The sequence below is a fragment of the Bacillus rossius genome, chromosome 3 (assembly GCF_032445375.1).
Source record: "Bacillus rossius redtenbacheri isolate Brsri chromosome 3, Brsri_v3, whole genome shotgun sequence".
NCBI classification, from domain to species: Eukaryota; Metazoa; Arthropoda; class Insecta; order Phasmatodea; family Bacillidae; genus Bacillus; species Bacillus rossius.
The window spans coordinates 74,186,888-74,258,976 of record NC_086332.1 but is presented as its reverse complement, the minus strand read 5'-3'; the positions used below and the strand labels follow the sequence as shown (position 1 = coordinate 74,258,976).

Sequence of the window (72,089 nt, the reverse complement as noted above, 5' to 3'; positions counted from 1 at the left end):
GTTACGTGGCACTCGTTACTCGGGTAACGTAAGTTAGCAATACAAAACACGGGATACAAAAATACACTGGATTAAGGGGGCGCGCACAAGTTACGTGGCACTCGTTACTCGGGTAACGTAAGTTAGCAGTACAAAATACGGGATACACAAATACACTGAATTAAGGGGGCGGGCGATTGGAGACGGCCAATCCCGTATGCAAATGTCTCGGCGCGGGTGTTGTGCCCACTGTGGTGAAACACGCACCGCAATTAAGTTTGTCCAAGTTCCCCTTGCGGGTTTGTGGTCAGCGCCGTGCGCGTGACCTTAAATAAAGTTCTGTACGTTGCGGGAGACGGCCCGTGCCGTATGCTGAAGAGCAGCCCCGTTGACCAAGTGTGGTGCGGGGTGTCCTTAAGTTGATGCGGCCGGATTAGGTCCTGGACCGAAAAAAAGGGACCGGGTACTCACGGAGAGGTTAAGTAATAAAGGGGGTTTTGTTAATTAGTGACTATATTTACCGGACGTTACTTTCAATGTAGACAAAGGATGTTGCCTCTCCGTGGGACGTAGGTCCGCCCCGGTCCATGAGCTGCGCTGAACTGCCGAACTGGCATGGCGTCCGAGGGAGGCTCGGCCTCTCTCGCGCCAGGCGTGACCTCATTACGCTAGACTCCAAACGGGTGTGTCTGGAAGAGATTTTATTGTCGCTAAAATCCTAATTTAATGTTTCAGGAGGAATGGGTACGGTTCTTCTCTTGTCTACTCAGGTTTCCGCAGTTTTGCCTTTAATTGCTGTTCGGCTCGCCTGACTCGGGTGGGCCATGGCCAGGGGTGTGTTCCGTTAGCGGGAGCGTATACTGGCGGGTGCAGGTCGGGCTCTGGGGTGGTCGTCGGCCAGACGACGTCAAGTTCAAAACACACACTCCAACATACTTTTATGTACACTCGTTTGGCAGTTTGGTTTTCAAAATGGTGCCCATATATGCTTCAAATACTCCTCTAAATGTTGCATGTTCTTACATAATTTTGGGATTTTACTGGTGTTCTTGGTATTCTATATAAACTAGCTAAATACGTACATAAAAAAAATTGGTTGTCTGTAAAGCCGGTTTACAAACAATAGTTTAATGTGACGTCATAACAATCCATTGATGAAATGATTGCATTCTTTTATGAATAAAATTGAATCATTTTTATTTTAATAATAAAAAATAAATACTTAAAATTATACTAGTAATGAGACTTTTAAAATGAAAGAATAATGCCGAAATTGTTGTTGTAATAAGCAATGAAAACCACATTAACTTTACACTTCACTTTATAAACAGTCGACGAAACAGTTCACGTGTAGATTACTTGTAATTAATTTTAAAAACTGGCATTTAGCTATAAAGTTTATATATAATTATGAACAAGTTTTTATATAAATAAACTGTAATCAAATATATATCATCAATGATATGAATCACCATAATTTTTTAGTGAATTGGATGATAACCTATTATTACTACACTCGCCGATAGCGTAACGGAACACAGCATAATGGAACAATGAGCGTAATGGGACACTTTTTCGTGCGTGCAGCTGGCGTTCATCGATTTATTAGACTTTGTCACGTCAAAAATAATTTAACATTTTAATAGCTCATTAACCTAATCATTCCTGCCAATTTTTTTTGAACCTCATGATGTTAGTGCTTGTGCTTCATACAATGTACGAGGTTGGCCCGAATTGAAATGATGTAGCACATACATTGATGCTTTCCATTTGGTTATGAACTCGACTCTGTGTATCGGATGCATGAAAGAAGTAATGGAAAACAGCCTGAAATCTTCAACACTAGTACTGCCAAGCAAGAGGTTGACGACATCGGTTGTGTCCCTCCTGATCCCTGGGACCACTGTTGCCCATCACCATCTTATCCTGGCATGAGTGCTACAAAGTGCTTCAAGTGTAAGTGTTGGCGCAGTGTCTGGAGCGACCAACGATGGTGTCATTCTGTTCCTTGGTGTAAATATAATTATGTTTATTTCTTTATGTTTGTAGGTACCTAAGTCGTCGTCCCTCCGAAGGCCATAAAGCCCGGCCTCCACCCACCAGTATTAAATCCCGCTAACAGAACGCACCCCTAACACATTTCACGTGAGTCAAGCGAGCCGCTGACACCGGTGAGTGCCTTCCCAGATATGTCCATATGCCAACACCACCAAAAAGTTCTCACGCATCATTAATTGCTGTGATTAATTTGACGCCAACCGCCGGTGCTCCCTCTGGTCCGCAAAGGTCGTTATGCCACAACAACACTTACCCCTAAGTGCATCGAACACGCCCGAGCGTGATGTCCGCCGAGTGTGTGAAAGTGCGCCGCGACAAACACCAAAGCGACGTCAGCGCCCGGCCGGGTGTGGCAATGCGCCTAACTAATTATATATAATTATTTGTCAAATTAAAACAACTAAATTAATAACAATTTAAAAGAAGATTCATGTAAGGAAAATTATGTCTAATTGTTTTATAAGCATATATTTTGTAACTTGTCTTTAAGTCCAAAACTGGCCAGGTCGGTTTTCCCGCGTTTCACGTGGTTAGGCGCGAGGCCGCAGGGCGGTCTCATGCTTAGTTACCGTCTGGAGCTCGAAGGGGTCGGGCGCTCCGCGAACGTCGGGTCTTCAACTTTAGCATCTCTTCAACATTTCAGCAATAGTGTATGTTTTGTAAATCTTTTAATCAACTCGGCGCCGACCCCAACCCAGTCGCACGTTATTTCGGGCGACTCTTAATTTATTGAATTCTTCCCATCGGGGAACTTTATTTTCATAGGTAATTCCATGTCCAGTTTAAGGACCGCGTAGTAGTGGTACGCAATTTTCGGCTCTTTAGCCAACTAATCGTTATCGTCGAAGTTTCCTACGTAATAAGTGTTGAGAATAATACTGACTAACTTTCGTCTCTTAACTTTCTCCATTTTAATTGTGCAAAGTGTAACCTGTATTTTAAGTGTCTAACTTTCATTTGTAAAAGACGTTTACGTGTACGTCTCCAGTTGGCGTGTCCACGTAATTTCTGAAACGTTAATGTTTCGTGGCAGGCTAGACTGCAAACCATCCTGAACATAGGAACTTTTCTACGTATTTACCAGCCCGCCTAAGTTGGGGCAATACCAGTTTCATTTACATGCCAAACCTTTCACAGGGACGAGAACCCACTGTTTCAGTTTGTCGATATAACTTTGCAATCCATCTTGGTCGCGCAAACCGTCACGTATAGAGATATGCGTGTCATAGCGGTCCGACAACGGACGCGGCCAGTGTAGGGACGAATGAGTGTATCTATACTGAATAAAGTGCAGTGTCCTGCAACTCGTTTACCATTCATTTACAAGGCGTCCTGGGTGGCCTAAACAGCCCAGGTAATTTTCAAAACGAGACGCGCTCCTGCCTGCAGCCACGAGGCCGAACCCCCGTTAAAACCCCTGAGATATTTTACAACGCTAATAATTAATTAAAAGCTAAAACAGGCAGCGGGAGTGGCGTCAAATTAAGTGAATTTAATTAGCAGAACAACACTTAATAATGAAAGTGCATCGTAAGGGTGCAGTGGATTCCCCCATGGGAAACTGCAATTAATAAACATCCGGAAAGTCCCTTGCGGCCTTCCGCCAATTATTAACCACAGTGTTAACCAACCTAATTTACCTCCCTGTTTTTACTTGCCAATAGCCACTGGAGTAGTCAACACGTGACAGTCTCCAGCTTGACTTTCTATTTCAAAATTTAATTAATCCAAATTTTGTTATGTATTATTATTATTATTGGCCTTCCGCCAGCTAATTCAAACAGATGTCATCAATATATGAGTGTTCTATAAATAATAATTACTAATTATTATTATTATAAAATTGGAATAACGGCACATTAGATAGTTTTGTGCATCATGACGCTTCCTCACCTCCCACCCCGCGCCGGCAAAAAGCAGCAGTATTTTACTCACGGGCTGGGGCGAACGTGTGATCCCGCGGGGAGACTTCAACCTTTGTGCTCCTGATTCGTCATGCTGGTAACTATTTTATTTCACTAAAACCTTTTCCTCTTTTCTCTCCCCGCGTGTCCCCGCGCCCTTTCGCAGTGCAGGGCTTATCCCGACTGCTTTAATTTTTGCTCGTCGCGGAACAAAGGTTCACGACGCAGTCATCATACGGTCCGGGCCGACTCCCGCGAACAGAACTTCACGTAATTCGTCGAGCATACGCCTGCCGACTGCAATCTTAAAGACTTTGCCATCTAATATTATCTTCGTAGTCCCGCGACTCACACAGGGTAGCCCGAGCACGAATCTATCTACAGCTTATTACGGGAGTGGCCGTTAATCCACCCAAACTCTTCGTCGACCCACAAATTAATGTAGGGACCTTTTTGCGAGTGCTGCAACGTAACATCCATGTAGTACGTAATTTAATTATCAGTGCGAGTGTATGTAGTGCCAACGTGTTTTTGTCAAGTGTAATTGTGTAACTTGTGGCACCATCCACACTACTTATGTGATATGCGAGATTAAAAACCAGCAACTAAATAAAGTTTCTTTATTTCGTAAGCATCTCCTGGACAATTAGGAAACAGTCCTCTATACTGTTTAGGGCCAGTGCTTATTAGAAGTAGGGACTCTCTTCCACCATGAACAGCCGTCGATCCTAGTGACACACGCAGGGGAAAAAAACCCACGACCACCTTGGTTAATTTTCGAATTAACCTGGTGCCCGCTGGAGATTTCCTTTAGAGCCACTGAAAACCACTAGGACCCCCCCCCCCCCCCGGATCTCGATCCCGAGACAGTGGGTGATGGCACCTATATATAATTTACTGACTGGTTGGAAGAGTATTTGTGTATTCTCTTTATTCTATGTGTGATTACATCAGCGAGTTAGCCCTGACTGCATACTGTTTCCCACACATCTTGTGCGCCCCCTCCCCTGCTACCCGCTCGTCGTGCGCCGGTGCGTGGGAGGCAGTCTTGGCTCGTATCTCCTCCGCGATGGACGCCTCGGCTCAGAATTAGTTGCTTAACGAAGCAACCCCACGCAGACATCACGTCCGACTGACAGGGGTTTCATCATCCACCTTGCGGGCCTGGGGGGCCGAGTACCTAGACTTGGCATCAAACCCCGAGGCCCGTGAAGGGTCCCAGGTCGCGTGATGCGACCCCATACCTCCTGATTTGACCTATGTGGGTTTTTTTATGGCGTTTTTGTGAACAATGTTTCTAAAAATGCTGCGAAGCAGTGTTTAATGCAAGTGGCCGAAAATTTAAATTTAATTTCATGTGATGAATTTAATTTTACTTTAAAATCGTAGTTGTACGGCCCTCCCTTTAAGTTTAAAAGGCTAGTTGTGGGGAGGGGGGGGGTTAATATTAGTTTAAGCTGAGCAGTTGGCCTTAGCTGCTCAGGTATTTTTGTTGATTTTATTTATAATGTTTTACTGTATTGATTTAGAGTTTTTTTTTGCTGGTGGGCAAAGCCTGGACTAATTGATGTGTTTTGCTAGTTGTGTTGTGTGTCAGGCGAGGTTCCTGAGACCGTGGGCCACTGACCCCCTCCCTTTAATGGGAGACGGGGCTAGGCTGGCGGAGGGGACAAGTTCCCTCGACCTACGGCTGGCTCGCTGTGTACCTGGGGCGGCTCAGAACTGCAGTTAGCATTTCTGCCAACTGCAGCACTGCACCGCGCGGAATTGGCTGCAGCTCGTTGCGGCCCCAGGCCCTAGGGAGCTGCGGCTTGGTGTGTGCAGCCTCTGCTGCTAGATGGGCGCCTCTGATGTTGGTGCTGGCCTCTAGTCGACGAGTGGCCTCCTGGACACTGGCGAAGGCCACCCTGTAGAGGCTGGTGAGTCACCCTGTTGCCCGGCTGCAGACGCGCCAGCACCTTGTCGGCGTGTGGCTGGCAGAGCACAGGGCTGCGTCCACTTCCTCAGTCGGCACCCCAGCCCCTCTGCTGCCCCTGAGGACGACAAATTGCCAGGGCGCATGGTGATCTTGTGGGCGCCGTCGGGGCGGATCTTCTGAAGGCCGCCGCGCAGTGATCTCTGCAGCTGGGGCCGCCACCTCTCTTTTGCTGGAGGTGGCCTGTGTCGTTGCAGATGCCAACGCCGGCGGCAGCAGTGGTGAGTACTCCGGAGCAAAGAGAAGAGCTGCTGTTGTGCTCTTCTAATCTGTGATAACAGCTGCTTGAATGCCTGTGTGCAGGCTACTGACTGGGGCGGGATTCTGGCACCATGTGTGTCGGCACCTCACTGTCTGATCTGACTGGGAGCTGCTGTGGCACAGCTCTGGGACAGGCTGGGCAGTTACAGCCTGCGTCCAGACGTCTCTCATCTCTGGTGTTTTGGCTGGGGCGGGCCTTAGTGCAGTTTTTGCAGTGACCGCCTCAACCGTCAGCACCTTCTTGTAGGTGGCCCACGAGATCTACACGGTGGGAGAGGCACTCATGCGGACAGTCTGTTCCTCGAGTGACAGCGGGGTCTGCATTTTGCACGCGAAACTTGCCAGGTCCCACATTTCCTGCGCTGACCACAAGTAGATAGTTGTCTTATTCTGCTCCTTCGGGTAGGGCCAGAGGTGGGCTCTACCTAGCGACTCATTATTCGCAAAGAAGCGCACCTAGGTCTGCCGGGATGCCACTTGGTGAATGCAGATCCGCGGCGAATACTGGTCCCTTGTAGCTGGTGGAGATGCCGCTCTCATAACGATCCTGGAAGCTCAGTCTCCTCTTGGTGTTCGGCATTTTCTCGGCGCTGAGCGAATGACCTCCACTCGCTCTGGAAGTTAGGGCACGAATGCGGACGCCTCGGAGCGTTGCTCTCCTCTTCGCCGCTACAGAGTTGTAAGTGGTTCATCGTTTAGCAGTCGCGCTCAGCCAGTCCCTAACGATATTAAACGTGTATGAAAACTACCCTGTGAACTTAGGGTTCTTCCAATGCCAATGAGCCTTTTCGGTACAGACTGAGACACCACGCATTCGTGGAGGTATGATTGGAAGCCGCACCATAGTTACTTGCATTCCAAGTTAGTCGGGGGCAGTTATAGCATCGGGACAACTGTATATAGTTTTGTGGTTATCCGCCTCTAGGACCAACCCCAAGTGGGTATCAAGGGCAGTTGTATATAATGCTTGGCAGCCTATATAGGGAACAGTTCCTAGGAACCCCCCCCCTCCATGTTTGTATATAATAGTTCTGTTACATGTCAGTTATAGACCTTTTCCCCCTCATAGTATATCATGTTTTCAGTGTCCTCGTCAACCGACCCAGGGACCCTCAGTAATAGGCCAGGACTCCCTCCAAATGTTTCGATCAGGGAATCGAACCCGGAAATTTCGCTACACTGTGTGTTCTATACCCATTTCTGTTAATTAAAGGTGCCCGGGGACATACTGGCGCCACTCGGTACAGGTAAGCTCACTGATAGCACCATGTATAGTGCTTTGTGGTCTATTAAACCGAACCACAAACAATTCATGTGCCTTTCCTTCCAAATGGCGAGCAGCCGACAGCTCGAGGGGTCGCTGTTATCCTGGCCCCTTTGTAGTAAGCCACATGGTGAGGACCCTTTTAATCCTCGAGTTTTCATGCTAGCCGGCACCCATGTCTCGACAGAGAAACATTATTTACAGGGGTCAGAGCCAAGTGTAGTCAAGTTGTATCAAAAAAGAGGCAGTATTTAAATTAAAAATAACTTATTATTGGTTACAGCAGAGTTAATGTTACCACAAGGTATGTTAACAATACATAAATAAAAAAATCACTGGTTTGAATTTACTAAAAATAAATGTAAGATGGCACATGGGAATATTTGCTCCCAAAACTAAATAATGTTTAGGGTTTGTGTAGGAAAAATTATAGCATGTAACATCAATTGCCTGGATCAAGTTTCGTGAAGGGGGTGGGGGTTCGAATCGGCGTACGTATATACCTTGAGGGCCACACGTGGATGGGCACGTGGACCTGGCTACCGACTCTGTCCCAGAGCCGTGACATCACCCATGTGGAGCTAGGCTCGACTTTCCCCGCTCTCAGCAGCGAGCACGCTATGTTACTGCTTGTGAGGTCTTGAGGCGCCCCACACACCTCTGTCTCTGTGTTGGAAAACTCGTGGTCGGGAATTGAGTGCACTAGTCGAGTGAATATTGAGTTTTATTGGCACCGACACGTACAATGACAACACATACAAAAAACAGCACATAGTCCATCTTTCATGCTGACCAGGACACTGTGTGGCCATACCCCGAAAGTACAAGTCCACAGATTAATCCAAAATGTTCTGGGGAGCTTTAATTAATTGAGTTACACAGTCACCGCCGGGGTACGCCTCGAAGGTTTGCCATCACCCGGGTTTTTGTGGTCGCAACCCGGGGAGGACTCAGTGTGTAGCGAGTTGTTTCTATGCCGAATTTACCAGGTGGGCGCCAGGCTAGCCCATGTGTCTAGCCGTTGTTGAAGACACGGGGTGGTAGAGCAGGGTGTGGTTCGTTAGCCCCAGCGTGTTACTAGGTCCGTAGGCTGTGAGTTGGTTTGCAACACACCATATGCGGTGGGTCGGTTGAGGTGATTACTGGTTTGGGTGAAATAATTGACGGCAAGGTCCGATTGGTGAATTAGGTGACGCCGTCCCCGTTGCCTGATCTGAATTTACGTAAATTTAAACTGGTGGGTAAATTTTGAATCTCAAGGGTGGGGTTCCTGGCCTCGTGGCTGCAGGCAGGGATGCGGCGACAAAGGACTCCCCGGGCTGTTATGGCCTCCCAGGACGCCTTATTAATGAAACACACACGTACTTGTAGCCGTTTTATTGCGTAGCACAGTCTACACGCCACACGTTCACGTAACTGGCCGCTTCATCGTCGACCTAAGCTCCGCGCACGATGAACCTGTTATGGCTTCTGCGAGAGTACTCGGACGCGACGTGAGTTGTGTGGGCGATCGGTCCCGCAAATTACTTATGAAAACACATGACACTATAAGGACGGCAGGTGCCGCGAATTTACTTATGAAAACACATTACACTAAAAGGACGGCAGGTCCCGCGAATTTACTTATGAAAACACATTACACTAAATTACTGTGATTAGTCCCGCACAGGAGGATATGCACAAGCGGCTAGTCCGCGGGGTGGCGAAGGCCACGTTAAGCTGGGTACGGACACGGTGGAATCTGGTACGATATCACACACGTGGCCGTGGCACGTCCCAGTTGATGACTCGTCCGAATGTTTGTGGTCGCGTTTGGCGCAGTGCCGCCCTGCGTGGGCAAAGAACTATGTCCCGAGGTGGGACGTTATAGCGTGAGGCGCAGGTGCCACGAAGGATCACCTAATTGCTTACGTAAAATATAAAAATCCCTGATGGGATACACATTTTATTAATAGACCGCGCGAGGTTGCTAACGGCTGATTTGGGCCGACCAGGGAGCTGATATAAAAACGGTTTGGCTATAATTACCTATTGCAGTTACAAGATGATGGCGCGAAAGTTGAAGGCTCCCCGTGCGTGGGCTGCCGGCCCGGGCGAGTGCTGGATGGCGACTGACTAACCTCCCTGGCCGCCGGGGCCAGGGAGGGGGGAAATTCCGCGGGAAAACTGCGGAGCGCGGGAAGATGACTTCGGCCAGTTTTGTGAATTATAACCCTTTATAAAATGATTATTACATTAACATTGATTATTGATTGTTTTAGATTCATTAGTTTCTGTTTATATTATCGAATGCATGAATAAACAATACCCTTGCGCAGTGCCACACCCGGCCGGGCGCTTTGCACACGTAGGAGGCCGTGACTGACGTCACGCCGTTCGGGGCACTGCACTACGTTGCGCGCGCGGACGCGTTCGGGGCGCGGCACTTATCAGGTGTTGAGGACACATAACGGCCTGTGCTCTCAGAGGGAGCACTGACGGCGGCGTCAAATGCCCCCCCCCCCCTCGACGAGGCCGCTATGTGCCTCAACACCTTTACACACGGCGGGTCGCAGCACTCTGACGTGGCACTGGTTCGCACACAGGTCTGGCTAAGCTATGAGTATGACACTGGGGCAAGGTGTGGTCCCTCCAGATGAATATGGGCCCCCCCCTGTGGAGGCTGGGTGTCCCTGGCTGTGTGCCCCCGGTGAGTGCTGACATTGTTCCCAGGAAGTAGTCCCGGAGGTGGGTAGGGGCATGGCGAGTGCGGCCTAGGCGGCCACGGGGGCCTGGAGGCTCAGTTTCGGGCCGGTGGGTGCGAGTGGGGGCCCCGGTCCCCCGGTTGCTATTTGCCTCCCTGTCGACCTGGTCGCCGTGACGTAGACACCTAGGTGCGAAGGGGCCCGTCGGTCCCTCTGGGGCCGGGCCGTCCCTGTGTCGGCCTGTTCGTCTAGGTCCCTCGTGTCCCTGTCTGCCCTAGCTTGCGGGCCAGCTGTCCCGTCTCCTTTTCCCCCTGCCGGCGGTTCTTCTGTACAGCACGTGGGCCGCACCAGACGCCGCCTCCGGCGTGGATACCTCCTCTCCACTATCTCCTTGTCCCCTGCCTCGGCCGCCGGTTCCTCAATCACTACACGGAATGTCGACGTGCTCAGGTTTAGGTCTAGTGGCCACCACGGCTCGTCCTCCTCGTCCGCTTCCGGTACGTAGGCCTCGTCGTCCGGGTGACTCACGATGGGTGCGGTCTCGCCCGTGTCGGCGGGGTCAGTAGTGGGGTGGTTACGGGAGTACGTCGTCGCCCCTGCCCCGTCCGGTTGGTCGTCGGTGAGTACGGCGACTGGACTCGTCGGGAGGTTGACGTCAGTGGGTACGGCGACTGGACTCGTCGGGAGGTTGACGTCAGTGGGTACGGCGACTGGACTCGTCGGGATGTTGACGTCAGTGGGTATGGCGACTGGACTCGTCGGGATGTTGACGTCAGTGGGTACGGCGACTGGACTCGTCGGGATGTTGACGTCCGTGGGTGCGGTGGAATCGGGGCCCCCCGTGCGTCGCCCCCTCGCCCCGTCGGTCGGTGTGTCGGGGAGGGTGGTTACTAGTCTTAAATCGTCCCGATGTACCTTGGCCGGACGTCCGCTCGGGGTGCGCATGGCGTAGGTGGACGGCCCCGTCTTCCACAGAACCTGCCGCGGCGGGGACCACTTCGGGGCCAGCCCGGCGCAGAAGTTCTTTGCCCCCGCCGAAAGGTGGTGTTGGCGAACGTATACCCACTGTCCGGGTGTGAGGGGGACAGGGGCGTGCGTGGTGGCGGGTGTTTTGCGGGCGAGGAACTGGGCCTGTCTCTCCCGCGCCTGCTCTCGCATGGCCTCGATTTGGGGCCGCAGCTCCTCTCCCCACCAGTCCTCGGTGGCTGTGTTGGCTACTCGGCACTCTCCCGGGAGTGCCAGGTTTTGCCCCTGTACGAGCTCCGCGGGAGAGTGGCCGGTAACGGCGTTGACGCGCCGCCTCAGGCAATACAAGATCTTAGGCAAGTGAACGTCCTATTTAGTGTGGTCATCCCCCAGGCGTAGCCGGAGCTGGGCCTTGATGTCCTGATTTCTCCTCTCCGTAGGGTTGGCGCGAGGATGGTACGTGGGGGTAGTATGGTGGGTGATGCCCCAACGGCGACAGTCGGCCCGCCATTGCTTGCCCATGAACTGACTGCCGTTGTCCGTCAGGAGGACCTTCGGGAAGCCGTACCGGGAGTAGACCTCCCCCTCCAACAGGTTGGTGATCGTCCGCGCCCGGACGTTAGACGCCGGAAACGCCTCCACCCATCGCGTGAATAGGTCGGTGATTACCACTACCAAGCGCTTCCCCCTGGGTGTCCTTGGGTACGGGCCCATGACGTCCAACGCCAGCGTGTGGAAGGGTGCCTGTGGCCTGCGGGGCTGTTGTTGTTCTACCCCGTCGGCCCTCCGGGCCTTGCGTTGTTGGCACGGCTGACAGCCCCGGATGTACTCCCGTACGTCTCGCGCTACCCCGGGCCAGTGGAAGGTGTGTCGCAGCACCTCCTGGGTCTGTTCCGCCCCGGGATGCCCCGCCAGGTCGTGATCGTGATAGAAGTGCATTACCGCCGGACGGGCGGCGGCGGGCACGTATGTGCGCCAGCTCTCCTAGTCGCCGGGGGCGCGTGTCTGCAGTTCGCCGTCCAGACACCGCTGGAAGGAGCGGTGCCCGGCCGCGCACGCGGCCACGTCGGCGAGCGCCGTCGCGTCTGTCAGTTGTGCGTGACGCACGACCTGGACGAGGCGGGCCAGGTTGTCGGGCTGGGGTGTTTCCGGCGTAGCTGTGTGTTGGGTGGCGTACAGGGCGGCCGTCTCCCCCCCCCCTCGGGCTGTTCAAGGGAAGTTCCAGGTGGCGGCAACAACTCCTCCCACGTCCCCTCGTCCTCGAACTCCGTGCCCGGGTCGGGGTGGCGGGACAACTCGTCGGCTAGTTGATTCTCCCGACCCGGCACGTGCTCTACATGGAAGTCAAAGGTTTGTAAGGTGAGAGCCCACCGGGTGAACTTGGATTTCCGCCCCTGCACCGAATCCAGCCACTTTAGGCACTGGCTGTCGGTCCGGAGTGTAAAGGGTTGACCCTCGAGGTGGTGCCGGTAGTGTCCCATGGCCCACACGACCGCCAGACACTCCTGCTCGTTCACGTAGTAGCGGCGCGCCGCCGGCCCAAATTTGGAACTGGCGTATTCCACGACGCGCCGCTCCCCGTCGGGACCCAGCTGATACAGGACCGCGCCCATGCCCTCCTGGCTGGCGTCGGTCTTCAGGTATATGTGCTCTGCGGGTTGTAGGCGAGCAAGGGTGTGGCATTCCCGGAACAGGCGTTTGACGGCGTTCAGGGCGTAGTCGGCCTCCGGGGTCCACCGGAACCGGTACTTGGGCGACAGAAGGTCGGTCAGGGTGGCGGTGACGATGGCAAAGTCGGGTATGAAGCTCTTGAGCCAGTTGAGCAGCCCCACCGGCTGTTGCAACTGCTTCCGGGTACGTGGGGGAGGCTTGGACTCGATCAGATCGAGCTGGGCTGGCAGAGGCCGGCACCCGTCCGCGCTCACCATGTGCCCCAGGTAGGCAAGCTCCACCGCGCCGACATGGCACTTGCGGGGCGCGCAGGTCAGGCCGTGGCGGGCCAGCCGTTCGAGGACCATGGCGAGGTGATGCGCATGGTCCTCCCACATCCGCGACCAGATGATGACGTCATCCAGGTAGGCCGCGGCAAACTTGTCCACGAACCCATCCAGGACGCGCACCATCATGGTCTGAAAAGTCGCGGGGGCGTCCATCAGCCCGAACGGCATGGCGCAGAACTGGAACCTGCGGCCGTCGGGCGCGGTAAAGGCCGTCTTCGGCCGGTCCTCGGGGCGGACGGGTACCTGCCAGTACCCTGACTTGAGGTCCAGTGAGGTGAATATGCCTGCTTCCCCCAGTCCCGCTAGTGCGTCAGTGATGTTGATGATCGGTGGAGGGGCGGGGATGGTGACTGCGTTAATGGGCTTAAAGTTTACGCAGAACCGGAGTGAGCCGTCCTTCTTCTTGGCCATCACCACCAAGCAATTGTACGGCGACTCACTCGGTTCGATTACCCCGTCCCGCAACATCTCCGCGATCTGGGTCTGAATCGCCTCTCGTTCTCTGGGTCCGAACCCGAAGGGCTTGACAAAGCGGGGCTCGTGTGGTCGTGTCGGGATGGCGTGTTGGGTGACTGTGGTCCGCCGTAGCATGTCCGCGGCGGCGAACACCTGCGCTTGTTGGGCCAGTACCTCATTGAACATGTCCCTGTACTCCGGGGGCACCTCATTCTGCAGGTCCGCTAGGGTGACGACGGGGGATGGCGGGGCTGTCCCCCTCTGGTTGACACTGTACAGCGTCCTCCTCCCCTGATGCCCGACGTGAATCCTACCCTCACCTACGTCGATGGCGGCGTCCTCCTGCACGAGCCACGGTAGTCCCAGGATCAGGTCGTCCCTCAGCTCCGGCACCACCAGGGCTGTTGTCCGACTGCACATGTCCCTGACGTCGATCCTTACCTGGGCGCGCCCCATTGTGAGCGCGCTAGCTCCCCAGGTGGCCAGCTGGACGCCTCCCTCCTGCTGCTCCAGGTCCGCCTCGGGCACCAGGTGGGCCGCGACGTAGGTGTGGCTCGCCGCGGGTTCCACCAGGGCGTGGACGGGCTGGCCATTCAGCAGGACGGGCACCCGCATCAGCTTGTCCGTGGTGTTCCTCGCTCGCCCCAGCCGCGGCGATGGTGCCCGGTCAGGTCCCGCAGGCGGTGCCGGGTGCGTCGGGGGCGCCAGTGACGCGGCGCCGCTCGCCGACGACCCTTGGGCGGGACGTTGACGGGTGCTGGGGCACACCACCGCCTGGTCTGACGGGCGGCGATGGTGCCTGGTCAGGCCCCGCAGGTGGCGCCGGGTGTGTCGGGGGCGCCCGTGACACGGCACCGCTCGCCGACGACCCGGGGCGGGACGTTGACGGAAACTGATGTTCGCCACCGCCCGGTCTGACGGGCAGCGGTGTTGTTGTGCGGACTGGCCTCGTGGTTGGTGCGTTGGCCGTGATCCAGGAACAGTAGCCCGCCGGTATCCTGTTCCCTAGCGGGCGTTTCCCGACTGCGTTGCGCCGGGCCAGCGATCCTGCCATAGCGCGGCCCGTTTGGGGCACACCTCGTGCCAGTGGTAGGCCTCCTCCCTGCAGTAGCGGCACCGTGGGGGCCGGTCTCGCTGTCCCTCGGCCCGCGGGTTAGCGCGCGCGGCCCGTGGCGTGGTGGTGTTGGCCGCGGGCGCGGCGGGTTGCGTCGTGGTCCCTCTCTCCCTCACCTCGCCCCCCCGACGGGTGGCGCCGGAAGGGGGAGGGGGGTTCACGTATGGTACTACCGCCCACTCGTCCTCCGGGGCCGTCGTGGGTGACGGTGACGCCCCTCGGCGGCGAGCTGCTGTGTCCCGCGGGCGCGGTGACAGGCGTAGGTCCCTCTCTATTTCCTTCGCCATCTGGACGAAGTCCTCGAGCTCCCTGTCCACGGCACCCCGAAGGTGCGGGCGCAGCTCCCTCTTCATCAGCTCTACCGTCACGTCAAGCGCCGCGTTGACTGGCCCGCCGGCGTCCAGACGTCGGTGTAGTCTCATCTTTGACCGGATAAAGGTTTCCACGTCCTCGTCCGCCCTTTGCGGTTCGCAGAACAGGGCGCGCTGGCACTGGGCGCGTGCGCGGGCGGCATTGAATCGGGCCTCCAGGCGTGGCGCGAAGTCCTCCCATTCCACGCCGTATTCGCCCGTCATGGACCACCAGCCCGTCGCTGGCCCCCTAAGCTGCTCCGTGACGGGTTCCGTCCACTCCTCTCTGGGTACGCCGTACCTGGCCAGGCGGTCCTGGCACGCCCGTGTGAATTTCTCCGGGTCTTCGTAAGGGTGTCCGGAGAATTCGGGTAGCTTGACCCGGATGTTGTCCCGTCGGGTTTCGCTTATGACGGTCACGGGTGCGGGCGAGTTAACTTTACTCTCGCAAGCCGCGCACATGAATAGGCCGTCGCGAAAGTTCAGGAATTCCCTAGCCTCCGTGCACGTGCGGTGTCTTGTGGTGCCACACTGGTGGCAGTATTCTATTTCTTCGGGCTGGCGGTGTCACTCCACGGCGTGGCAGCGTCGCGCCGACGCGACCCTGACCTCCCTCTTGACCTGGGCCATCGCTTCCCGCGCGCCGCCTTCCCGTGTGGTCTGCGTTTCTGTCCTCGTGGTTCTTTCCGCCCCGCCTGTCAAGAAGTCCGTATTCCACCACTCCCCCATGTCGATCGTGACGTCGGTCTGCATCGCGCCGCGGCAGGACGGCCCGGGCGGCGGGTCGTGACGTCGCTGTCCCGACTCCATGGTGGCGCGGCCGTGTGACATCACCCCTCACAGCTGGTCTAGGGGTGGAGCATGGTGAGGAGGGGTGGTGAGCGGAGCGATGCGCGGGCTGAGGGGTGGTATCGGGCGTAGGAGGGAAGGGGTGGTGGGTGGAGTGACGTGCGTGCTGAGGGGTGGTCTCGGACGGAGGAGGGGAGGGGTACTGAGCGGGCAGGAATGCGGGGGCGGGGGGTTGTCCGGCTGGCGCGGCGCCGCTCCGTCGCGCGGTGTTGCCACGCTGCGCGCTGTTGCACTGTCCCAACTCGAGCCCTTTGTCCACTAAATTCTCCGTTTCGTTTTCTTGGCTTGATTGTCGAAAGAGTTTGGTGATGTTCTAGCCACACTAGTTGGGCGCCATTTTGACGCCGTCCCCGTTGCCTGATCTGAATTTACGTAAATTTAAACTGGTGGGTTAATTTTGAATCTCAAGGGTGGGGTTCCTGGCCTCGTGGCTGCAGGTAGGGATGCGGCGACAAAGGACTCCCCGGGCTGTTATGGCCTCCCAGGACGCCTTATTAATGAAACACACACATACTTGTAGCCGTTTTATTGCGTAGCACAGTCTACACGCCACACGTTCACGTAACTGGCCGCTTCATCGTCGACCTAAGCTCCGCGCACGATGAACCTGTTATGGCTTCTGCGAGAGTACTCGGACGCGACGTGAGTTGTGTGGGCGATCGGTCCCGCAAATTACTTATGAAAACACATGACACTATAAGGACGGCAGGTCCCGCGAATTTACTTATGAAAACACATTACACTAAAAGGACGGCAGGTCCCGCGAATTTACTTATGAAAACACATTACACTAAATTACTGTGATTAGTCCCGCACAGGAGGATATGCACAAGCGGCTAGTCCGCGGGGTGGCGAAGGCCACGTTAAGCTGGGTACGGACACGGTGGAATCTGGTACGATATCACACACGTGGCCGTGGCACGTCCCAGTTGATGACTCGTCCGAATGTTTGTGGTCGCGTTTGGCGCAGTGCTGCCCTGCGTGGGCAAAGAACTATGTCCCGAGGTGGGACGTTATAGCGTGAGGCGCAGGTGCCACGAAGGATCACCTAATTGCTTACGTAAAATATAAAAATCCCTGATGGGATACACATTTTATTAATAGACCGCGCGAGGTTGCTAACGGCCGATTTGGGCCGACCGGGGAGCTGATATAAAAACGGTTTGGCTATAATTACCTATTGCAGTTACAAGATTATAGAGGTATTTGAGAAGCCCTCAATAGAAATGAATTTTATGTTTATTATTTTACTTCTTACCTCTATGACTTTGTCTTAGTCCTGTTATGTATTATATTTACCAGTATTGTATCTCTATGGTCAGGTCAATTTGGTTTTACTCTTTAAGTATTTTCATGTTTTATCTAAGTAATAATTTTATGAAATGTCTTTGCAAACATTTGTTAAACGGCGACGAATAGGAAATGAGCTTACACCTTTTAATATTGTTTTTGGGTCATTACTGAGGAAAGAGTATATGTGATTGGACGCTCGACTGCGCATATATTTTATTTAAAGAATTTAGTATTTCCAGTGTGATTTCGGAGAGTGTTCAATAGAGAAAGCTTTGACTGTTTGAAACAAATTGGAACTGGAGTTTCTGTTCTACTATCATGGGAGAAGGATTAGAGAGAAAGAGCTCCGTGATTTAGTCATAAATGAATGTAAGAATATCACGTAAAACATTGGTACGACGACTGAATAGCTAGAATCTACGTGAAATTGATGATTTTATAATAAATACCGGAACTACACAATGAAGAAGAGGTAGTTACCGATGTTCGAAGCTCTACTAAAGAATCGACGACGACGATAAGTTTTGACTAACAGCATAAATAGAACTGGATCAACGACGAATTAAGAAGAAAAGAAGAAAAGGAATATCAATCTTCGAGATGGAAGGAGTTCAACAGCGGTAGACGGCATCGTAGACGGTTTACCGGAGGACATCATCCTTCTAGACGACTCCAGGTGACCGACGCCAGTCCTGCTGGAGTACCAGCAGCACGAGAGGAGGTGCATCGAGACGGAGACCCAACCAGCGACATCGGAGGAGAGTGAGATCTAACCAGCAACATCGGAGGAGAGACAGGGGTTCGGAGAGGTTTTCCACAGCCTCTTGGTATTGTAACGACGCGACGAGGTTTGTTTGCCCCATCCCCGAATTAACAAGAACAGCGAGAAGTTACCTGTCCTATTTTAATGGCAAGATATCTTAAACTATGATGTTTACGATCAAGACCTAATTTGAAACTCGCAAAAACAACTTAATACTACTTAACTACGTAAAGACTTGTAGCTTGTACATACTGGACCTGGTTAACTGACATTGATCAGTAATATGTACGATATCAAAGTTAAAATCTGTTAAAGTCATTAATTGTCTTGAATGTTTAAAGAATAGCCCCAGGTCCAGAAGTCTTGAGACAGTTTGATCTACCGAAAGAGACTGAGCTAGTAAAAACAAAGAAAAGACTAATTTGCCAGTTAAAATGTGTTTCAATAATATTTAAAATATTGACTGATAACCAAACTATTATTCAGTGATACAATTACGTAAAACGTAATTAATTCTGAAAGACATTTAAGTATAACGGATATTGAAATTTTGTTTAATGAAAAACCTATTTAAACATGAATAATTGTCTCAAAGGTATTTGTATGTTGCTTGCTAATCATTGACTCTGTCACTTTTTATGTTACAGTTGGATATGTTGCAAAAGAGTATTGTCACCCATACAACCATGATTTTGACCCTAGTAAAAAGTTAAAGTTTAATTATATTTTATTTTTCCGATTGATAACCATACTTACATATCATGTGTATGTTAAACCAGATAGACAGAAATATTTAGCTTGGATTGTCTTGAAAGAATAATTAGTTTTTATTACACTGAGATCAGCAGTCATAGATAAGTTAATGCTTTTAAACCCACTACTTATATTTGTTGATTTTAAGGTCAGAATACTTACACACAAAGAGAAGGAGACATACTGCTAAGGAATTATACGACATTTTATTGTTTGGTATTCACACTGAGTCAAACTACACCAGTACATACAACTTGAGAATAATTTATTTGCACTATCAACATAACAAGACATATTTTAGTTAATATTCTGTAGAGGTTAGTAGTTGTGCTACATACACAATCACAGCACTAGTACTTTATAGAGTTTTCACGGCGCCCAACTAGACCACATTTTACATTATAGATATTGGCATTTTAGGAAATATACTCCATAGAGTAATTTTGAAAACACTTCAGAATTTTGGCGCACAACGTGTAGGCCAACGTTAGGGACTATTTTATGATTTTTTTTTTGAACAACTCAAGACACTTTGAAAAATACAGACAGTAATTTTATTTTGTCAAGATGACAGACACAGGTAGGAAGTCATATTTTTTGAGAGGTAGCAATGACACTTCTGACTCTAGTCCTGAACGAGAACCTAGAGAAGTAGTACCAGAACAGCACATCGAGACTACTGGTATGGAGTCACAGCAGGAAATGGATTTGGGTCATTCGCCGCCGACACCAACTGTTACCCTAGATGCACTGTTCCAGTTCATGAATAAGGAGAAACTAGAACGGGAACGGGAGAAACAAGAACGGGAGCGTAAAGAACAGGAGGAGAAACTAGAACGGGAACGGGAGAAACAAGAACGGGAGCGTATAGAACAGGAGGAGAAGTTAGAAAGGGAACAAAAGGAGCGAGAAAACGCCGAAAGACTAGACAATTTAGTGCAAGTCTTAAATAACACTTTAGGCAGGATTGCAGATGAAACAGCAGAAATCAGGCATGACTTAACTGAAACACAGCACGAGATGCAACAGAAGTTTTCCAGTGTACACACTCGTATTGAAGGTGTAGAAATATTCAGTAAACGCACTGACGATAAAGTAGTACACTTAAGCGAGCGTCTAACAGGAAGGTTAGATATGGTAGAGGCGAAAATAGGGGAAATAGAAAGAGAATCCAGACACATCGCAACATTCTCGCCCCAACTAACGACTCACCACACTAGCGAATGTAATACCGACAAGGAAGACACGCCGGTAAACAAATCGATAATGATAGAAGCCGAGCGAAATCCCGCGAATATTAGTACTGCAATTATGTCAGCAGATCCGGTACTTACACTACACCACCCTTCTAAGAAATGGTTGGATGACGTTCCAACATATTCAGGGAAAAGTAATGAAAACCCTCGAAGATTCTTAAATCAGTTTGGAGAATATTGCCACACATTTAAGTTAACAGACGCAGAAAAATTGAAATGCGTTAGCCACTGCTTGAAAAACACGGCATATTATTGGTGGGAGTTGGCGAAAGATTCGGTACACGCATACGAATCGTTTCAGAAAGCTTTCATATCCCAATTTTGGAATACTCGTATCCAAAGCAATTTGCGAATACAGTTGCATTCTGAAAAATTCGAAAATCGTAAATTTCAAAATTTAGAGGCGCATATCAGCGATATGTACGAGAGAACTCGTTATCTTGATTGCCGTATGGAAGACGAAGAGTTTATTGCCATGATAATTTCGCAATTACCACTCAATTATCAATTACAACTTAGTGGACGGCAATACAGTAATATTGTAGATTTCAAGGAACAACTGTTAACGTATGAACGACTCGTTAAGCTCGATAAAACGGTAACGCACAAAGAAACTAACGAGCGCAAGAACACGAACCAACAGACACCGTTATACAATAACTGGCGCAACCGAAATGAAGGGCAGAACAGCGGACACAAACAACCTCAAATTCACACACTGAACGTTGAAAACTGCGGAAGTAATTGGTATCACAATAGATATCGAGGTCAGCGATATGGTAACGGATTTTATAAACCACAGTACTATCGTCGTAGAAACGAGAAGCGACAAGACAGACGCGAAAATGAATCACAGTGGGAGAATAAACGTCAGGAGGGGACAGTTAATTTCAGAGAGAATTCAGGCGAAAATCGAACAACGAAAGAACGATCGGCAAATTACAATAATCATTCCGGAGGTCAGTACAGCATAAATGCACAAACGTTTGTACCGTCTGAAAAAGGGAACAGCTTTAGCACCACCATTCACGACGCGCGACAAGGAGAAAGAAATTCATATTCTATAGCACCAAGTCACGAGCAAAGCAACACGGAATGGCCGCGCATGCAATCTAGCAGAAGCTCAGATACAAACCAAGGAGGTAATAACACATTTTTGATTTCACCGAATGCAAATAATGGATTTGCTAATTTGTCACAAGAGCAAATTAGAGGATTTAAGGACAGTGCGGTAAACTAATTAGGGATGGCGAAAACCCGCTCCGCACGTCAGTCCCTAATTGTAAGTTAGACGGGGCTAGTATAAAATTGGATCCCGACGCAAATGACAAGAATAATTGTCGAAGCATACACACCATTATGTTCAAAGAAAACGAGCGTGAATTTTTACTCAGCGAGCCCACAGAAACCGAAGTTCAAGCGAAACAAGCACTATGTCCGGAGATATCGTTAACTTTAAACGGAGTTAAAGTGCCTGTACTATTAGACAGCGGCGCAGAGATATCCTGCATCAGCGAAGACTGCGTAGCCATGATAGAGAGCACCGGAATATCATTACCGAGAATGCCAGTACCGAGTTTAAAGATTCTAGGGGTTACATCAAGGGCTAGTCCCATCATTAATCGTCAGACCTTATTGGAAGTAGAAGGTTTAGGTAGCACCAAGTACATTAATGTATTAATCGTAAAAGGATTGGCTAAACCAGTAATTTTCGGGGTAGATTTTCTAGCTAGCCATAAAATAATTTTGAATTTTGCAGGTTGGATGGTAACTGCTATGGATGACACAGAAAATACGAAAACTACTGAAAATTGGGAAGTTTCGGAAAAATGCATTTTGAATAATACTGTACACAGTTCTACCAGTGTTACTCCATATGAAGCGTTAACAGGAAAAAGATCATTGATAATACCGTCATCGTTACTACCGAGACATCACGATGAAGCTCTGGCCGCAGAAGATAAAGAATTAGTCGAGATACAGAAGGAAACTGAAGAGTTGGTCGCAGCCAAGTTGACATCCACGGCGGATCTTCGGAGAAAATACCAGAAAGATTCCAGCAAGATGAGTTTTAATTGTGGAGATTTAGTACTCAAGAGAACGAATCCAGTAAGCCAATTTTGGAAGTACGTTACTAAGAAGCTATTTCTACTCTTCAATGGACCATATATGATCACGAAGATTATTAGAAGTAACTGTTACGAACTGTCTGACATTAAAACTAAACAAGTAATAGGACACTATAATATAACGCAGTTGAGGAAATATTACACTCCTGTAGAATAGTATACACTGTTACACATATGTCCGTTTGAAGACATATATCGGTGACAATACTCTATGTTTGCAAGTAAGTATGTAAATAAGGTCAATAATATGAAATGTAAATTTTCTGCAAATAATTAGAATATAGATGAGATGTTTGTATGATGAGAAATGGTCCTAAGACCTATATCAGAGTATAGTTCGTTAGTCACATTTCTGAAGGGGACTATTCTATAGAGGTATTTGAGAAGCCCTCAATAGAAATGAATTTTATGTTTATTATTTTACTTCTTACCTCTATGACTTTGTCTTAGTCCTGTTATGAATTATATTTACCAGTATTGTATCTCTATGGTCAGGTCAATTTGGTTTTACTCTTTAAGTATTTTCATGTTTTATCTAAGTAATAATTTTATGAAATGTCTTTGCAAACATTTGTTAAACGGCGACGAATAGGAAATGAGCTTACACCTTTTAATAGTGTTTTTGGGTCATTACTGAGGAAAGAGTATATGTGATTGGACGCTCGACTGCGCATATATTTTATTTAAAGAATTTAGTATTTCCAGTGTGATTTCGGAGAGTGTTCAATAGAGAAAGCTTTGACTGTTTGAAACAAATTGGAACTGGAGTTTCTGTTCTACTATCATGGGAGAAGGATTAGAGAGAAAGAGCTCCGTGATTTAGTCATAAATGAATGTAAGAATATCACGTAAAACATTGGTACGACGACTGAATAGCTAGAATCTACGTGAAATTGATGATTTTATAATAAATACCGGAACTACACAATGAAGAAGAGGTAGTTACCGATGTTCGAAGCTCTACTAAAGAATCGACGACGACGATAAGTTTTGACTAACAGCATAAATAGAACTGGATCAACGACGAATTAAGAAGAAAAGAAGAAAAGGAATATCAATCTTCGAGATGGAAGGAGTTCAACAGCGGTAGACGGCATCGTAGACGGTTTACCGGAGGACATCATCCTTCTAGACGACTCCAGGTGACCGACGCCAGTCCTGCTGGAGTACCAGCAGCACGAGAGGAGGTGCATCGAGACGGAGACCCAACCAGCGACATCGGAGGAGAGTGAGATCTAACCAGCAACATCGGAGGAGAGACAGGGGTTCGGAGAGGTTTTCCACAGCCTCTTGGTATTGTAACGACGCGACGAGGTTTGTTTGCCCCATCCCCGAATTAACAAGAACAGCGAGAAGTTACCTGTCCTATTTTAATGGCAAGATATCTTAAACTATGATGTTTACGATCAAGACCTAATTTGAAACTCGCAAAAACAACTTAATACTACTTAACTACGTAAAGACTTGTAGCTTGTACATACTGGACCTGGTTAACTGACATTGATCAGTAATATGTACGATATCAAAGTTAAAATCTGTTAAAGTCATTAATTGTCTTGAATGTTTAAAGAATAGCCCCAGGTCCAGAAGTCTTGAGACAGTTTGATCTACCGAAAGAGACTGAGCTAGTAAAAACAAAGAAAAGACTAATTTGCCAGTTAAAATGTGTTTCAATAATATTTAAAATATTGACTGATAACCAAACTATTATTCAGTGATACAATTACGTAAAACGTAATTAATTCTGAAAGACATTTAAGTATAACGGATATTGAAATTTTGTTTAATGAAAAACCTATTTAAACATGAATAATTGTCTCAAAGGTATTTGTATGTTGCTTGCTAATCATTGACTCTGTCACTTTTCATGTTACAGTTGGATATGTTGCAAAAGAGTATTGTCACCCATACAACCATGATTTTGACCCTAGTAAAAAGTTAAAGTTTAATTATATTTTATTTTTCCGATTGATAACCATACTTACATATCATGTGTATGTTAAACCAGATAGACAGAAATATTTAGCTTGGATTGTCTTGAAAGAATAATTAGTTTTTATTACACTGAGATCAGCAGTCATAGATAAGTTAATGCTTTTAAACCCACTACTTATATTTGTTGATTTTAAGGTCAGAATACTTACACACAAAGAGAAGGAGACATACTGCTAAGGAATTATACGACATTTTATTGTTTGGTATTCACACTGAGTCAAACTACACCAGTACATACAACTTGAGAATAATTTATTTGCACTATCAACATAACAAGACATATTTTAGTTAATATTCTGTAGAGGTTAGTAGTTGTGCTACATACACAATCACAGCACTAGTACTTTATAGAGTTTTCACGGCGCCCAACTAGACCACATTTTACATTATAGATATTGGCATTTTAGGAAATATACTCCATAGAGTAATTTTGAAAACACTTCAAGATGATGGCGCGAAAGTTGAAGGCTCCCCGTGCGTGGGCTGCCGGCCCGGGCGAGTGCTGGATGGCGACTGACTAACCTCCCTGGCCGCCGGGGCCAGGGAGGGGGGAAATTCCGCGGGAAAACTGCGGAGCGCGGGAAGATGACTTCGGCCAGTTTTGTGAATTATAACCCTTTATAAAATGATTATTACATTAACATTGATTATTGATGGTTTTAGATTCATTAGTTTCTGTTTATATTATCGAATGCATGAATAAACAATACCCTTGCGCAGTGCCACACCCGGCCGGGCGCTTTGCACACGTAGGAGGCCGTGACTGACGTCACGCCGTTCGGGGCACTGCACTACGTTGCGCGCGCGGGCGCGTTCGGGGCGCGGCACTTATCAGGTGTTGAGGACACATAACGGCCTGTGCTCTCAGAGGGAGCACTGACGGCGGCGTCAAAGGACACAATTATATTCGACACGTTGCACTAACACTTTACACTGACATGTTAATTCAAATAAAGTACAAGGCAGAGCACCTACTCTGCTTACGCTCATTGTCCACGTTCCCTAGCAGCAGTTATACATTGTCTCTCGGCTGGAGTCGGCCAGTCCCGTAAATTATAATTAAGTCGACACTTCACGTGTTCACTAATTACTAAAGTTTGTGACCGGCAGGCGTTTGCGCGGTTGTCTTAGCAAAAGTTCTGTGGTCTGGAGTCGGCCAGGTCCGTTATGCTGTTACTCGCGTGGCGACATGAACGTGTTGTTAAATGAAAAGCCGCGAAGAACTGCCCGGGGGAACATGGCGCCGGGGAGGAAGTCATTGTTTCCTCGTGCCAAAATCTTGAATTTACCGTTATACAATATTAACTGGAAAACTTATGTGCTAATTACATGTCACTCTTGTTTTAATTAGATTTAAGGCTACTGTCAACTAGTTCTGTGTCTATTGAATTTGTGGCCACACAATTAGCCGATAAAACATTCAAAAGTGGGGCTCAAGTTTGTGACTGTTCACTTATTATTCAAACACTCCCCTCGCTGCACATTTTATAATTAATTACGACTATGATGCACTCACGCGGTTTTCCGCTTTAATTAAGGCCACAGGCCGCACGGGAAAGAATTTGCGTCAGTGAATTGGGATGCCCTTAGGGCGCCATCACACACACACACCGAGACGCACCATTCCCGGCACTTAACTTTGGGTAATTATACCTTATGAGTTTAATGGGGCTTAATTTTCTAGCGTCCTTGCTAGGAGAGTATGTTTGATTAAGTTATAGGGCACTAGGGCTACTTGCGGGAGGGTGCTTCATTTGACTCGTGTTGGCTTGGCGAGGGGTGCGTTCCACCAGCGGGGGCCAATACTGGCGGGTGGAGGCCGGGCTTTGTGGCCTTCGGCGGTACAACGTAAAACTGATAAAAAAAAAAAGTTTAAAAATAGTTACAACGGCGGACGGTAACGGATCAGTTGCGAGAAAAAGTTAGTTGACGACGTGTTGAGATGCGTCCTACCCCGCACGGCGAATGGAAGAGACTCCCTGGGCCCTGGGTGTCATGGCCGCAGGAAGTGCTGAACTTACTGTTAGTAAATTGATATGACAATTAAACATAACTATTTAAACCTTTTAAAAATTATACGTTAATTTAGTTTTAAGGATTACATATTGCCGTCGTCCGGGGACTCTGGTTCGAGACCCGGTGTGGTTCCTAGCGGGAAAGGCTGTTCTCAATGGAATGTCTCCGGGTGGGCGCCAGACTAGCTCTGTTCCTAGTCGAGAGATGGGTCGTGGGGGCGGTTGCCCCTGCGTGGCCCACTAGGACCGTCGGCGGTGTTGCGTGGGATAGGAAGGATCCCCTAGTTCGTGGTGGTTGGGGTTTTGTATGACTGATTAATTAGGCGCTGAATTAATGTGGTAAATGGCGTGCGCCGTTTATTTGTGCGACTGTGGGTTTGGCGTAATACAGTGGGTTACACACCACGTCGTACAGAAGCTGACGTCATGCAAAATACACAAGTTATACATTACACAGAGTCACTCTAAAAATGTTACGTGAATAAGACGTTGCACAAATTTACTAAGAATGTTACGTGAATAAGGCGTTGCACCGAATTACTAACATGTTACGTGAATAAGGCATTGCACAAAATTACTAAAATGTTACGTGAATAAGGCGTTGAGTGTGATTGGAGGCGGCCAATCCCGTATGTCTTTGCTTCACGGCGGTGTTCGCGTCCACTGTGGTGGAGCGCGGACCGCAATTAACTTAGTCCAAGTCCTACGTTGGTGAGATCAGCGCCGGGGCGCGTGACTTTAACAAAAGTTCGGGGTTTCGGGAGGCAGCCCATGCTGTATGCTGGTAAACTGCCCCGCGGACCAAGTGTGGTGCAGGGAGATTTGAATTTACGCGGCCGGATTAAGTCCTAGACCGAAAGGTTGGACCGGGTACGCACGGAGAGCTTAATAAAAGAGGTTTCGGTGACGTGACTATATTTACCAGGAGTTACTTCAGTGCAGACAAAGGATGCTGTCTCTCCGTGGGATGTGCGTCCGCCCCGGTCCACGAGTCGCGCTGTACTGGCGTGGTGTCATGGCGTCCGGCCGAGGCTCGGTGTCCTCTCGCGCCGGGGTTGACCTCATTACGTTATTTTCCAAATTAACAAGTTAACAAGAGATTTTAAGAGCGCTAAATTCTAACATTAATTATTCAAGCTAAATTTAAATTACACATCCCTTCTACGATTTAGATTTAGCATGTTTACGGATTATGTTTTTGAACTGTAAGTCACACGAGAGACTGTGTCTTTTGCCGGACCGCTCTGGTGGGGAGTAAAAACCCAACATAGGGAGGTATTAATTATGTCACCTGAAACACTTAATTGATACAGGTAGAAGGCCGCCAGGGGGACACTCGCACACGTACTGACACATTTTCACACGTGAGTGCCCGGGCACTCCTACGTCACATTTTCATTGAGAGAACGTTTAACTTATACACAATGTTGTTTTAATTTTGCATGTGATTTATCAGAGGGCTTAACTGTAGTGTCTGTCTGGTTATTATGGGTGGCCGGATTCTACCTTGTCTGCCGGTGGCTCGCCTGTCTCGGGTGGACCATGGCTAGGGGCGCGTTCCGTTAGCGGGTTGAATACTGGCGGTTGCAGGTCGGGCTTTAGGGTAACCTTCGGTCGGATGACGTCAATATTACATATATTATGTATTAGGTACTACATTATTTAAAAAAAAAAGATGCAGTCTCCACTGCTCCAGTTAAGGTGGGCGCCGAAAGGGTTCGCGCAGGGCGACCAAACACATGCACGCACACACACACTTGTTGGCGGGAGGTTTCAAACAGAGGGTGTCGGTGGGAGGAGAGGGGGTCAGCAGCGGCATGAGACACATCGGGCTTAGGGAGGGTGTAGCCCTGGTCGACGTCAAAGTTACTGCATTTGGTAAGAGTAATTAATTACAAAAGAATGTTATAGTAAATTATGTACATTAAAAACTGTGAGACACCTGCATTTGCCTCATAAATAAATAGTAAATTTATATCTATGCAAGGCGACTCACAAGTGATAGCACACAAGGGTTTCAGAAACTGCAGGTTAAAGGATGAAAATAAAATTGGCTACTTAAGGCTAAACTAGTTTAGCATGAGAGCACATTGGGTTATGAGAGGAGAAAGAAGAAATAGCGGTGCATTTTGTTGGTTTTTCAATTTCATTTTTCTTCGTGAGAAGATGCTAACTGCTAACATTTCCATGGAGAAACAAAAAAACTATTTAAAAAAAATTGCCACTTAGGTGGTGTTATTTCTTTAAGTGACAATATATTAAACTAAACTAAAAAAACCTTTGCTTTTTTGAGCATTTCATCGCAATTAATTCTCACTATTACCAATTACCCTTTTAAGAGACTATGGCAATGCCTTCCGTGTGTTAACAGGGAACACTACGAATACCTAAGACCTCTTGAAATGTACTAGTTGTGATTTTTATGTCTCTCTCAAAACATCCTTGAACAGTTATGATAAGGACACTGTTTTTATTATTACCATTTTAGTTTGTAAAAAATTTGTAATTCACACCTGCACAACTTACCTTTTACAAAAATTAATTAGTTATCAGAATATAAAGAAAAAAAGAAATACCCTCTTTTATCGCATAATTGTCGCACGGGCGTAATCGTCGCACCCATATTTTAGGGCGTCAAAATTTGGATAAAAAAAACCTCTCGCGTAAACGTCGCATGAGGTTTTTGGTCCTGCTATTAGATGCCGAGCGCTTTGTGTAGGTATCTTTTCCATATAAAACTATGTATTTTAAAGTATAAATATAATATTTATTCAGAAATTACTGCGCACTTACTTAAATAATGGAAATACGAAGGTGTCTGATGTGTAAATTTTCTTTTAAAGACTTTTTAAACGTTATAATCTTCATTGTTCGTCTGCGTCGCCGCAGTGTACCGCTTACAAAAATGTAGCCAGTGCTTGTTGCAATCATTACTGTTTGGTTATGTTGCTTCCCGTATAGAGCGCGCACACGTAGTCGAATATCGATATCTCGCCGATTGTAGGTATCTCTTCTGTATAAAATGATGTATTTGAAAGTATAAATATAATATTTATTCAGAAATTACAGCGTACTTATTTAAATAATGGAAATACGAAGCTGTCTGATGTGTAAATTTTCTTTTAAAGACTTTTTAAACGTTATAATCTTCATTGTTCGTCTGCGTCGCCGCAGTAAACCGCTTACAAAAATGTAGCCAGCGCTCGTTGCAAATCATTACTGTTTGGTTATGTTATTTCCCGTATAGAGTGCGCGCACATAGTAGAATATTGATATCTCGCCAATTGAATGCAACGCGCGCTATCTGTCGAGTGATGAGTTTGTCGCGGGGAGGGGGGGGGGGGGTCAATCGGTCGGCTTTACGGTGGATTGTTAGAGGGCGCCACCACGTGGTACGGCACGTGGACCCGGTGAGACTCCTAACTCAGGGCGTGACGTCGCCCATGTGAGACGTGATATTCCCCCTTGAAAATGTCTAGCCCTAATTCCTGCCCGCTCTCAGCGTCGGGCACGCTTTTCCCTATGAAGTGGGCTCTCAGGCGTCCCACACGCCGTCACTCTCCACGTGGTCACACAGATAGAAAATAAAAGAATAATACATTAAATTCGCACGTCTGATTTATTCCGCTAATTCCGCTCACACACGTACACGGTTGAAACAGTATAAAAATACCCGCGGCACGAATCGGTCTATAGGTGATGCGCCACCACGTGGTCACATATTGAATTACGTTGTACAAGATAAAAGACTGAGACTGGTCGTAAATTAATTAATAAAACAGTCCCCCGACCGAGAGCTGCTCCGAGGACTAAAAGAAAGCGATTGAGATGAAATTAAAGTTAACAGAATTACTTGGCAGAGAATACAAGCGGTGAGGTCCCCGGAGTGCTGACGCGTCTGCTCTCGGTCGTTGATGGCGGAAGACTGGGGATGAGATCATGGCTCGCTCGACTAGCATGGCATCCTACCGCTGAAACAATTGCCGTTAAAAGATATTAGCGAATTCGTGCCACGGGAAACTAAACTAACATGACAAGAAAGCATTGAAAATTATGTAACAATTTTTGAATGAATTGAAAAGATTGTACAAATTATTATTACTAAGATTTAAATTTAATTATTGTCTGGCTTCGGGTTTCCTCGGGAATGTCCGGAAACGCTATGATATTTTAATACATTAGTTAAAAAATAAAAGTACATAAAACCCTCCCGGCCGATCTGCCGTCACGTTGCACTTAGGGGAAATAAAAACAAACAACACAATTATATTCTTATGTTTTTAGGGGTGCGGCGCACTGCATCTAAGCGCCCTCTTGCCGGGCGAGCTCACACGCACGCACACGTACGCACAAGTAGGCGGGAGGTTTGAATGGAGGGTGGATGGTGTTTGGGCGGTGGCATATCGGACTTAAGAGGGGCCGTAGGCCCGGACTATGTCAAGTTAACTACATTTGACGGCCCGCACTCTTTCGTGGCGAGTGTGTACTTCGACAGCTACGCTTTAGTTCACGGTGACATAGATTCAAATGGCTTGCGTTCGCGTCACAGATATTGTTTTTCTATTTAAAGTTGAAGAAAGGTTTTTGTTTAATGAATTGTTAATATAAATTGTTTGGCGTGCACTTTTAAACTTCACTTTGTAAATAAACTTACTTTCCATGAATGGGTTTTGTTTTTATGAATACTTTATCTAACAAAACTTTTTTTTTCCCGCATAATCGTCCCTACTTTTCAAACTTGATTTTAGAATAAAATGTGCGACGATTATGTGAGAAAACACGGTATTTATGTTATTTAATCTACATACCACAAAAACCTATATTAAAATCAATCTTGAAGTATATTATATCATCAACAGTAGGCACAGACAACTTATACATAATATGTATATATAAAATAATAAAAATTTACATATTCAATCATTATCATACGTCTGCCAACTTTTTAGTTTGGTCATCAAGAAAATTTTAAATTCGGAAAATGTATCGTAGATCAAATGCGGCAATTTTTTACATGCTTTGTGCGCAATTATTTTCTATTTTTCTATTACATTTGGTTTCTGCTAATTTACTAATGACATGAAGGGCATATCGATGGCCTAGAATGAAAACCTCATACAGTCAATATTGTAAATGTACTGGGAAACTAAACCTATCCAGAATGTGCCAATTTACACAGCATGCATATGAAAAGAAAAATGATCAAGTACAAAACAAAAGCAATAGCATTCACTAAACAAGATTACTTAAAGACATACCTTGCTGTATCACATGTTTGTTACATATTTCAGTTATCTCCTGATTATCATCCTTGATGAAAATTTTAAGACTTAGAATGTGCAGCAGTTGCCTTCTTTGCTTTACTTAATAAATCTGAGGTAAACCTTTGTGCATAACAAACACAATTCCTTGATTTCAACACAGAAATAGACTGCAAAGTTTCAGATGACATGGAGGACCTAAATTGGGTTATGTTTTTTTTGACCATACTGAAAATGCGCTCACATTCTGAATTACTGTGGGGGATTGACAGAATTGATAGCATTATTTTTAACAGTCTGTTATACTTCAGGAAGCCATCTACTCCACGAACTCTTGATAATTCAGCCCACTTGACATCATCAGTGCCTGCTTTCGTCACTTCCAACCCCGTGTCTGCAGTACTGGTGAAAAAGCTATCAATCTTCTTATTTTCTTCCTCAGAAAGCACGTTTTTCCTATGCTTAGGACACTTAAAGTGTATAGTTATGTTGGACCTACCTCCATGAGCAATACTAAAATCACACCGGCACACTGTGCAAAACACAAAAGTTTATCCTTTTTGCCATTTCAGAATACACGAAAATTGGTTGTTATACGCAGCACGGTAAGTCTGAATATATTTCTTGTTGGCTAGCTTACTAATGGTTCCCATCACGTAAATACAAACGAAAAAAAAAACCGGTTGCGCAGCACTATATTGAAACTACAAACAATAGTCAGCCATTTTGGCCATAATATAAGGAACAAGGAACAGACCAAGGAGATAGGGCTGACGTCACAGTTGTGGTCCGTTCCTCCGTTTAAGCACTTTTTCCTTGCGGTAAGTGGAAAACGACCGTAGAACGTCCAAGTCGAAACTATATACAAATAACTAACTATCTCTTGTTTTGTTTTCATTCCGCCTTCCGTCGGTGCGTCGGTAACATGGCCGGTACAGTAAAAGTTGGCAGGTATACATGGCCGGTACAGTGAATGGTAATAAACCACCACGCAAAAATAAATCCGTAAGATATTAAAGACGTCCGTAAAACCGTAAAATAGTATTAAAATCCGTAAAACTTACGGACAATCCGTAAAAGTTGGCAGGTATGCATTAACTGTATAGTTTATTACATTATGTTGTTTAGCTAGCATTAAGTTTAAGAATTTGGATAATGGAGGTAAAATTAGTGCTGTTCATTAAGAACAAGAAAATATATTTTTTAAGTAACATTTCTCTGCGAAATAATTTAAGACAATAATATATAATTATCAAGGCACTGGTTTAAGATTCACAAACTATGTACATACGTAATTCAGTGAATTATACTGCATGGTCCCAAAATTTTAACGGGAACGTCTTTTTGTAACCGAAGGAATTATATACTCATATCTAGGATGGATACTCTATTTATTGACTGTCAAGTTTCTCTGAAAGTAAAAAAAAAAATTCCTACAAAATAAATATAAAATGCACTTTAATTTAAGGAACACATTTATTAGCAAAAGATAAATGCTAAATATGGTGCATTCATTCTTATTAATAGCATTTACGTACTTCAAAGCAATGGCTAGCCAATTATTGTAAACTTGCTGTATTGATTGACCTTAATAATAGCTTCAACATATCTTTGACTTAAGATTTAAATTGAAAGAATGGTCTTTCTTTGCATACTGGCATATCATTAACTAATGTGCTCTTTAAAACATATTTTAGTATGGTAGAGTGGAGTACAAAAACATTAAACAGAGCATCTCACTTCAAACTTCATTATAAAACTACATATCAATAATATGATTACTAAACTTTTTTTTTGCAAAAATTTATTTTGAAGTCATTTACAAAAAAATTTGTAAAAGGGTAAATCAAATGTTTATGCAAATATTGTTTGAGATTGAGCATAAACAAATCATGATACTTATAATACACACCAAAAATTGCTAGCCTTGTCATTCACTTAAGTGCCAAAAGGCTGTATATGTGCACAAAACAAAAATTGTAACAAATAAAAAAATTTAATAACAAATAATAGTCATAATTCAATTTAACAACATAACATAACACCTGTAGAAATATAAAATGAAACATTTTACAGCAATAAGGTCACAAAAAAATATACAATAAATTAAAAACATTATAAATTAAATTACTATGCTATAAAAATAAATACAAATTTATTAATGAATTCATAATTGAGATAAATGAACAGAAAATCACATATTTAACATGCACCACAAAACTGTACAACAATAAATATCATGGTGGTTGAGAGGTCAGATCACTATATCCCAACCAAGGCAAAAATGAAATGTGGCGAAGGGAGTGGGAGGAGTAAACCACTTCATCCTGTTGTTTGCTTTCAAATTATTTACATTTGGTGGTGGTGGTGGTACCGATAGATTTTTTTAGGATTCATCGGGAGGAGATATATAGGCCCCTCCCCCTGGTACACCTCTGAAAGAGGTCAAACTCAGACTTTTCAAAAGTGAGAAAGGAAGCGTTCAAGTATTAAATAATGCAATTTGGGGGAGGGGGGTCCTAATAAAATGTTACGATGCGTTACAAGGTCGAGAAAGGGGGGGGGGGGGGTTTCAAACAATGCATTACATAATATTGTTTATTTTTTTATTTAAATAAAAAAAACAGGCAATTAAAATATTCCAAGTTCACGACCATTTTTGTTGATGTTTTACTGGGAATCCCTCGACTGTATTGTACGTCATTCTTATTTTGTTTTTATTGTCAGTATTCATTAGTGTGTACGCAGACGCACATTGCTGTAATCAGTGTTGTTAAAGTGAATTTATACTGTAATGTCCTCAAATATAAAAGCTCTCATGCTGACTTGCAGGCGCAACTTTGCCAAAAAAATGCCAACAAAATTTGGAAAACGGCTAAAGAAAAACTAAAAAATAAAGGAAAGTTTATAGAACATATAAATGACGCTATACAAGAGTTCAAGGTGAAGGATACGAAAAAGAAAGCAACAATGCTTAATTATTTTACACAGGTAAGTTTACTGTTAACATGTAAGAATATTACATATAGGTTAGTATGTAATATATAAACCAAACCTAGATTTTTTATAAAAGAACTGGTCATAAGTATTATGTATTTTTAGCTACCAACGAAAACATCAAGCACACCAGCAACACTATTGTCAGCAAAGTCCAATGACCCACTGACTCTGTGTACACTTCAACAAAAACAGGTGCGTATGTACACTTTTTCAGTACAGTTTATGGTAACCTAAGAGCTTAATGCTCTTGCTAACAGCTGAGAGTCATGGATTCAATTCCTGTTAGGGGCAAACATTTATGTGATGAACTTAAGATGTTCGTTATGAGTAATCGCCCCAAACATTAATTAAACATAGCGAAATGTTGTTTTTATGAAAATTTATATATAATATATATATATGTATGTATGTTTAAGTTCTATATTGCATGTCTCAATAATACCTATTCTTAATTTATTTTCACTTCGTTATAGGATTCGGATGCTGTAGCTTCATCCGCATGTTCATCTCTTATGGAATTGATTGTCGGAGTCGCTGGAAGAGAGAGCAATGACTTCAAACGAAAGATGAGTGATACCATGATGAGCAAAGTGAGATTACTGATGAGGAAACTGTGGACAACCTGGAAATTCCGTCTACGCAACCACATACGACTTTGATTGTTTAGGATATCACTAAAAATGTTCCAAACAAACCGGTTCAAGAAACTCTTATGAAGAAAATTGGCTACTTCAACAGAGAATAAATGTTCTTACTGAAGAAAGGGACACTGGTATAGCCAAAGAATTGAAAGAAGAAGAAAAATGTTTAAAGAAAAAAAGAGACAGTGCCAAGTGTGCAAAAAAATTTTGAGCTAAAGAAAAACTTGAGAAAGCTGAACGTCGGACATACAATCCTGCTGCAGTAAAACCTCGATCTGGCCCTGGGCAGCCCCCTTTTGTTGACTTGCAACCTGCTCTCCTGGATACCATAATTATCATTGCCATTCATTGCAGTGCTGCTGATGAACGCCGCCGAACAGAGATGATTAGGAGTTGTCTCACTCTGTCCGACCTGCATGAGGTTGTTGTTGATGGGATTCCAAATTTCTTGAAGCGGCACATATCTTCATTTACCCCCACGCGTTTCTAACACTCAAGAGGGAAGAAGACACGTACGCACCGTACCAGTAAAGTTAGCAAAACCACAGTCCGAGATGCACAAAAAGCACAAGGATGGGGAATTCTGCACTGCTACAATTAGGTCCTTGGCATCTATCGCGTCGCTTCTGTATATTTTGTAGCAAGTATTTGTTCTGTCTCAAGACGATAAGGCCTGTGTACCAATAGCAATAGGTTTACCCACAGTGAAAAGTCAGAGCCCTCTTTTAATGATTATGGAATACAGAGTACTTTTACCTGACCATGACTGGGTCGTGGCAGAGCGGCACAAACTTATTCCTTCTGTATACGCCGGCATCAACGTGAATCCTGATGGTTTCGGTAAGGAAGAAGCTGTTGGCTACAGCAGGTCGACACACATATCCATAAGGAGTGGGAAACAGCGAACAATCATGCTTATGATTTCGAATCACTTTTATCAGTGTCTGCATTCAAACCCATAATGATGACAGAATCGAACACCGTGAAGCCAGGGATCATCATCTATGTAGATGGTGGGCCGGACGAAAGACCACGTTATTGGAAAGCCAAGAACTTTGCCATTCAACACTTCAAAAAATACAACCTGGACGTCCTGTTAATAGCGACTAATGCTCCTGGGCGGAGTGCATACAACCGAGTTGAGTGACGCAGCAAACGACTGTCAGGAGTCATCCTGCCGCATGAACATTTTGGTTCTCATCTCGACAACAAAGAAAACACTATTGATGATGATTTGGAAAACCGCAATTTTCAGCACGCTGGGGGGACACTTGCTAACGTCTGGAGGGAAATGACAATTGACAACTACGATGTTTCGGCAGAATATAGAAAGCCCGAAGATAGCTTGCAGGATCCAGCAGAACCAAATTTAGCGTGGAATAGCGCTCACGTCTGTGAATCACAATATTTCTTGCAAGTGATTAAATGCGCGGACGAATCCTGCTGTTACAGCTTAATGAGTGCATTGAAATCTGTCTTTCTGGATACTTTTCTGCCGCCACCCTGCCCAATCCTTCAAACCCCAAGCAAGCTAGTGGTACCTAGTCAGCTAGACAAAGGATCATGCAAGTTTTCACCACTTCTTGTGAGGTTGTCCGTTGATCTGTCGCCTCCTCTAGAAGGGTTTAAGCAGATGCCTTATGATTTCTTTTGCCCATCAGTACAATTCGACCTCAAGAACAGAATATGTGCAACCTGTGGGATCTAGTTCACATCCCACAAGAGTGTGCAAATGCACAGTCGTTACATGCATGGCAAGACTTCCCAAGACTGTCGTGAAAGTAGAGTACATTATGTGTGATTGTTTATTAAATAACAACATAAATAAATAAAATAAACAATATACACATGTATTGTGAGTTATTAATAGCTTGTTTTATTTATTATACCGCAAACGTGATTAAAACATTAACAGAAGTATTTTGGCGACTTTCCGGGATTTTGTGCAACATTGACGTGCGACGTGACGCGCACGTCTGTATTCTCGAAGCCGTCAGCCCCTCTCTTCCTAAACACATGTGCGAGCCGCCGCCGCCATTGGCCGCGACAGCTGACACCGCCCAGCCACAGCCATCGCCGGTTGCCAGGGCGACTATGCCGCGCCCTTGGTTGCCAAGACAACCAGTCGAATGCACGCGCACACTCCTACTGGCCGCCACCCCTCGCCTACCCCTCTCTCGTCAGGCCAAGCGAGTGCGCACGCAGCCTCCCCCTCCTCACCCACCACCGCCTGCCCGGCCGCCTCCTCCCATCTCCCTCCAAGCCCAGGTCCGTCCAAGTCACGTAGGCTGGCTGGAATTCCTGGAAGCGCCCGCGATTCCTGGAACCCCAAGCCCTCCCTATGTCATGCCCCGGTCCTCAGGAGGGGTATAAAAGGCCGGCCCTTGGGCCAGGAGGTCAGGTCGGTGGTCGTCTCTCGGGGAGCGCGCATCTCGCGGGCTGTTGGCTGGGAGTTCCCTGCGCCCTATTGGGTAACCAAAGGCTGGCAGTGCGTGGGGGATTTGTGGGCGTATGGGAGGCAGCCTAGCAGTGCCAACTGCTACCGACCGCGTCCCGCGGGTGGCGGATACGGGATCCCAGCTCGAGAGTTTCAATCTCGCTGGGGTGACTGTGAATAACCAATAGCAGTCCGCAGACCAATGGCCGGTCTGTGGAGTCGTTATCACGGCTATCGGGGTGAAAGGTAGCCTGAATGTAGCTCGGCGCGTGGCAGGAAGCAGTTCTGTCGGCGAAGGCACCGCAGGGGAGCTCGATGTGCCATAGTAGCGAAGTCTAGACGAACTGCGGGCTGGAACTTGCGGAGCTGTGGACTGCTGCGCGTGCAATGGAACTGAACAGCATCGGAACTCTGAAGGAAGAGATGGCGGCACCTTCAAGTTGGAGCCAGTGGTAGCCTGGGCGGCGCGACCTTCAACCGACCCGGGAATTTGGGGGGCAAGAGGGTCCGACTCGCAAGATAATTCATTCGCCTGAACGACTTACCCCACCCTGGCTTGAAAGGTGGTTGGCTGTTGACCGGAAGAAGGAAGATGAAGATGGCGCAATGTCAGGCTGCCTTTCGCTCCGTGCGCCCGCAGTTCGAGCCGGTTTACTGGCTCATCTGCCCACTTCTGTTTTAACTGTGGCTGCCTGGGCAGCTGGGCTGGGCTGACGAGTGAAGTCGCCCGCCCCTGGGGGCGCATACGCCCCTGGTTAATAATAACTCAGGAGTTCCCAGCACTTAAATGCGGGCCGCAAGGCCCAAGCACCCAACTCCAGCATGGTTGATTTTTCAGCCCCTCCAACTCTTCTTACCTGGACCCTTCTTCCCTCTTGTCCAGTAGTTACCTGCTTGCATAATGCATGTTAATTGATCCCTGCATGACCCGGCCCAGGGTTTTCCCTGTGTCTATGCAGGTTTTACCTTGGTCACATTAGCTAGCTTTTAAGCTAGGCAACCAATGGGGCGTCAGCCATGGCGCCAATTGCAGCCATGGCTGGCCAGTAAACCCCAATAGCACACTATGCACGCACCCTTGTCCTGCATGGTTAAAAACCCGCATGGTAGAGTGTATAGGCTTCGGCCTGAGACACACTTAGGTCCTCCCTTAACCTGGACCCTCCCCTTACACACTTAGAATAAATAAGGCAAAAAAAAAAAGTCAGTTGGTGTCCTAGAGGCACCACTGGCAGCCGAGCCTTGCTCACCACGCCTTCACTGGCAGCCGAGCCTGCCCGCCACGCCTTGTCAGCAGCCGCGATCCGGAGTACGACGACCGAGTCCGCGGAGTAGTTTAGAGTGTATAGGGAGACTGTCGGCCTAAAAGTTGAGTGTTCGAATAAAAACTCGTACCACGTCTCTGAGAGTGTCCTTTCGGAGTGAGGGAGCTCCTCGGGGACCTACCCACCCAGGCAGCAAGTCAGCCAGCCAGCAAGCCAGCCAGCAAGCCAGCCAGCCAGCCAGCCAGCCAGCAAGTCAGCCCTGCTACTGCAGGGAAAGGAAGACCGCAGAGCCAAGCCAGCTGCAGCAAGTAAGTAGGCATCAGCCGAGAGACACTGGGAGCCACTTTCAGGGCATCCCAAGGTGAGGGAAAACCTCACCTACCCCTCTTAGGAACCTCCATTTAGAGGGTACTCGTGCCAGTCAGGCCATACCTACTTATCTAGGCAGAAACTGAGGATTGATGCTTAAGGCCATTCTGGAAGAGCCAGGTGCCACGCGACAACATAATTATAACTGTTAGGTAAAAATGGTCACTTGGGTGTTACGTAACATCACATGGGGGGGAGGGGGAGGAGGGAGGGTCAAATATCTTCAAAAATTGCATTACGTAATGCTTGAACGCCCCCAAACGTGGCAGATGCTGTCAAGGCCCAGTGGTTTTCCAAAAGGTGCTCCCTAACTCACCCATCATCTCTTATGAGCAAAATGTTGAAGAGCTTTATTTAGCCTTAGGTACTTATTACAGTAAAGGGAGATGCCAAAAAATTAGAGTTATAGAGTTTTCGACTTATGAAGGATTTCGACTTAAGCGGATTTTGATTCTACATAAAGAGGGTTGAGATTCATTCTTATACATTTTGAGTTAGAGAGGTAAAATAAATAAAAATTTAAGTTGCAGAGGTGACAAACATATTTTTATTTATTATAAATCAACATTATTTCAAAAAATCCATAAAAAAAAAATGGCATTAAAAAAAAAAGTAATTTTTTTTCTTTGGATAATTCGGTTGTTCTCTATCTATAGCATTGTCAAAGGTATAAAGAGCAGAAAATTCTTGTTCTTCAGGGTTGCTGGTTTGCTCTATAAAATTCCGTAAAGTATTCAATGTGGTTCTAGCTTCTTTGATGGAAACCCTTGGAGCGCATGTAGTATTGTTTGAGTCTTCTATGTCATCTAAATAATTAGTATCGGTTTTCTGAGCTACTGAATCAATAATTTCGTCATCAGATAATGTCCCAGCAGTCATAACTCCATCATCGTACTTAACAAAGTCCTCCAAGGATATTCCTGATTCAGACACCACTACTATATTCCATTCTGCAGGAGGTGAAATAGAAAAATCTTTGGTTTCAGCTTCTTCTGTTGACGACGATGATAAACCACAGTGTACATAACAGTTTTTTATAGTTGTCCCAGTTACATTTCCCCAAGCTTTATCATCCATTCTCATGGCTTGCAATACATCTATAGTAGAATTCTTTTTTTCTTCCATATTATCCAACATGTTCCTGACAACTTCTTTCCGATATAATGACTTGAAGTTTTTAATGATACCTTGATCCATAGGCTGTAAATTTGATGTGGTATTGGCGGGCAGATATTGGATTTTAACAGCTTTCATTTGTGGAATATCATTTAAGTGCTGTACAATTATCAAGGAATAACAAGATTTTTCTTTTTTTCTTTGGCCATTTTCTTATCAATATTTATGAGCCAATTTTTGAACATTGCAGAAGTCATCCATGCTTTTGTATTTGCTTCATATTGCAAATGTAGTGATTTACATCTTGAAAAAAGAGGTTTTTAGATTGCTGATGACCAATGGTGAGAGTTTTTCTGTGCCCGACATGTTTGCTGCTAGCAGAATAGTCAAACGTTCCTTGCTATGCTTCCCACCATGGCATTTATCATTTTTAAAAGTTAAGAGTCTTATCAGGAGGACATTTAAAAAAACAGCCCCGTTTCATCAGCATTAAAGATATTGTCAGGTTTGTAACCATGTAACAAATCTTGCAATTCACTTTTCCATTTGTTACAGGTTTCAATGTTGACACTTGCACTTTCCACACAAACATTTTTAAAAACAAGTACATATATTCTTTTAAACTTTTCTAGACATCCATTACTGGCCCTGAAATTAGAGAGTCCCAATGATTTAGAGTATGTTTCCGCTTTTTCTTGTAACAGTGGTCCACTAACACTGATATTTTGGCTCCGACACTGCTCAAACCATTTAAGTAAGCACTCCTTCAAGACCGGAAATTCTGAAATTCGCAGTCTATTGCAGGACAAACTTTGACCGTTTTGTATTTTTCTCATGATGTCTGATTCATTTTTTATTATTGTTGACAGAGTACTTATTGGCAGGCCAAATTGTTCAGCAACATCTTTATTCCTTTGACAGCTCTTCACAGCTTCGAGCACTTCCAATTTTTCAGCGAGACTCAAAGTTTTCAGTTTACGTATCACAGCACTCATGTTTTAAAAATTTTATTTGTAAACTGTTGTACAAATTGATGTATAGCAGTCGTAACAGTCGACAACAAATGACTTGCTTCGCTAAAGTTAAAATGAAATCAAAAATAATAAAATTAAACACCTGACACCAAGCAAGCTAACATGTGAGTCATAAATTCGTGGTAATCCTATTTATTGTATACTCCTAAATTTATTTCTAAGAAACAATAGTGTACTTCCATTGTCAACAAATTCTTAAAACCGGTAACTTATTTTTCTTCGAACTATAGAGGTGATAAGTTTCAAATAATCGAGTTGTAAAGATTGTAAAATAAAACATTGCTATGTTCGAGATTAAGACGGCCAATTTAATTTTTCGAGTTATGGAGGGAAAATCTGTACCAAAATAGCTTGGAGGGACTCACTGATTATTTCGACTAATAGAGGGTTGAGATTTCGAGCAACGGAGGTTTTGGGGCTTGAATGGAAGGGAACACAAAATTTTTTCGAGTTTGGGAGGTTTTCGACTTATCGAGGTTCGACTTAAAGAGGTTCTACTGTAGTTCCTCTCTCTTTATCACTGCACAACTTTAGCCAAGATATGTACATTTTTTCAGAGCCTGAGCAAAATTGAAATGAAGAATGTAGTGCACATTATGAAGGAATAATTTTTAGAAGTATGGCTTAAAGGATAAACACTAATTCACTAGTGTTGTTTGCCAAATTAATTACTAAACATGGATTCCACTGAGTGAGATGCCAGAAAACAAAAGTCCCAGTACTTTAACTAATGATTTACAGATGAAATTTTTTTAGTAACAGTATCGGCCAATTTTCTGAATATCTGATATTCCAACTAATGATTAAAAAACCGGTACACATGAAAACAGTACAATAAATTCATCTATTCAGGTGTCACCCATATTTTATATTTACCAGTTTATAATGCTGTAAGCATCTTTCACTGGAATTTTTTTTGTAATTTAAGGCAATACTTGAATGTTATGTTCGTTAATTAGTCAAAGACATAATGTGTATTAAGCTAGGTACAAATTTTATGCTGCAAAAAATTTTGTCATCTAATAAATATCCTTATAACCAACATTCTATTAAGGTACTAACTTATTACTTAAAAATATTGAATTTATGTATATTTGCACTGTGATTATTTAAAAAAAAAGTACCGAATCGGATTTGTATTGGTTATGGGTAGGGGCAGGCATTTTTCGCGAATAAATATGAACGCCTATTAGACTTCAACAAGGTATAATCACAGCAGCGTTTTCTTCCCTGTGATTGGCGGCAGTCTGCGAGAGAAGTCGTTGCCTTATTTTACCGAGCAACTCAGGACACGTTTGCTTCCGCACTGAACTACTGTTATTGGTGTTGTAACAAGCGACATGTGCCTGAAAGATTCACACCCAGTCACAATACACAGACGATGTTACAGTGTTTTAACTTATAACTAGAGACCTGCAAAATTCGCGGTTTCGATGGCCTTCAGGATAGACTGCACATACCCCTGTACACTCGGGCAAATAACGCAAGTTCATTGGCTGCTGACTTGTAAGTCATCTCAGCTGGTTTGTCTGTGATTCGATCCTTCTTTGGTTGAGGGTTTATAACTGGTTGAGATTCGTTCAGATGAACAGTAAGCCAACAGCAAAATTATCTAAGAGGTATATGTGTTTGAATTCTAGCCTATCACCGAATGAATACGCGAATTTTGCAGGTCTCTACTTATAACTATTCTGGAAATATTTTCGCGAAATTATGCACGGCCCTAGTTATGGGATCTGTTAAAAGAAATTATCGGTAATCGAATAGGTGTAATTCTTTATCCGTATCGCGAGATCGCTAACAATTACAGTTCCACGACTTCCGTGAAGAGTAGTTCGGCTTCAGGAGACGCGACTATTGCGAGCCCGGAGATACGCGAGCTCCTGGCCGAGCACGGCGTGCTCCAGCTGGCGGTTGGCCAGTTCCTGCTCGGCCGCCTGCCGCCGCACCTCCCACGCCTCGCGCTCCAGGCCGGCCAGCCGTCGCCGGCTCTCCAGCGCGACGTGCAGCCTCATGGTGCTGAGCCTGTGCTGGCGCGCCAAGCGGCGGCCCGCCTCCTGCAGGGCCCGCGTGGACTCCGCCACCACCTGCGCGGCACCTGTCCGCAGCACAGAGGTCGTGAGTCGTAAACCCACAAGCCAACAATCTCTGTCCCTACGCGGGACCTGTGACTTTCGGGGCGACTGAATTGTTGCCCATTGGAAGGGCAGCCCTTCAGGATTTTTCTGACAGTGGTTAGTTTGTAAAGTGACCTAACCTAACCTAACCTAACCTAACCTAATCTAACCTAACCTAAGCTAACCACTGTCAGAAAAATCCTGAAGGGCTGCCCATCCAATGGGCAACAATTCAGCTCCCCCTGACTTTCCACCAGGGCTGTAACCAGGATTTTGTGAAGGAGGGGGTCCAGAGTATTTCATTTTTTTATGAACAAGAATTCTTTATAATAAAAATTTTAAAATAAAATGAATATCACTCTAAAAATCTCTAAGAATAGTAGAATGAACTCTAATGTCTACACAAAGAAATATAATGACAGTTTTGCCTGAGAAAATAAAACTGAAAATTTTATACTACTTCGGCTTTTATTTTAAGTTTTTAAGTCAATTGTTTGGTGATTTTATTAATAACTTACATCATTAATTTTGTACGGTAAATTTACCATTTTAAGAAATTCCGACTCCGAAGGCAGCGAAACAGGGATACATTAGTTTTAATAGAAATAAATAGGGACCCCAGAAAATGGTAAATAAAACTGGCTCATTTCAGTGTAAAAATATGACAAAAGCGGTGCAAAAAATCGTGTAAAAATTTGGTGAGATACATTAAATTAAAATTGAAATTGACAAATGAGATTGGTTTAGCTTCAAATTTTTTTAAAATTTTAATACCAAACATAAAATGCACTCAGTTGGCAAACACTAAAAACTAAATACTACGCAGTCCACAGAATATTATTTTTAAATACATTTACCCTGGAATGAAAGCACATGCCTACTTTGTAAATATTTGTCACATAGGCAAACAATGGCAAAGAAAACTAAGACTGCAGTAACAAATTTACAAATTAAGTGAAAATTACATAAAAAATATAGTCAGTTCTTAAAACAATTTTCTACAAAAAGATGTCTTTGAACACATGCTTTCAACAGATGAGCTTTCTGCCAAAATACTGAGTCAGGAGGATTTCTATGTTGCTGGGTTTTAAATTCACTCTTAAGTCTGAGAATATGTGTCCATATGCAGAGAATGCCCGTTCACTGTCTGCATTTGATGGCGGTATGGAAAGCACTGAGAGAGAACAGTTAACAAAGTTTTTGTGGCCATCTTGTAAAGCCCATAAAACAGCTCCAACATCTACAGGCTTCATGTCCCTCAAAAGTTCTGAAACATGAGTCTGGAAGGTCAAGTATCCTTCCAAGAATTCTTGCTTCGAAAGGGTTGAGAGGACAGGGATTTTCCTCACAGCAAGATACAAACTGTCATCAACAATATTACTGGTCACATGTCTTGGATTGAATAACATTCCCACATGCAAAACAAACTCTCTAGCTGTGTCTTGCTCCATCAAAGTCTGAAGTTTCTTGTGGCAATTCAAACCTACACGAGTAAGAGTACTACGAAAAGAATGCTGCTTTAACACTGTAGAAAGCTTGGCTATATCTGAGTTTGTTCTATCTCCTAGACATCCTTTACTTACAAGTAAATACTTCTCCATAATGTTGGTCAGTGTTGTGTGTACTTTGTGGACCAGTGCATAAGTAGAGCCTTCAAATTCTTGTATAGCTTCCACAGTGGAAGTACCGTGTTCAACAAGGAAATAAGAGGAACACTGAATAACTGCAACATTGTCTGCAGACAGGTTTTTGAAGTAAGCGATGGCGCTACTTCCTTCTTCTTCTTGTTGAAAGAATTCAATTAAATCCTCCACATACTCTGCAACATATTTTGCAGACCCAAACCAAGAATTCCACCTGGTCATGACCGGAATTGGGAACAAGACTGCCTTCTTTTCTTCTTCTGAATACTTTTCTTTTAAAAATGAGAGGTACCTATGTTTACGTTTACGTGCATTCAGAAAACAATTTTTTGTGTTCTGAATGCACTAATTGAGCTCACCTAACTCAGCACTCCATAAGCTGGCCACAAGATTCAGCTTATGTGCCCAGCACTGAATGTGGACCATCTTCTCTGAAAATATGTCCTTCAAAGAAGAGACACATTTTGTCATGTACCGTGCTGAGTCAGTAACAACACCTACCACATCTTCGTAATTTATACCAAACTCGACAACAGTAGATAAAATGGCCCTTGAACATTCTGCACCTGTTGCACTTGGAAGTTCCTTAACTGCACCCACAAACACATTCTGCTGGGAGCCAGATGACAAAACTTTAATCAAAATAATGAAGATGCACCTTCCAGCCCTGTCCGTAGTTGCGTCACACATCAACACAATTTTTTTGTTCTGAACAAAACTTTTTATTTCATCTTTCTTCTCAGCATTCAGTTTGGGAAGATATGTTTCCCTCAAAGTATTAGCAACTGGAAGATCACCAGAGCCTGCAATCAATAGTGGCACAAGATAAGAAAGACTATGAATTTTAAGTCTAGAAATGTGATCAAAAAATCTGCTAGATTAGTGCCTCCTATTTGAGGTTAGGCCTAGATTCAACAGCTTACACAATGAAAAACAAAATATTTCTCTCAGCAGAAAATATGTAAGTAGTGTTATTTTATGCTAAACTCACCTTGAATATATTTTTCTAACCATTTCCTCATGCAAGGATTGTCAGCTTTTTGCAAGGGAATGTATGATGCTACCATCATTTCGAAAAAATCATACACAAATTTGTGTTTGTGTTTCTGCAAATTGGCAATGTTTTGAAGTGATTCGCTGATAGAAACTTGTTTGGAAGACAATACAGAATCACAACTTTTTTTTTTTTTTTTTTTGCATTTTTCATTAGACATGTGTTTTGTGCACGTATCTTTGCCCACCCAGTCCACGCGCACGTTACAAAACCTACACATCATTATTTCATCTTCTAAATCAAAAATGTAAAATCCGTCACTTTTAAACTCCCTTTCACGATCATTTATACAAATAATCTTCGGCATTTTCTGGCTTCAAGCAACACGCATTAGTTATCCTCTCGCTCCGAGAATCACCTGATCGTATTGATAGGAACTGAATACTACGTGATTAAAAAAATTACGTTGTTAAAGTGAATATACTAGTCAGTTAGGCCCGTAAAAGTTACTGTGAGAGCTATTTTAAACGCACTATTATATCATAAACTAAATCTTTTCAATTAATAACTATCACATAAACAAAAATGGCTCATAAATTACCGGTAATTACATAAACGATAGTTTAAAGTAGGTACGTGATTGCATCCTGCCACATTTTTCGTGCTCTTAACTTGATCACGGCAGTTTTACTAGATTTTTGGTGTTTGTTTCATAATTCTCGCACACGCGCTATACTGGTATATGGTACGAGATCTTTGGCATTTGTACGAATGTTTATACTAAGTAGTACCAGAAATGCACACCAAATTTTTCGCAGTAAAACAAAGCGAAGCGGAGAGATTATCACGGGTACGAAAGTAAACAAATATGTACTGTATTTCCCCACAACAATTAACAACGGAAGTAGCATTATTTTGAGTAGTAATAACAGTAGAAGTTGTGCTGCGACAGCCCGTTAAAAGTAAACGAGTTAAACAAATAAGCTTAAATTTAGTTTCAAAGTAATATGCGTCGGCAGTGTTTGAGAACAAATAGTGAAATTTCGCGGAAAATTGTCAAATGTGGACAATTTCGTCGTTTTTCGCGAATTTCGCGCTTAACTATTTTCGTGGGTCCCTAGTAATAAATCATATATCCAAGCAAATTAGGCTGGAGGTAAGAAACTGAGAAAGAATAACGTACATTATGATTTCATAGAAAGTCTTTTTATTTACCTTTATTTTTTTTTTCTAGATTCGCCCGCAAAAGAAGCGAAAGGGTGTCAATTTTTTTTATAATAGTCATGTCCCTGAAGGTCGTCAAGCAGTATGTAAGTTATGTGGTATTATTTATAAACATGCAAAATCGACAAAATCATTTTTACTACTTGCTAAATTTCTATTTCTTAAGGGGTGAAGGATTGTAAATACAGGTTTAACATTAAAAAAACAATATTCTGATTAAATCTAACTTAATTTAAAATATTGGTAATGATTAATAAACAGAACTTAAACTATATTCTCTTATTCAACGTTCATTGAAATATCACCTCTTAAGTTGCAACAAAGGTGAATATTTATTTTTAAAAAACTTAAAAAATAACATTTATGGATCCACTAAATCAATATTGGCAAGATATATTTAAATTCAATATAAATGTAATGTTCATTAATGGACTATAAAACAGCGAATTGCACAAAACTATTTAATTTGGCGACCGATGTCGCCAGATAGCAAGAGTACCCGATAGCACCACTTACCACCATGCCTTTGTAGAACAACTGACTTCCGGAGGAAGCAGGGCAGCCAACTCACAGCAGCCAAGTAGCAGCGCCACTATCGCCAGCAGCGCGGCGCGCGAGATTCAAAACTCAAGTGTGTTGACCAATGCCAACAATGTTTATAATGTCCAAGGTCTATTTACACGGAAACTATACAATATACATAACATACCGCCCACCTTGAAATCACCGATTTCAACAGTCACAGGGGAGCGGGCATAATTTCACTGCTGGCCGTTTGACAGTGCCTGTGACAGTGCGTACAGTGGACACTCGTGCCACGCCGTCCGTTCCATGATGAAGATCAACAATGCGCCCCAGCGGCCATTGCAGAGGTGGAAGCCTGTCTTCCTTGACCAGCACCATCTGGTTGGGGGCAAGACCTGACGCCCTTTTCTGCCATTTGCTACGTTGTTGCAGCGTGTGCAGGTAATCCCGATGCCAGCGATGCCAGAAATCTTGATGTAGTCGGGATACAAGCTGCCAGCGATGCAAACAGTTCATTTTTACCTGACGTAAATCTGGTTCGGGTATTGTCACTAACGGTTCCAGCGTCAGGAAATGGCCTGGGGTCAGAGGAGTGAAGTCCTTGGGATCCGCACTGAGGGGACACAACGGCCTTGAGTTCAACACTGCTTCAACCTGAGCCAATACTGTGTTTAACTCCTCGTACGTTAGGATCTGCTCTCCTATCACCCTCCTCAAATGGGACTTGAACGACTTGACACCCGCTTCCCATAAACCCCCAAAGTGAGGAGCAGCTGGCGGGTTGAAATGCCAAGTCACACCAAGATGTGCGAGCGATGAAGCCACTGTTGTTTGATGGGAAGACGACGTGAGGAGTTGTTGTAGTTCGGAGAGCTGATTTCGTGCCCCAACAAAGTTGGTGCCACAATCGCTGTAGATGTCCGAGGAACGTCCTCGACGTGCAATGAAACGTTTATAGGCAGCCAAAAACACATCTGTCGATAAGTCCGAGGCTAGCTCGATATGTACTGCCTTTGTTGCGCAACAGACAAACACGCATAGATATGCTTTCAGCACAGCAGCCTTGCGAAGACGGGCCATCTTAATCAAGAATGGACCAGCGTAATCAACCCCCGACCTTGAGAACGGTTTTACCTGCTGAACCCGCATAGCTGGAAGGTTTCCCATCAGCGGAGCAACTGATGATGGAGATGCACGAAAACAACGCACACAACGGTGCACAAGGTTGGTGATTGCACGCTTGTCCCCCATAATCCAGAACTTCTCCCTGAGAATGGCCTGGAGTGCTTGTATTCCCGGATGTTGATTAACTTCATGGTAATGACCTATGATCAGTCTTGTCAGGGGATTCGATTTAGGAAGAAGGGCTGGGTGCTTCTGCTCAAAGGGCAGATCCGAATGAGACAGTCTGCCGCCCACCCTAATCACTCCCTTGGAGTCAATGAACGGTAGCAATCTACGAAGTTGTGGGGAGGTGATTTGATCCTTCTTCAAGGCAATTAAATCACTTCGATAGCACATGGACTGAACATAACGTATCCAGAACTCTAGGGCAGTGTTTAGATCCTTCGATGACAGCTCTTCTATGGCCCGTCCTTCCAGTGGATGACGACAATTGTTGATAAATCTGAACAAGCAGGCAGTGACACGCAACAGCCTTGTCAACCGACTGAAACGTTCCAATAATGTGTCCAAGTCCCCAGGGGAGATAAAAGTTCCCAATGCCACTACCTTCCTTTCAAGCAGGATTACGTCAGAAGCCTTAATGCACGGAATACCTTCAGGCCACTGGTCCTCAGCCTTCTTCAGCCATGAAGGGCCAGACCACCACAGAGGATGAGATACAATTTGTGCTGGCAGAAGCCCACGGGATCCACAGTCTGCCGGGTTATGTTCAGAACGAACATGCTTCCACCATTCTGGACGAGTTAGCTCTTGAATGTGACTAACCCGGTTTGCCACAAAGGTCTTTAACTCATGTGGAGAAGAGTTTATCCAGGCAAGAGTTACCTGTGAATCAGTCCAGGCAGTAACCGAACTGAAGTGCAGTGTCGCTCCATAGGCATCAATGACATGGTGAAGCAGGCGAGCCAACAAAAGGGCCCCACATAGTTCTAAGCGAGGCAGCGACTGAACCTTGAGTGGCGCTACCTTCGACTTGGCAATCAGCAAGTGTACCAGAACTGTACCATCAGGGTTGTCAATGCGCAAGTACACAACTGCTGCGTAACCAATTTCGGAGCTGTCCGAAAATCCATGCAACTGGTAGGAACCTCCTGCCTGTCCTCGAATCAGTCGGGGAATGGTAACTGATGACAGTTGTGACAGCTGAGTGTTGAAGTTCTTCCAGTTGCTTAGGATGTCATCCGGTGGTTCAGTATCCCAGCCCAGGTTCCGTGCCCACAAGACTTGGATCAGGTGCTTTGCAAACATACTCAGTGGGGTGAGCCACCCAAGAGGATCAAAAATCCTAGCCAGATTTGACAGGATTGTCCTTTTTGTGGCATTGCCAGAACTAGGCTGTATCTTGTAGGAATATGTGTCCGACACAGGATTCCATTGCAGACCCAAGACCTTAATGACACAATCGTCCGAATCCAATGAAAATGGTTGTGGGATCTCAATATCCTCCACTGGCAACCAATCCAGAAGAGCTTGGTGGTTGCTCATAAATTTGCGCAGCTTGAAGCCTCCTTTTCCTAGGAGTGTTATAAGCTCCCTCTGAATGGCCAAGGCAGAATCAACCGAATTAGATCCAGTGACAACATCGTCAACGTAGACATCTGTAAGTAAGACCTGTGATGCAGTTGGGAAGTGCTCGGTTTCATCCTGTGCCAATTGTTGAAGTGTACGTAATGCGAGAAACAGTGCTGCAGAGACACCATAGGTTACAGTCTTGAGACGATAATCCTTCACAGGTTCAGCATCATTAAACCTCCAAACAATGCGCTGATAATCCTGATGACGAGTGTGTACACCTATCTGTCTGTACATCTGTTTGATGTCACCAGTGAAGACTACTACATGCAGACGAAAACTCAACAATAGGTCAACTATGTCCCGTTGAAGCCGGGTGCCAGTAAAGAGCGCATCGTTCAGCGAAACACCTGAAGAGCTCTTGGCGGATGCATCAAAAACCACCCTCAGTTTTGTAGTTGAACTTTCAGGTTTAACCACACAGTGATGGGGAATATAATACGACTCTGACGGAATCTGTGACTCTGTTACTTCTTCCATGTGACCACTAGCTACATAGTCACTCATAAACTCTGAATACATGGCCTTCAATTTGGGATCAGACTTGAGACGATTTTCAAGACGAAGAAATCTGTTAAGAGCCTGCGGCCTTGACGCACCCAATTTCAGAAGAGGTTGCCGAAAGGGCAGTGATACACTGTAACGCCCATCTCCAGACCTCAGATGAGTTTTACTGAACCATTCCTCACATTTGACATCTTCAGGAGACTTGTGTGTTGTCGCAGGAAACTCCTCTAATTCCCAGAAACCTTTTTACTACCTCATCCAAAGGAGGGTGTGAAGTGAGAAGAGAGATACACAAAGATGTTGCAGTCAATGATGGGACTTGTGTGTCCACCTGTCCCATCAGTATCCACCCAAGCACAGAGTCCAGAGCTACGGGTGAACCGTCAATTTTGGCCCCAGTAAGGAGTCTAGGAACTAACTCTGCACCAATTAACAGATCAACAGGACCAGGGGTGTCAAATGCAGGGTCGGCAAGTTTCAAATGTGCCACTGCACCACGGACCCTGGCGCTCAGCTTGGCACTTGGCAAATTGGAGGTGATTCTCGAAATTACAAATACATCTACTGCAAACTGGGGGCTCGTGCTACCAACTGGTGCCATAACAATGGAGGCGCATGACTTGGCCACATTCACTGAAGTGTTAGCTAAACCTTGTACTGGTAGATGAGATCTTCTACGAGTAAGCCTCAATCTTTGCAGACAGCTCTCTGTGACGAAGCTAGCTTGGCTGGCAGTATCCAACAGAGCCCTCACGACCATTGGAGTTCCACTTGAATCAAACACGTGTACCTGTGCTGTTGATAATAACACTGTTCTTGCTTCACTTGGTAGAGCGGCAGCAACTGCAACAGTTGCAGGGTTTGGTTCAATGAGTGTGGTTGAAGCATCCTTGCCCGGACCAGGGTTGATGGCTGTCTGTTGCTCGAAGTGCAACAGAGAATGATGCCTGGATCCACAATAACGACACGATGATGATGAACAATCCTTGGATGCGTGAGATGGTGACAAGCAATTCAGGCATAATTTGTGCTCCTTAGCTATCTTATATCTGTCCTTGGGACTACTCTTGATGAATTTAGGGCACTTAAAAACAACATGGGTACTGTTACAAACGCAACATGATTGTGGAGAGCTGACCAAACTTTTCACAGATTGACGAGCCTGTCTCCAGCTTGGCATTTGGTTCCTTGACTGTGTAGGTCCTGCACCTGGAACATGTGACCGAGAAGCTGTCACAGTTTCCTGGGCCCGACAATGGGTTTCGATAAAGGACAAAAGGTTTTTTACAGTTGGAAGGGCATCGGTTTGAGTAAGCTCCCACTGTGTTTGAAGGACAGAGTCTAACCGCTTGCACAAAATAGGGAGCAAAATCAAGTCCCATTGGTCTACAGGGACATCCAGTGCCCTAAGGGCCAAGAGGTTCTCGTTTACAATGGTTAACAAATTGCGCAGAGCCTTGGGTGAGTCAGACGCAGCCATTGGGGCCTTCAAGAGGGCCTCTACATGGACTGAGACAATTAGCCTCTTATTCTCGTAGCGGCCAACAAGAAGCTTCCACGCGACCTCGTAATTCGCTTCAGAGATCGGCAGAGATTGCACCATTCCAAGTGGTTCCCCATTAAGGGCGGTCTTGAGGTAGGCCAGTTTTTCCACTGATGATATATCAGCATTGTTGGCTACCAGGGTGATAAATAAATTAGAGAAATTAGCCCACTGCTGAGGGCTCCCATCAAACTTGGGAAGAGAGATTTTTGGAAGAGCCACACGAGATTTGCTCACCTGAGTAGTGGGTGTGCCTGGTGATACTACCTTGACCTCCTCAATGGCTTCCAATGTTGACATCACTTCGAAATATTTTTCTTCAAAGTCAGCCAAGCGTGCGGTGTGCGCCTCAGCATCGAATCCATCTTCGGTCGTTGCGGTTGTTTCAACGATGACGAAGTCCGTTTCGAACCTTTCTCGGACGCAGTGAAGGTCGCGCGCTGTGGCGCGAAACAAATTTATTTTTGAGCTATCACTGGGAACCATCTGCGCGAGATCAAAGGCTCGCTTAATACGACCTTCAGCAAGACGGATGCGCACCAGCGCCGACTGCCCTTCAGCCATGGTGATTGACTACCAAAGGGTTCAACGATCGTTTTCAAATGAAACGGAAGACATAACCTCAACCTAGAGGTTAGAGTCGTCGAACGAACTAGTTAAAACGTTTCAACCACAGCCGAGACACTGATCGCTGCTCCCGCCAACCAAATAACGAGCACTTCAGAGTCACAAACTGTTAGTCAATGTGCGAGAATTCACTTCACACGAGGCTAACAACGCCGCGATAGCACGAACGAAAATTACACAAAAAAACGAACGAAAATACCGGAACTAGATCCGGCCCGGAGGACCAAAAATGTTCATTAATGGACTATAAAACAGCGAATTGCACAAAACTATTTAATTTGGCGACCGATGTCGCCAGATAGCAAGAGTACCCGATAGCACCACTTACCACCATGCCTTTGTAGAACAACTGACTTCCGGAGGAAGCAGGGCAGCCAACTCACAGCAGCCAAGTAGCAGCGCCACTATCGCCAGCAGCGCGGCGCACGAGATTCAAAACTCAAGTGTGTTGACCAATGCCAACAATGTTTATAATGTCCAAGGTCTATTTACACGGAAACTATACAATATACATAACATGTAAGTTATTAAAATTATTTTGGCATTCACATCTGCTGTAAAACATAACAGGATGAGTTTGGTTTAATTTGGTTAATGTATGTTGCCATATTTACTAAATCTGTACTTCTGAATTTTCACATAAGCATCCCTTTGAGAAAAGAGAGGTACATATTAAAAATTTAAAAACATGGAACATGGGCACAATATTTGAACGCCATGAATTTGAACATACCAATTCACGACACAAAATATGGTGGCGTACACAGGAGAGAAAGAAATTTATATAATATATGTATATATGTATTTTTTTCTTTTAAGAATGAAAGTTGTAAAAACCAACGAGAGAAGAGTAGGATAGCCTTTTTGCAGGAGGGCCTACGATAAACCTATTAATAAATTTACATCTTTTTATAAGTTTTGGATCTGAAAATAATGTGGAAAAGGTGAATACATGTGAGGTAAAAAATTTTTTAAATAAAATTTATAGAAATTTTTTTAATTTAATTAATAGTTTTGAATAATTTTTGACCATTCCTGTTGCCACTAGAATATTATGTGAAATTTCCTAGATGGTAAGACTGACAGTTACGCTTTAAATGGCATGAAAACTGTTATTTGAAGATGATTAGAAACTGAAATAAATGGGAAAATGTGGTTCCGACACTGCACGTCCACGTGAGTGAACTTTTGCCTCTCTTCATGGGTCTACCACTGCCTCTTCTAATGGGCCCACCCCTGCCCCTCTTCGTGGTTCCACCACTGTCCCACCTCAATGATGCACCATATTACGTAGTCGTACACCACAAAAAAAATACAACTTCTCCTGATTCACATTTTCACTCTGCTTGCTTTTCGAATAATTTTTCTGGTGCTGAGAATTTTGTTGGTCACATTGCTTAGCAATTTATTGCACGTCCAATGTCACAGCTCGAAACAGGCATTAAATCTCTCTTAGCACATTTATTATTGATGTGCTGAAACAATAGTTTTGCTTTGGACCAAACTTTCATAATGTACTGCAGTTACAGCTGTCCACTGGAGCCATTTTTTATTAATGAGTACAGATTTAATGTTGTCAAAATTGTCTTGAAGGTTCGTCACTTTAGTGCTTGGCTTACCTCCTCCCCCCCCCCCCCCCCACCCATCTCCGCACAAGCATAACGTGCCCCCTATTGGTCAATCCACGTCCAGAAAGTTTCAGCCCAGCAGGTTACCAGCCGTCCTGCAAACATTCGACTGCCTACTATTAACTAATATTAACTATTTTCACATGGCCCACCATCACTACTTCATAAAAATGTAAATTTACAGTTAGTAAGTTGGACATAAAGTTTTCTTTAAACCAAAGTCAAATAATGTTACCTGGCTGATCTCCAGACTGGGTCTTTGACAAATCGATCATCCTCACATCATGTGGGTCGTCAACTGCTGTTTCTTCCGAAGTCACAGTCCCTGTTTGTTTCACACCATTATCTATCGGGGTTCCCTAAACAAAATAGAAATTACACAATTTAAATACATTCACGCATGTAATGAACCCTTGAGAAATACAATTCCTGCTGACAACTTTGTACCGTTTAGTTAAAACAGTATACACTTATACAGGAAGAGTCTGAATTTGACCAACAAACTTCGGCTGCAGGTTCATCACGACAAACAAGTTGAAAACATTTACATGAGTTATGGTATATGCTCTGAAACTTTGAAGGTGCTTCCCCAGGCTGGTATATGCTTTGAAGTTGGAGCTGAACAACATTTTTACTGGAAAGACTAGATAAACTATTTAAGATTAAAAAAAATTGAACATTGAAGTAGGTATGTTTAATTGAACAAAGTTCTACAACCACAGTAAATTTTGTCACTGTAGCAATTTTATTTTATTGAAATAACTGGGGGTAATAACATGCCACAAAAATATAGGGAAAATAAAGGTGTTACCCACAATTAATTCAATGAAATAACTTTGCTACAGCGACAAAATATGCAGTGTTTGTAGAACCTAATACAATAATTTATTAAAGGTACTTCAGACGCTTAGTGATCTATCTCAAATAATTTCTCTATTATTTCCAATACAAATGTTTTTCAGCTCCACCTTCAAAGATGTATAACCGCTTTGAGAAGCATTTCAGATCATAAGTCGTGTAGATATTTTCAACTCATTTTGTTGTGATGAACCTGCAGCCAAAGTTTGTCAGTCAAATTCAGACTACTCACCTGTATATCTATGTATATTCATTTATACATCAAATTAACTATTGTAAGTTTCACATCTGAAATGTCGTAGTAAGTATTATGCGTGAGCTGGTGGCCTATCACACTTGCTGCTTTGTTTTTAATGCACATATATTCACACTCTGAACCTAATAATGTTAATTTTGACTTAAAGTAGGCACAATGCGAGAGTCAAATCATGCCTTCAAAAGTACTTGTAGACATAAATATTAAGAATGGTTTCTAATGGTTTTGAAAACACTGAACCATGTACAGAAAGCCACAAAAACTCCACACACAAGCCATGCAGTTATAGGCTGACCTTTATGGGGCATTAAGCAGTGAACCATATTATTCTATGTCTTTATAAAAATTTATGTGTAAAAATTCTGATGTTAATCCATTACTTTGAAAGCCCTCATCCTCAAATAAAGGAGGAGGTTATAAACTATATTCCACAAAGATATCACCAGCACTTGTCACCCTGGAAAAAGGCAACCCTACAATGGTGAATGGGGAGGAGTACAATGGTGACCAACAATGCAAAGAAGAGCGCTCACCCCATTGGCCAGCCAGCCATGCAATTCAGCCAGGCCACGCTTTACAGCCTTCCTCGCCCGCTTTAGCTCTCGGAATTCATCCAGAAGGTTGCGGCTACGGCTTTTCAAAAGCTGGGATGTCACGATCGCGTTTCCACAATCTGGGCTGGGGGCTGATTCAACCCTGCTGTTACGGGGAACCTGAAATTAACCAAAGAGACCAGGGGTGATCTCATGGGCACTGCAGTAGTCAATATCTACGTGTGCACAACAAAAGTACTTGTGATCTCACAAACAGGCAGGGAAAGTAAGGTACTATATTCAGCTACAATTAATACTGAATATAAGCTGAGAATTAATTGAAGATATATGACATAAAGGGGTAAGGGGTGGAAAAAGAAAAAATATGTATTTTACCCCAAAATAAAAAAAAGTGATTGATTGTAGTAAAGGGAAGAAGTAAAAAAAAAAAAATAATGAAGATACCATTTGCAAGACATTAGACCAATTTAATGTCAAAGTTTATTAAAAGTCACGTACACAAATTAAAAAAAAAGAAAAAAAAAGAGCTTCAAATGATCTGGAAATACATCCCTTCAACAAATCACCCCACTGTAACTCAATAGCTGCCAAAACAAGAGAGTATGATTACAGAAAGTGGGGGAAGTGGTGGTACCTCAGAAAAAGGTACAGCAAGGATTGGTGCAATCAGTGGAGGGAGGAAAAAATAAGTGAATAGAACCATAGCTGTGCAGACTCAGATGTTTTCATGAATAAGAATAGAAATTAGGGTACTAAGGCTTGATCAGAAGTGCAAAATCTGAGGCATTGAATGGTACAGGATATAACTTACGTCAAGTCTAGAAAAGCTGATAGGCCAGTAAATTAAATTTTGAATCAAATAACAAAAATTCAGAATGTGTCAGTTTTTGGGTTATAGGTATTTTTCAAAAATTTTAAATCTTCAACCTGCACCAAATTATTAGATACTGTAACTAAAATTTTTTGCCAACTATCATAAACAACCCTACTATTTACTACAATTCAAAATAAAAATAAAACTAAAAATTCTATACTGTTGGAAACAAAAATATTTTTTGATTGACTTAATGCAGCATCAATTTTTAATTGGGTAACTCTGACTATTCAAACTGTAGTAAAAATTCCTTTCCTAACTTAGCAAGTTATTTGAAAAGATGGCTAATTAAAGCAAAGAAAGTGAAATGAGGCATCAAAAAACAAAAAGCAAATAGGCCACAGGTTGCTGGAAATTAATGTTGGCGATATTTGAGACCTGTGGATACCATCTCGTCATCATCACATCATCATCATCCTAAACTGCTTTCAGACTGTGGCTGGGTCAGCAATGGAGACCATGCAGTAACTGTATTTAAATTAATGGGGAGAAGTTGGGACATGAGAAGTCAATGGGGTAGTATTTATCTGATGAGGGAGACACTCCATATCAGCCGATAATGAGAAAGGGGCTAGCAGCAGCAACCTATGTGCAGAAAAAATTCAGAAGAAAAAGTTTGAGATATTTAAGTGATTCAAAGTCACTTTCTAGATTTAATGGCACAAAATTTCTACAACAAATTCCTACTAAATATTTATGTTTTAATGTGTCACAATGGTAAGCAATAAAATTTGAACTCCATAATAACTATTTCCCTCTAGTTTGCCCAACTCCTCCAGATTAAATTTGGAAGGCTGAAATGGGTAAATTGGAGAAGATCTACTTGAAAATGGATGGTGTATAATATGTAATGTCTTGAGGAAGAGTTGTGCAAAGTATAAAATCTGTTAAAAATGAAAAAAATACACATAAATCGTGTTTTAATATTCCGCTGATGTCTACATGACTGTGCAATGGATGAGTTGATATTATTTTAAGCTCTTTTGGGAGTGTCTGTGACAATTCTGAAAATGAATTGAAAACAGCCTTGGGATAAAGATGTTTTAGTGAAAGCAAGTTCAGGCATGTTCAAGACCACAACCAAGCTGGCTTAGCAATTTTCTCAATTATTGAACTTCAGTATAGTTTAAAGTGGGAAAAAAAAAAAAAAAAAAAAAAAAAAAAAAACCCAGAGTAATAGTATTATACGAAGCTGTATTAAGCTGCTGTGTAGAAAAAAAAATCACGTGTAACTCAGTACTCGTGATAGAAGTGAAACTTCTTAAGAAATTCAAACCTCGGCTCGTAAGTACTCTATATCTTCTTTTTGAAATTAGAAACATTTCACGAAAACGTATTAAAATTTGGTACTAAATTGTAACTGTAATTTTACTCTCATCGCACCCAAAGAAGTTTCACTGCAAAAATATTTAGTTACACAGCTAAAACAATTCTCATATGAAACTGTTTAACAATACTGATTTACACAAGTAATTAAAATAATATGTACTTGAAAGAACATCATTTTCTTGCAAGTATAGCCCGTGGCGCGGTGCACAATAAGCTCAAACCCCGTTGTGTTACCCACTGCCCAAATACTCCCTTACTAGATATACCAGCAAGTCGGTTGGTGTCAGACTCAGTCCCTACTGTCGTGAATCGCCTATCCCTGCAGCATGGTAGGGTTCGACCTGAGCAGCACGCCACCACATGGAGCCCGTCCAAGGAAACAGGGTCCGACACATTTACTGCACCGTCTCAACCTATTAGCGTCAGAAATTGTTTCAAAACAATGTTTCACAAAAATTTTGCATTAAAATTGGGCCCTGAAATTTTACTCCCGTCACACTCAAAGATGTTTCAATTCAAAAATACAGATGCGTATTACTGTTTAAAAATGTCTTTGATGTCATGTTGCATTGAATCAGATCTCTTCTTCAAATCAATCATTACAGAAATGTGCCAGTGAAAAGTAAAATGTAACAAGGTAGAAAACAGGAAACACTGTACTAAAATGAAAACCGACAATAACGTTAAACTTATGAGCAAAATAAATAGCTGGCAGAGCAGCAACGCTTCCTGGTGGTCAAAGTATACAGAATCCACTCAAAAAAATCTGAACCTGAGCGACTCTATCAGTGCTAGATTACAGAATGTGCCAAACCACAGAATTTTGGATTAGACATTTAACTGTAACAGTTACTGTATAAAAAATTCACAGACATACAGACAAATTACAGATATACAAGACACAATTTTCAATTAAATTTAACTTAAAACTGATAAGTAACTGCTGACTACAAACACAAACATTGTTCAAAGGTAATGACATTTTAAAAATAGTATTTTAAATTGTGAAGTGATGTGTGTACCTACTTTCACATTTGTCGCACCTCAACTAGATGAAGGGAGGAGGGGTGACAGACCTTCTGGTCAGCCAGAGCAGTGAAAATACGCAAGATGAGATGGGCAGGGACAAAATACTCGTGAAAATCAGAAAACTACCCAGCTCACTGCAACATCTGTTGTACTTTGAAACAGTTCCTAAGGACACCACTGATAACTGAAAAGATAAGATACGAGTGGTTTGATCACTAAATCACATGGCCTCATTTGAGAATGTACTTGAACAAAACAGTGGCCCAGCTTCAACTCTAGGAGCTCAGAGTCTGGTCATCCGGAAGCTGAGAGTGGACTACAGCCCACACTTGTGCTCACCTTCCTGCGTATCTCCACCAGCAGACCGGGGCCGTCCCTGAGGAAACACGGGTGATAGAAGGTGGGGCTCTCTTCAGTCAGGGCACTCGTCAGCGATACTTGCTTGTGGAAATTATCTGCACAACACAAAACACTATCACAATCTGCGAGGATTTATCATGTTTGGAGTTCAACAGGACTATTTCTAATTACAAACTTTGTTATTGAGAAAGGACCCATGCAGCTCCATGGTAAACAGCATTGAAGAAATAACATTAAAAGGCTCGTATTTGGGGCACCTATTAATTAATATTATCCATACAAGGGACTAACATTCCTGCTAATTATGACCCAGTCATAAAAATAAAGAATAATAAAGGAAACCAAAATTCTAGTCTTAATTGCAAACATACATTTTTGCTCTCAAAAACAAACTAGTAAAACATTAGTGGGCTTGATAAGTGTATTTTAAAGTGAGACTGGGAAGAATTAGACTAGAGTAGTAAATCAATGTGTATTGTGGAGATGATAATGAAAATAGTTTTGATAATGTGGTAGTAATTAAAATTTTTTTTTAATCTTAGATTGCATGTTGTCCTTAGCCCCCCTGCAAGGCAGCTAGCTATCTGATATTGTGATGTACTCAACAGCTAGCCAATATTATTTACTCATTTAAAAAGTCAGATTACACCAATCCCTCATTTAGCACATCATCAGATAGCGCAAATTCATTTAGTGCGATGTTAATTTTACTGCCCCAGTCTTGAATAGCACGTCTCTAAATTTAAGTTAGCACGAAAATGACACAGACAAAAAAAAGTCGGGCATGATGCCATGAAGTCTGTTTCAAATTGGTAAACAACATATGTACCATGGCATACAGTTAGCAATACGAGGGGGGAAGAGATGCGCACACAGGTCTAACTACACTATCAGCTTTTGTATAAACATCAGCTATGGCAAGTAAATTGTGGCTAGGGAGTGTAAACGACCAAATGTTTTTAAGTCCGTGTGTATGCCGCTGTGCCGTACCGTTGTCGCCTTGCCTCAGACTGGGCCATGATGAAATTCAGTCTAGCCAGCACGCACAAACACAAGCAACATCTGCCCATTCATCTCCCGGTAACTGTATGTGTGCCAAGCACCTGTAGTTGGAATCATAGTGGAATCGTGGCTTCCAAGTGAGAGCATAATATATTGTGTTCAAGTATTTGAGACAAAACTAGAAGTATTACAGTGTGCAGAATGTCATGAAGCCCACACTTATGTTGGTCACACTTTAGTTTTAAGCAAGTCAACTGTGCACACATTCGTACAAAATAAGGACTCTATCAAATATTTAGACAAGTCTGATGCTGTTGGTTGTACTAGCGGGAATATATTTGACATTAGCTACCGGAACAGAAATGAACAGATGATTCACATAGAAAAGGTTGTTAAATGAATGTTGCAATGAAAAAAATAATCATTGACATGACAAGATTAGTGTGAACCAGGTGGTGATATGCGAATAAGCACTTAAATTTTTGAAAAATTAAAAGGTAAATATCCGGACAGTAATATCAGTTTCACTGCCAGTAAAGGATTGTTTGGAAAGTTGTGGAAAGGTACGCGATGTAAATTGAAGGTCACGCCCGGGCATGACCAACCAGCCAAATGACGATAACACTCCCGTTACGCAGTGTCATATTTTTATACAAAGTATGTATTTGATGGTAGGCTTATAAAGAATATTTCCCTACACATTTTGGAATACACTGCTATTTATGGAGACCAATGCTTCAGAATACGCAATCTCGAATAACAGAAACCTTTTTAGGAACACATTAGTTATGCTAAGTGAGGGATTGGTGTACATGGGTGCAAACAGATATAAGGATAGTATTGTCCGAGCTAAGTATGCACAAATATAAAAATACCTGTCCATTTCAGCATTTCACTTGACTGCTTTTTTGGTCATATAAGTAGTATGAGTGGTTGTTTCCCCAACAAGGTAAGATAGTCCTTTCGAAAACTTTTTAAAGGTAAGGAATATTAACCCCAGTAAATATACTAATTACTCTGTAAACTTATATACCCAAACATTCTACGACACTGTTATGGTTTCAAGAAAAGAACATTTGAAAACTAATAATTTATGACATTTATTTTTAATTTCAGTTATTAATTTAAAACTATTAAAATAATACATTTAGTTTAGCATTTTAACTTGCCAGTTATTGAAAAGCATAGTAATGTTAGGCTGGACCGAGTCTTTAACTCGAAGGACATAGTGATATATTACATGAAAAAATGAAATATGGCAAGACACAACCACCAACGACTTATCACTTGTGCGTAAATTCAAACACATGGCCTTTTCAGCTCACCAAGGAACCGCAAGTGCTCTCACAGATTGAGTGGTGCCATTCCAGTCAGCTTGTCATAAGCGAATCACACAAATTTTTTAATGGAAGGGTTTGAAGAACATAGATTTTTTGCAGAGCTTTATATTTTTAGTCACATGTGTCAACAGCAAACTAAATCCTGCAGCTAAATAAAGCTTAAAATGAAGTTGACCATCTGGATGTTTATTCGCTATCCACACATTTCTTCACTCTTCGCACTGCACTGCTATTAAGGTCTGCACCAGTGTTACATGTGCACATATCCAATCCACAGATATATGGATTCCTGCAAGGCTCTATTTGTACATAAATTACTTTATATATATATATATATATATATATATATATAAGAGAGAGAGAGAGAGAGAGAGAGAGAGAGAGAGAGGGAGAGAGAGAGAGACACACACACACACAATTTTTAACTTAATAATTTATGATATCACCGAATTGTCGAAGAGTCAATGCCACTGTATCCAACAAGAAGTATGAATCTGGAAAGCACTTGGTTTAACTTAAAATCTGTGTGTTTCAAGTTCTTTTACATTTTGTTATACATTTCATTTCTGTATTTAGGTAAAGGAATTAAACTGTAATGAAAATGATTTGGAAAGTAAAAAGAATATGCATTCATAACACAACTTACATTCACAAGAAGAATGGAGAACTGATTAAAAACCAAAAATAATACATTATACAATGATACTTCTTCAGTGTTCTAGACCAGGGGTTTCCCAGCTTGTAAGGGCACAGTGGCCAAATTGGAGAACTTACACATTATTGTGGGGCCGCACTTTATAATACATAATAGTCCAATTTTCATAAAACTATGCAAATAGAACAGTGGTGTCAGTATCAAAAAATATGCATAGTTTAGTTGAAATAAATATTTAATCATCTTAATTGCTTCAACACTATTTTACAATTACAAAAAAAATATATAAATAAATGAAAGATATCATAACCAGAACAATTGAATTTTCAAGAAAACCATAAACACTTGTCAGTTCTTTATGAATTAATATTTAACAAATAGCAAAAAAATTAATTAAAATGTAGTCAAACTGAGATACACAATGAGCTATAAAATATTTTTCAAACTTTTATCAAGATTCTTATTTTTTATATTTCAAATTGCCTTTGCAGGCCTTGAGGGCTACCAGTTGTAAATCCCTGCTCTAGGTCCTAAAATAAAATCTAATAACTATACATCACTGCAAACAGATTTGATCTACTTACACATATTAAGCTGTCTTACAAAAGATTGGACATTTCCATGCTTGAAATATTTTGGCAACAGCTCCTTGGCCAACGTTGCTTGGTCGTGCACTGTGAAGGCTCTTCCTTGCTGGAAAGTATCACAGCACATTAGCCGAGGACAACGCAACTAACAGCATCAATAAAGATACAACATCGTACTTGACTTGAGGTGCATAATTCGAAAGCATCAATGAGTGTATGACTCACTGCTCACTACAAACATATAAAGTAAAGTAAGCTCCGTTCAATTATATATATATATATTAATAATAAAAAAAAAACTTGTGAGAACAAGTTTTTACTGACTTTACATTTTTACATAACTGCCATCCAGTTCTAAGCACTTTTCACAATGCTGCATCAGTTTCTTTAACCCATCTGCATAGAAGTTCACAGCCTGGAAAATAATCCAGTTGACAATCATAGTTTTGTAATTTTGACCCACATTTTATTAAATCAACCAAATGATGCCATTTTTATCCCAAAAAACGGTAGCCATCATTTGTTGACTTGAGTACAGATATTGCTTAAATGTTTTCCGGAGATGTTTACTAACAGCCTGTACTTTGGCTACACGCATTGCATATTCAAAGTCCATAACCCCTATGGCCAAGGTGTCCATTCCATTACCAGGCGACAAACTTCTATGCAGAGGGGTTAAGAAACTGGTGCAGCATTACGAAAAGTACTTAGAACTGAATGGTGATTATGTGAGAATGTAAAATAATCTGTAGTTAACTAAAATTGTCAATAAAAACTTTTTCTCATGAGTTTATTTTTTAAATGACCAAATTGAGCTTGCTTTGCAAATACATAGCCTTTGTATATGATAACCTGTCCCATTTAATTACTGAAGTACAAGAAACATTATGTTACACGGTCTTTAAATAGCGAGGGCCTTGGGTGTAACAACAGCACCCAATATAGTTTAAAAATACAAAGTAGGCTATTCCTGCACACTGTGCATTCATTGGCTACACGTGTCTGACGTAACAGGGAATGCTGGGAGCGGGCTGGTACATTGCCCGGCCAGCGCACCCATCACCATTAATTGCTTACTTGTGTCTGTTTGTGTGTTTGTTTTGATGAACTTTATTCAAATATTGTGTATGGTCGATTAGTTGATTAGGTAGTAAGGTTAGCTATATTAAAAATACTTTCAAACATTGTGGATGGCTGGTTGGGTTACTTAGTATAGCTACATTAAAAAAAAAACTATAAAATATTTATTATGGTTGCTGAGGAATTACCAATTTAAGATGTGGCTATCCTGACCTAACCAAAAGTTCATATGATTTCACAGTATTTTTAATGTTGCTATACTAACCCAACAAACCGTTCATAATATTTAAAGTATTTATGTCGATAATGTTCGGTACTACTACTTTAAGTCTATGTCAAAAAATAAAATTCTTTCTTACTTCTATGACATTTGTACACACACCAACTAACAGAAAATATAAACATTAATATTTCCCTACAACTGCAATACGCAGTCATATTAACTACTTTTATTATAAAACAATAATTCTGTTGACTAAAGTTCACCAAAATAAACACAGAAACCCATATGGGTAAACAATAAATGGTGACAGCACCGTACATGCACAGGTATTGTAATGTAAATTGAAAGTGAGATTTTTCATTAACTATTACGTATTTATTAACGTTGTTTTCAGGGTAAACACAGGAACGTCTCTATAGGTGGAAAAATGCATTTTGGTAATTTTATTTAAACTTTGTGGAAAAGCCGCGACATTAAGATATTTCCTCACCACTCTTACCTAGGGAGTGTTCTTTCTTTACGTTTCATAAACATGTTGTTAACGATTTAAACATTTACCTACCTGTGCATTAACGTGTGTTTTTATAGCATAGCCCAGACAATTTTCCAAGAAAGATAGACATGATTTTTGAAATGGAAACCAATTAGGTTGGAAAACAGATCAGGGAGGAATACAGACTTGGCCCCGACCGTAACGTACTAACATTAAACATCCCTATATTGTAGAAAACAGCCTCGACTACACTATATTACTAAAGATCTCTAAATCAAGTTTCAGCTTGGCAACAATATTCAGGCCAATCTCTCTTGGGAAACCGTCTCATCAACGCTATTAAAGCACAATGTTGAGTCACTGCAAAGGCTACCAAAAGTATCCCATAAACGGTAATTATTCAGAAATCAGTTCTGTCCAAAAACACAGAATATAAATTTTATAATTTTATTTCACGAAAAAGCCGCAATTTTACATTGTACGAAGGCCTATTATCAAGTCACTTTAAATATCTCGACAACCGTCAAGCTAGTGATGTGCTCACTGGCGTACCGCTTTATCGCATAAAAGTAGCTAATAAACTCTTCTAATACAACAGTCCCATCAGAACTCACACAACTAAGGCAAAACATTTTCACCACGTTGTTTTGTTTCAAAATATAACTGTCATAATCAAAAACTATTAATTTTGTAGGTTATGAATAGAATTAGTTTCTTACATTACTCCACGAAATTATGTCGTCAGTCTCATGATCTTCCACCATTATCCACAATTTCGCTATAAATGCTGGAACATGACTAAGAAATTCCTCTAAAGGAACACTGCTAGCCAAATCAACAGACATTACGAAAGTCAAACTTACTACATCACAAATACAATCAACAAATCAGAGACAATCTATACGGGGAGACTGGTAAGTCAATCATAAGGAATGGTTCCTTAAACTGTGTACATCTAGTGCTGCTCTCTGTGTTTGAGTCATAGAACTACTTGGCTACACAGCAGATAGCACTGCTACTACTGGCGATTTTCTGAACTACTAAATAGCTCGGGGGGCCATGCTGTGTCGAACCTCTGCCTCCCGCCACAAGGCCGAACCTACCCCAAGATTCCAGACAGTACATAATACTCCTAAATTCACACAGAGGCAGCGGGGATGGCGTCAAAATGGCGCCCAACTAGTTGTGGCTTTTAATAACTTACTTTATTTTTTTTTATAACTTCATAGTGTGTCAAACAGCAAGGGCTCGTGTAGGCACAGAGGTATTGCGCGGGAACAGACGCGAAGTGCAGAGAAACAAAGAAGCGGACACCAGCGATAGACGTGCATCAAGTTACGCGCTAAGCACGATAACGGCTGTGGGAGCGGAAGCCCGCGTGTGACACACAGGGATCGCGTGATGCAGCCGTGATGGAGCCGTGAGCTTTGTCATGGAGGGTGTATGCCATGCATGCCTGCTACCAGGCTTGCCGTTAAACCTTGCCGGGGCAAACACATTTTCCATCTGTACCTGCGACACAGAGAGGAAACCGAACACACACATCGACGAGGGTAAAACCAGGCCGACGTCGACACTCAAATGCAGCACGGTAGGTTGCCCTAGGCGGTCAGATGAGGTGGCGCTCTGTCATCAATGCGATTCCACAAGGTACCGCGCGTGCACAGAGGCGCACGAGTTTCTCAACTTTAGAGATGGACTATTTATGTGCCACGCGTGTGAGGGAGCCCTAGAGAGGCACCCAGTAGTACCAGCGCCCCCTATCACACCGTGCTCTGGTGGCATTGTCAAGCTACCGGAGTTAGCAGGGCAGGAGCACGAATACCCCATAAAATTCTTACAGACATGCCAGGACAGACTGGCTCGATATTCGGTCCCCACGGACGAGTGGACAGAGAAGGTGTGCGAATAGCTGACAGGGTGTGCCCTGGACTGGTGGGCCACGGCTGGTGAATACGGGATGGAGTAGGGCGACTTCACCGACAAATTAGAGGCGAGATTCAACGACGCCCGTGCCCGGGCTTGGTGCCAGCAATCTCTGTTCTGCCGGTCTCAGGAAGCGGGTTAGAGTGCGGAAGCCTTCATCAGGGCAAAGGTACGGCTCCACCGAAAGCTGGCGGAAGGCGAGGACGACAGCAGCATGTAAGGGGTGGTCGTCCAGCGCATGCTGCACGAATTGCGGCCATTCCTCAGAGCCGCCACTGACAGGGGACTGGAGACGTTCGTGCGGCTAGCAAACGAGGTGAAGCGCGATGTGCAGATCGTTCGCCACGACCGCGAACCACCTGCCCGACGGCAAAGGGTGTCACCACCCACGATAACGGCACCCGAAGACACCACAGCTGTGGTACCTTATGTGGCCCCAGCAACGGCGGACAGCTCGAGACAACAGGGGGAGCAGCCGTACTGGCACGCCGCACCCAGGAGGAGTGCCGATACACCTAACCAGAGAGCCCTGCGGAATGATCACGGGAGCGGGCGGGGCGGCGGGCAGCAGGACCGAGCGGCGGGCAGCAGGACCGAGCCCTGCGCTGCAGGTACTGCCGCGAGGCAACGTACCACTGGCACGATGTCTGCCTCACGCGGGCAGCGGTCTGCCAATGCCTTCGGGACGGACGGGCCACGTCGGGAAACGCTCACTAGGGGGCGGTGCCCTGGCTGGCCACTGTCCCTGGAACCCTAGCCCGGCCTCCACTGATGCACCAGCGCACCCAGTCAGGACGGATGGGTGCCACTCACCCAGCCCATCAGCAGCCTGCACCGGGTCGTCGGTGAGCCGCACTGGACACCAGGTGGCCCTGGCGACACCGGCAGCACCTGCGGTGCCCGTGAATGCACCAGCGTGCCCCGTCGGGACGGACGGGCGCCGCTCACCCAGCCTGTCTGCGGCCTGCCCCGGGTCGTCGGCGACCCGTTATGGACACCAGGTAGCCCCGGCGACACTGGCAGCATCTGCGGTGCCCACGGACGCACTAGCGTGTCGTCAAAGAGGGCACGTCCAACATGACTGCCCGAATCGTGTGAAGAAACCGAAGGAGGAAGGACATCGATGTGACAGTGGGATTAAGGAGGGTGGTAACGCACTGATTAAAGGAACGGGAAGTCACCTACGGTGTTCTGTTTTGCGTGCCGACAAGGGCATTCTCAAGGGAGGTGCCCAGAATGGGAACGTGTTCAGCGGGGTTGCCTGGTGGAAAGGGAAGCGCCACAGCAGCAAGTGCGGAAGAGCGAGACCCATAGTCACCGCAAAGCTGGCCTAGGAACCCGAAAAGTCGGAGGATGGCCGCGATGTTACATCTGTCAGGAAGTGGGCTATATTCAGTACACCTGCCCGCTGCGTAGGATGGCTTCGCCGCATGACTCACAACAGCGCAGTGTTACCTGTTCGGGACGAAAAGGTTTAAGGAGGGGGCAATATTGCAAACAAGGGCAAGGCCGGGACACATGCAGGTGCAGAGTTGGCTGGTGGCTGCCGCAACATGATATGCGCCGCGCGCGCCTGGAAGATAACAAGGATTGTCGCTTTCCCCCGTCCTTCCCACCACTCCCCGCGTGGCGCCCTGCCTTTGACACGTAACTGACACCTGACAGCTGTGGAGTTACGCGAAACGCCGACACGTGTTTCGATAGATTTCTGCAGTCGAGTCGGCGCGGAATGACACGAATTTCCCCGGCTGCGTTCGCAAGTTATGGAAATTGCGGCTGATAGATAAAACGAGGACGGCGGTCTCGAGGAGGGGAGTCGGAGTTCAGAGAGAGAGTTCAGGCGGGAGCTTTCCCGCGGCGGAGTTTCTGGGGCGATAGTGCCGCGGGTGCGGCAGAGTGGCGAAGTCCTTGGACGAAGGTTCCAGGGCGAAGAGTTCAGTTCCGGGCGATAGTTTCGCGGGCTCGGCGGAGTCCCGAGCGAAGTTCCGAGCGAGCCGTCGAGTGGATCCTCGGCGAAGACAAGTGCGTCGGCGGCGGCGGCGGCGCAGTGCGGCGACGGAGTCCCGCGGCGGAGTTCCACGAGGGGTGCTGCGGCGAGAGTTGCGCCAGAGGTGGGGCCCAGCGAGGTGTGTAGAACGAGTGACTGGAGAATAGACATTTCTTTAAGAGTAATTAATTATTTGCCATTTTAGAAGATTATTTGTAAGTGACATAAGTAGTGGCAATAATTAAAACTGTGTAGTATAATAAAATATTTAATTGGGCTATCCTTTACGAACCCGCGGTAAATCGTAACAATATTAATATTAAAATTTGGTAGTACCATTGCGAGAACTATTGAAGTTTATGGCATCAGTGCCAAGGGATATATTACAGAGACTGTTTAGTTGTTGAAGTCAGATTTGTTAAAAGCAATATTCTTTTATTCAAGTTACGCAAGTGTAACAGCCTCGCATTACTAATAAATTGTTCTGTGCATTTATCCATATTGCATTACCTTTCTCCACACCTCTATCACAAAACTATACAATCATTCAAAATGATTTCATCATTCATTCTAACAACCAGTCTAAAAATAATTCTGTCAATCGATACAAAAGACATTCAAACATCAGTTAACAATCATAACAACGATCTTTTGAATAATAACATTGCAGATTGTACGAAAAATGTTGCTACTATAATTCCTATAATTAGTGTTACAATATTTCAAATTTAACAATTAATCCAATAATCAACCAAAAAATAAAACCAACAATAAAACCAACCTATATCTAACCTTAAACTTTGTATTTCCGCCCACAAGACACAAAACTATACAAACTCATTCACTGTATCTGCAATACGTGACTTAAACATGCTTCCTGCAGAGTTGCGAGGCTCAGAAACACTCTCAAAGTTTAAACATAAGGTTGTGAAATACATTGTTTAATGTAGCCAATGATTCCACAACCAAAGCAGCTTATGTGTATGTGTAATGTTTGTAACCACACACACACACACACGCATATATATAAAATGTATTGCTGTTTTAAGTATCTACTTTTAATTATTTTAATTTTTAATCTAATTTAAAATTAAAAAAGTAAATGTGCTTTAGTTCTGAAAAATCTGGATTTTAGTTATTAAGCTATTAGCTTAGGTTAGTTTAGTATTATAAGTTTAGGAATAATGATTTTTGCGTAGTTGTGTAGTATTGTGGTTAAGCGTAAGAGAAAGCTAAAAACCGATATTCACTATTGAGTAAATATAAAAATAATTAATAAATCATTACAACTATCTTTCGAACTATTATCCAACAAATATTCAAATACCCAATTCAACATCCATCCGAAACATTAAATCTAACAATCAACCTATCTTTAATTCCACAAATGAATCCAACCATCATTCTAACAATTAATTAAACTGTCATTCTAACAATGAATCCAACCATAATTCCAATATTTAATACAAATGTAAGCCTATAATTCTTGTAAAATTTAATCCAAAACAACCATTTATACAATCAATACAATCTAACAAATAATAATTCCAAAAATAAATCCAACTTTTATTTTAATAAAAAATCCATCAATTATATTAATAATTAAGGCAACAATCATTCCATCACTTTATTAACCATCATTGTAAACAATAAATCATAATTTAATTAAAAAAATCAATAAATATTCCAAAAGTCTTTTCAACGATCTATTTTCCAGCAATCCAATTATCTTCCAACGATCCTTTATTCCAACGATCCATTATTCCAACATTTCATTTTTCCAACCATTTTTCAATCATTTTATTAATCTATCCATTATTCATACTTACCATCCATCATTTCAACAATACATCCATTTTTCCAACAACTCATTTACCCATCATTAAAACAATAACATCACCCCTTCATTCCAAAATATTCTTCCATCAATCATGCTAACACTCTAAAATTAATCAAAGAATTATTCCAAAAGTCAATAAAAAATCATTCAAACAATGACTATAAAACATTCTAATAATGATACAAATAATCATACCAACAGAGAATCCAACTTTAATTCTAACAATCATTGCTGAAACCATTTTAAAATTGAATCCATAATTTTTTCCAAAAATTATTATGATTTTAACAATGATTCCAACAATCATTCCAAACAAATATTCCAACAATCATTCAAATAACAAAAATAATCTACAAAAATCAAGACAAAAGTCAATTGCAATAATTATTACAAGTAATATTCCTACCGTTATTCCTACAATGGTCTCAATAAACATTCCGACGATAATTTAAACAATTATTTCAAAATTTTTTACAACAATCAATCCAATAAGCTTTTCAATAATCATTCCATCAATAATTCCAAAATAAATTACACCACCATTTCAACAATTAAACTAACAAACATTCTAGAAATAAATAATAAAATAATAGCAACAATCAATATAACAATAATTTCATAAATCATTTCTCAAATTGTTCTAACAATTGTTCCAACAACAAGTTCAATAATTATTTTTCAATGATTCAAACATACATTTTGTAAGATTATTTTGGAATATTATCTGAATATTAATAAGTAAATATCTTAAATTCGTAATGCCAAAATAATCTGTAAGATATTAAATATGGTTTTTGATATATTATGGTTATCTTAATAAGTAATTGTAATGCCTTCTTGACTCAAAGAAGACCTGTAATTTATGTTTAATATGGGTACCAGCACTTAGTTAATTATAGTAGTAAAATTGGTAATTGGAATGACTGTTGCAATAATTGATGGAG

The 72,089-nt window shown here is 43.7% G+C and overlaps 1 protein-coding gene across 3 annotated transcripts; it reads right to left on the bottom strand.

Annotated features, from left to right (window-relative positions):
* Positions 1-35,189: 35,189 nt before the first annotated feature.
* LOC134530897 (heat shock factor protein-like) lies at positions 35,190-66,286 on the bottom strand. 3 transcript variants are annotated; one of them, XM_063366188.1, is made up of 6 exons: positions 66,112-66,286; positions 63,594-63,702; positions 59,992-60,107; positions 56,400-56,579; positions 54,988-55,111; positions 35,190-43,285 (listed from the first exon to the last, which is right to left on the bottom strand). In XM_063366188.1, exons 1-6 carry the CDS (start codon positions 66,235-66,237, stop codon positions 43,029-43,031), a joined length of 912 nt encoding a protein of 303 aa, XP_063222258.1. In that variant the 5' UTR covers positions 66,238-66,286; the 3' UTR covers positions 35,190-43,028. The 3 variants fall into 3 exon arrangements, with proteins under 3 accessions (XP_063222258.1, XP_063222256.1, XP_063222257.1); XM_063366186.1 differs by lacking the exon at positions 35,190-43,285 and adding an exon at positions 43,445-45,750; XM_063366187.1 differs by lacking the exons at positions 35,190-43,285; positions 56,400-56,579 and adding an exon at positions 43,445-45,750.
* Positions 66,287-72,089: the final 5,803 nt, after the last annotated feature.

Coding starts and splice junctions, on each gene's coding strand:
- LOC134530897 (XM_063366186.1), bottom strand. CDS start 66,237: ATGTCTGTTGATTTGGCTAGCAGTGTTCCTTTAGAGGAATTTCTTAGT. Junction 63,703..66,111: donor ACATAATTTCGTGGAGTAAT/GTAAGAAACTAA, acceptor GATACTTTCCAG/CAAGGAAGAGCCTTCACAGT. Junction 56,580..59,991: donor TGGTGGAGATACGCAGGAAG/GTGAGCACAAGT, acceptor GGTTAATTTCAG/GTTCCCCGTAACAGCAGGGT.